Source organism: Corvus moneduloides, chromosome 1 (assembly GCF_009650955.1).
Source record: "Corvus moneduloides isolate bCorMon1 chromosome 1, bCorMon1.pri, whole genome shotgun sequence".
Classification (NCBI taxonomy): Eukaryota; Metazoa; Chordata; class Aves; order Passeriformes; family Corvidae; genus Corvus; species Corvus moneduloides.
Window position 1 is genome coordinate 35,479,968 of NC_045476.1, and position 63,136 is coordinate 35,543,103.

A 63,136-nucleotide genomic window follows, 5' to 3' on the forward strand; every position below is an offset into this window, starting at 1 on the left:
GTTCCTGAAGTATTGTGTTAATAAGCTAAACACTGCCTGGTCTGCTCCCCAGAAGTGTAGATATGAAACAATAGGAAAATAACAGGATTTTTCCCCTTGGCATGTCTGATGGATCTTTTGCTCCTTTGTTTCTTCCTATACTCACCTGATGTGGATGCTGTGCAATTTACTTTCACTCTTTTAGTTCAGGGAGGTCTAATCTAATGATTCACCTACAGGATCTTCATCTTCAAGACTAAACACATGGTCAGTTTGCAAAATGTCCTAATGTCTCTCACAGAGTTTTTTACCCAAAGCACTGTCTTTGTTTATATAACACAAAACAGATATGCTTCATTGTTGTGATATTACCGTAAGGGAGCTGTGTTTCTTGCCTGTTTCTCAAAACTGGTCTCCTTAAGAAAAAAAGGTTGAAACAATTCTGTCTATCCCACCCCTTCTCCAACAAAACTTCTGAACTACGTGGGTAATTTCAATTTAATTTGGAAACAATGACAGGATGTCAATGATATTCAATGTCTACTTGTTTTGTGACTATAGACTGACTAATATAGGAGGCAGAAATTCTCTTTATACTTCCATCATGGCTTGAGTCTCTTATTAGAAAATTATTGACATAGTAGACTTTATCACAAGACATAAATTCATGGGCGACCAGCCTTCATAGGTTCTACTACTTTCTACTACTAATCAAAATATTTCTTTATGTGCCTTTCCATACATGCAACTGAGAAACTGTACATAAATTTGTACATACTACTGCTCCACTGAATCATAGAGGAATAGCCTGGTCCCCAGAAAACTGAGCATGGGGTAGGTGTACCAGCAATCTTTCTCCTTGAGCCTTGGCAACTGGTCTGTTTTCCCAGCCCATGGAGTTTTGTGAGCTCTGACATGTTCTTCCTTGCTTTGATTACATAGGTTTCATTTGTTATAAGATTCTGTTAAAAAAAAAAACCCAACAAACAAAAATCCAAACCAACCAACCAAACAAAAACATTGGTAAATTCAAATTATACCAGAGGAGGAAAAATTAACTTTAGTTGTTTTGCATGTGCTACTATCTCATATGTAATAGTTTACACCTCTTCCAGTCCCTGGCATATGGATGGCTAAACAAGCTTGTTAGGAGCTTCACTGTAAGCCTTCAAAAAGGACCTCACCTAGACATGTCTTAAGCTATTTGGTATCAGTGGGGCACATGAATATCAAATCTGCTGAACAGATAGTAAATCTGGTTTTTGTCTTTCTTCTTAAGAAGGGAACCCAGCTTTTGTAAAATCTGGGTTCCATATGCAGAGCCAGCTATGAAGTCTTTCCTTTCACAGGAAAAGCCTGCACCAGTGTCCTCAAAGTTTCATCAGCTCTGTTATGTCTCTCATGTCCCTTCCTTCCCCCCCCAGGACATTCAAAGTACCTTTTGTCAGGCCTGCCTCTTCTTTACTGGAGACAGATGGTGATAAGTAGGTTTCATGTCCCCACTACCTGTTAATAAACAGAGGATAAAAGCAATGAGCACATTGAAGGACCAAGGTAAAGAGCCTAGCAAGGAACTTCTGCTTCTGGTGTCAGTTGTATGAGTCAACAAAGATGATGTGACCAGGTTATGAACAGCCTATTAGTATAATTCACTCTGAGCTGGGCTGCAAAACAGTTTGTTACAATCCTTCCCCCCTGATTTATGGCTTCAAGGGGAGGTTATTTTAAGATATCAAGAACTAAGTTCAGGAATATGGTTAACTGATGAAATGACCCCATCTTTGCTAGATGGTGCATGGCATGTTTCCTGTGGATAGCTGGGCTAAATTCACCAGCGACTTTGTGTGTTAGCAAAGATCCATCTAAACAGTGGCTTAAGAACATATAACAGTGACACACCATAGGAAGAACACTGTAGAATAATCACTGTTTATTAACTTGTCTGCAGCTGAACGTGACAATGTTTCAACTTTACGTCAATATTTATGTGCTCTGAAAAAGAGCTGGCATTTCACAGCAGAAACTGCTTTTCTTTAAAATAAAAAAAAAAATCTAAAAGGAAAATGAGAACCAAAGTGAGTTACAGATGTCAAGGACTGTAAGCTGCCAGTGATGACATGAGATAGCATTCAGATGATTTAGGCAATGTGTGAATAAACTGAAAATTCTTTTGTTGAAAAAAAGACAGGAAAAAGAAAAGATGGTTTTCACTTCCTCTCTTTCTCTAATGCACAACCTCCCTTCTCTACCTCTGTAGCCCATGCATCTCTCCCTTACGTGTTTCAGATGCACTCAAAAGTTGGTTCTTTTTGGTTCTCGCTTTTCTGTGAAAGCCCTCTCATTTCCGTGACAGTTGGTTCTCTGGATTTCAACATGGTGCATCTTTAAGAATGCACATTTGTGTTAACAGAAAAAAAACAGGTTAAGTGACATGGATACATTTGAAATCCCACTCTCTGCTAAGTGGCTGCATCTCCTGCCCCACATAGCTACCATCTACACCACTGTTGGTGGGACAAGTGCATGCTCTTCCTGTAATTCCACAATCACCACCATGGAAAGCACAACAGACACAAATTTTAAGGCAAAAGAGCAAGGTCCAGAAATAGACAAGAAATAACAAGGTTAAAATGTTATTCAAAACTGTATATACTCAGTTTTCAGTGGAGAAGACCAGCAAAGTGATGGTGACCATTGTGTTGTGCTTGTGACCGGTCTGCACCCATTCAGTTCTCAAGTTCTCAGGTCACACATTAGAGGAGGATCAGTCACTGTAGATTAGCAGATGTCATCCATTTTAGTGACAGCAGAACTAAGTAATACTCCTTTTTCTGCAGCAGTCGGTAGTTTCTCTAAAGACATTTCCAAATTCAATTTCTGTTGGGTTAATTCCTCTTCTCTTATATCATACTGCAGACTGGACAGCTGCCTCAGCTGGTGTCTGAATCTTCAACAAAGAAGAGGTCAGCAAAACTATTTTTCAACATTTAGCAGAAATCTACAGAAACTGTCAATTTTAGAAAGCTGATGGCAAGTTGTTTGACAGATGCCAAGTGGTAAGAGCCCAAATATACTATTGGGAATGTTTATTTGTGGGCATAATCTCCCCTGTCAAACTGAAGAAAAGGAAACCATGCAGGTTTCAGATATTAAGTGACAGATTTCATGCAGTCTTTCTTTCACTGGAAACGTGATTGCATGTTAAACATAGAAGTGCTCTTCCCAATCCCTAGGAACACATCAGTGCAAAAGGCATGCAACCCTTTGAAACTGAACCGAAAAAATAAAGGGTTCGAGTATTGGTTGCTTTGCTAACACAAATATTTTAAAAACTCTCTGAAATCTGACCTAATTGAAAAGGATTGTGTCATTAGCTGTTGGTGGGTAGAAAGGTCAGGTTTAAAAATAGACTTTATTTTCTTTGCAAAAGCTCAGAGAGAGTCTACAAATCAAGGTGCCTTCCCAAGTGCCTTGTTTTATAGGCAGCACTGACACCATGTCTCTGTGTGGTGCTTTTAGTCAGCAGACTCTGAGGCCTTTTCTGCAGCATGTTGCTATCACTGTGACTGGGTTTGGGCAAAGCAAAGCAGGAATGCAGAGTACTTGCAGTTCTGGGCTAGAGTCTAAGACCAGTTAATTCTGGCCTTGTGTTCTAGTTATCACATTGTACTGATCAAGATTAATTGTGGCATTGCCAAGGAAGGGTGGAGGCATCACTTAAGGTGCAAAGCTGTCGCTACAGCTGTAAGACTTTAGCTGTGCTTAAGCCACTATTTCTTCCTAGTGTTTCCGTCTTTGAGACTTAGCACTAAATTTTTTTCTCTCTCTCTCAAACCTTTCATCTTAGGTTTCTTTCCAATACCAAATATCCAATGTGTCTATATGTCTGTTTATTTTGCCAGAATTAACCTTGGGTTTCCCTTTTTGACATAAAACACCTGTTCTAAAATACTCACTAAACTATGTCCCAACTTTCCCCCTCTTATCTCTCCTACAGCCCGATTGTACACCATTATCTTTCTTTCATGGTGCCAGCTTTGGTTTTACTATCTGCTTAGTAGATCCATATAATTTATTCTAGTGGGCTAAAGGGAATTTTCTTTTCAATTCTCATTTATTTTAGGCCTTTTTAGGGGATCCATGCTAATAGTTTTACTATTTGGTACACTATATAAAGGTGAATATCACTTTCCACATGATCACTTACATCCAAGTGTCTCAAACCTGAGGGACAAGGTTTGTCTTGGCACTGTCACCCAAAGCATTCCTGGTGTTAGAAAGAAAAAAATATCAGAATATTAATTCTTGTACTGTACTTTGGCAGCTGTCTTTGAAGTTGAAAGGTGCATGACAGGTTTCTGTGCTCCATACTTGCTCAAGAGTTTCTGTAACAGAAAGAGGAACGTGAACTCAGGTATATGAAAAGGGGTGATGCCATGGACTTTTAAAGAGAACCCACTCATTTCAACTTGTGTGAGACCTAAGCTCTTAATCAAATCCTTAATTTGCCAAAAAGTGACAATGTAAAATAGAGTTTTTAACTTGAAAGATACTATTTTAACTTGTTTTAAATAATAATTTCCATTACTGGAAAAATGTTTCAGTTAATGAAAGGTAATTTTTTTATTTGACAAATATCTTTTTTTAACTTTGAAATCCATGTACAGATGGAATTAAAACCTATGACTTCAGGCTGATTTTAATCAAAAAAAGATCTCATACGGAGAAAAAGACAAAATGTTTAACCCTAAATTTGAGAGACTACCATGGAGGAAAAGTAAGTTTCTCCCAGGCCCCAGCAGTTGTTAGGGGTGAAGACAAGGAAGCTAATCAACCACTAGTGTAACATGGGGCTGCCTTGGCTACTAATCATCAGCTCTGTTGTGGTAGGGTTTGGCTATATTGGGTAACTATGGATAGAGAGAAAGGCCAAATCCTTCTCCAAAGTCCTTGCAGTATCCTAGCAAGCAGACTCGGGGCAGTGGTGAATGGAGGAGGAGTGAGCTGTCTTTTTCCACTGATGGTTGCTTTGCACAAGAGGCATCTCTTTTGCCCAGCAGTCATTAGTGGGGTTCCCTGAGGCTCAGTACTGGGGGCAGTTCTGTTTAATACCTCTGTTGATGATCTGGACAAGGGGATTGAGGGCACCCTCACTAAGTTTGCAGATGATGTTAAGTTGGGCAGGAGTGTTAATCTGCTGGGGGGCAGGAAGGTTCTGCAGAGGGATCTAAACAGACTGGATCAATGGGCTGAGGCCAGTGGTGTGAGGCTCAATGATGCAAAGGGCTGGGTCCTGCACTTGGTTCACAACAAAAACCCATGTAGCACTACAACCCTCAGGAGGGGTGGCTGGGAAGCTGCCCAGCAGAAAAGAAACTGGGGGTGCTGGTCAACAGCCAGCTGAACATGAGCCGGCAGAGTGCCCAGTTATCCTGGCTTGTATAAAAAATAGTAAGACCATCAGGACCAGAGAAGTGATTTTCCCTCTGAACTCATCACTGGTGAGGCCACACCTTGAGTACTGCATCCAGTTCTGGGCTCCTCACTATAAGAAAAACATTGAGGTGCTGGAGCATGTCCAGAGAAGGGCAACAAAGGTGGTGCAGAGTCTACAGAGAGTAAATCATACGAGACAAGTGGAGGGTCACAGTGACTTTATCACTCCCTAAAACTGCCTGACAGGAGGTTGTAGCAAAGTGGGGGTCAGTCTCTTCTCCCAGGCAGCCAGTGACAGGACAAGAGGACATAGCCTCAAGCTACACCAGAGGTTCAGTTTGGGCACTGGGAGGAGTTTTTGAAGGGGTTGTCAAGCACTGGAATCGACTCCTAGTGAGGCAGTGGAGTCACCATCCCTGAAAGTGTTTAAGAAATGACTGGAAATGGGACATAGTGCTATGGTTTAATTGACAAGGTGGTGGTCAGTCAAAGGTTGGACTCAATTTTGGAGGTCTTTTCCAACCCAAATGATTCTATATTTTTTTTTAAAATCTCCCCATTTACATCCCCAGTGCTGGGCGAAAAGACCACACTGGAATGCAAATGCAGTTCAGTCCTTGTGTAACCAAAGATCATCTAAATAAAAGCCCAGAAAAGCTGATTTTTCTGCTGTGGAAAAAGATAAGATGCATGATAGATAGTAAGTGTTGTCTCTTTTTTGTTGGAAAGGAGTTGTTCTCACACCTTTTTACTTCCCCTTGTTTCTATCCCTGAGATATGATATCCATTGTACATTACTTACACCCATTTACAAACTATATCTGTGATCGTATTTCTTGGTTATTTCTTCAGGACAAACAGCAAGGTATTATCCTATTAGCTGAGTTTCATTTGTGTTTCATAGTAACAGCAGTAACAACTCTGTCAAATTTTGTTAACCTTTCCTGTATCTAGAAAAACCCAGCCTGGCTTTGTATCCTGCAAGAAAGCTTGAGGTTAACACATGACTTACTCTTGTCTAGCTGTATTTTAAACTGCCAAATTTGAGCACTACAAGACTGTAGATGTTCTTCATTAGCAAAAGACTCACACACTCATTTATATTAAATATAAACTGCTATAATCTCATGTCTGTCATAGGGCAATGCTAGTTTCTATGTCACCCAGAAGCCTATTTGATTTGTATTTTCATTACTGCACTCATTATTGGTGAAGGTTTTAAGAGCAACTATGAATACTGTACTATGGTCAACAGTAAGTTAAGCTCTAAAACCACCCAAAAATTCCTGGTAAAGTTGAACTGAAATACTGGTTCAAGCTCTTCTCTGATCCGTGCTAAATGAACTGCTAACTTTAAAGAGGCTGTAATTTCACCTCTGATCACCTGCAAGTTGATGCCAACCTACTTGGCTTGTAGCTACTTTTTATGGTGCAAATTCCGGGTTGATTGGTTTCCTCACTTTGATATAACTAATGGAAGCAAGCTGGCTTCTCCTGCAAACCCGTGCAGGCAGAGCAGGAAGTGCTTACCTCGTAGGGTTGTCTTCACGCTGCTGAAATGAAAACCCTTTCAGTGTCAGCCTTCCAGCAGAGAGTGTGCTGGGAGTTACACAAACTTGTGAACTGTTTTCCCCCAGTGTTATTTATGACCACATTATTTCAAATAAGCTTAGTTTCCCTCTGCAAGCTTAGCTGTTGCCAGATAAATCAACAGTATGTTATGGGTACTGAAATATGTTTTTCAAGCCCTAATCCCGAATGCTTTTGAAATTGCAGGCTTAAGAAAAAAAAAAAAAATCCTTTTTATGCCAGAACACCCCCAGTCTGGTTCCCCATACTGTTAAAATAAGCAAAAACAATCTTTCACCGTGCCATGGTGTGGGAGTGCTTCTCCCTCCATCCTTACAGTGTGGAAATAAGCCAGAAATATCTGGCAGGCCCCGTTTGTGGTGCCTGATAGGTCCGGCAGCAGGACCCTCTCTGCACCCGCTGGGTTTCTGTGATTGTGGCTGTGAGGCTTCAGGCAGCAGAAGGCTGCTGGAGCAGCTCTTCAGTGACAGCAGTGCTGCTCCCAGACTGTATCACACGCTCTGTTACAAACTGCTCCGCGTGAGCTGCGAGAGTTGTAAACCACAGCGCTTCTTCTCACTTTCCAAGCTCACTAGGCCAGAAATGAAACCTTCTTTGTTCTATGTTCACCTTACTCCTCCATGTTTTCTATCTTCTTCATTTCATTTTTTCCCTTTTTTTTTTTTTAAACTACCATTTTTCTTAACACCTACCAGGAGAGGTGGACACAAATTACAGATACATCACTGAGTAAAAATGGAAAAGCAATGCTCCCGAAGTTTTTGGGAAATGGCTGACAGCCTTCTCGTAAGGCTTTCTACTGCCGGCCCTCAAAGCAAAACTCATTCTCTTTACTCATTGTCTTTGGGCGTGTTTTCTACTGCTGTATGTTCACAGAGGGAAAATATGCAGAGATCAGCAGTTTCAAAGGCAGTCTCTAATTTTAGGTTCCTAGCTTTGGATATTTTGGGACACAACTTTGGACACAACAAAAAAATTGTAAGGAACTATAAATCTAGATGAAGTAAGTAACGCCCAAGACATCTCAAAATGGAGACCCAAAACCAGACTCTTCTATTTAAAAAAAAAAGTTTTAACATTTGCCAGAAACTTTTTTCTTAGTTGTTGAGGTTTCTATTCTTCCCAGCACTTCCTACTATTCCTATTTTCATATCACCACTACAGGCAACTCTGAAACTCTCCTACCGATCCAAGGGCTGCAAAAGTCGAGGAAAAAATTTGCCCTTTCTCATAAATATGCACATGATCATCTTTAGTGCTGTGTAAAGTCTGATTATTTTTTTTAACCAAAGAATGCTCCTTGAGACTTTTTATTTAGCTGAGATTGTTCTAAATACTTCTACATTGCCAATTTATTATTTATTAGTATTTCTTAAACAGGTAATTTCCAACAAACAGCAAATAAATTAGCTATTCAAATCTCGCTTAATAAAGCTCAAAAGTTCTGATTTATTATTTTTTAATGAAAATTAAATATTAAATGAGGAAAGAGACCAAAAGGCCTGAAAGAAAATGAAAATAAAAGAGGTTCACTTAAAATATCTGTCACAGGTACAAGAAAAAAAGAAGAGATTTTATTGTTTCAGGAGTTTGAGCAATGAATACATTTTCCAAGCAGTCCAACTACACAATCAAGTCACACAATAGCCGGAGATTTACTTTAACTAATAAACAATGTGAGTGACAGCTTTCCTGAAAACTGCAAGCCCAGAATTTCAGGTGGACCACTGTACCTAATCAAAGGAGAGGGAGCCATCACTTTCTTGCAGTCTGCCAGGAATTGCTTCTTGTCTTCCATCATCAAGGTGAAAGTCAAGAAGCAGCTCCATCCTGTCTCTAGGACAGACAAATAGACAAACATACATGTGCTTGTCAGGATATCTTAACTACAGTGAGACTTCAAAAATCAGGAACTAGAACAGATTTTTCAGATGCTCCAGCAAACTGCTTCCGTATCACGGACATAAATTTTTACATCTTTAAAATGAGCACTGAAATAAAGAAGTCTTGTGTTCCCCTAAAATTTTGGTCCAAAGCAGTGGTTTCAGCTTACAGTAAATCTTGTGCTGTGGCAGACCGTGGGTTGCTTGTATTGTTTTGTGGAAGGCAACTAAGAAAAGCACCACTGGGCAAGTTTAAATGTATGGTACTGCAGATGTATGTATGTGTATAGAGAAGTGTATACACAAGCACATTTTGTTCATCTTGAATAATATTCCTATCTGCTAAGGAAGCAAGTTACATTTTATGATTTATAAAATTTTGAAGTGTTCTGAAATGCTTTGTGAGTAAAGAAATTAAAAATGCTTTTTGTGTAAAGAAACTAGACAAACAGATTCTTTTGCATGCCATTGAAATGTTCTCTCCAATGAAGTTGGACAGACAATGTGTTTCTGTGTTGTCTTTTTCGAGACCTGTGAAGGAGCTTTTCTGATCTCATCTTTCTCTCTAACATTCCAGCCTTTCTGCTTAATTCTGCCAGTTAATTCATATTTCCTCTAACTCTGCAAAACAAGTGGAAGGGCTCCTAAGGACTTTGGTTTGAAATTGAGCATAAAATGGTTGTATAAAAATAGAGCATTAAAGATGTGGCTTTTCATAACACTTCAGACCACCGATTTAAACCCCAAAATCCAAAGCTGGTGCTTGGTCACTTCAAGCCTGGTGTGCATTGTGTCGGTCCTGGAGCAGTTCTGGGTGTTTGGGGGGATGACTCGTTTTGCTTTAGTTTTCAATTCGGTGTCGTTGGGGAAGGTGGGCAAGACAAACTTGTGTGTTTATTATTTATATGTATATACCTTTAAAAAAACCAAAAAGGCTCAGGATTTTTGGTACGTGTGACATGATGGGGGGCAGAGATTCCCTCAGTGAATAGTCAGGAAGGCCCTGGCTGCCTCTGCCTACCCCATCCTGCTATGGGGAACCCAACCTTGTCCTCCACCGCCCTCCGGTCCAGGGCAGACTCCCCTGGGGCAGGACGTAATGCTGGCCGGCCGCCGTAGAGCATCGTCTTCCCTAGGGGTGCAGGAGCCTGTCCGCGCCGCGGGGAGGGAGGCTAACAGTCCCCACGCCCTCCGGGCAGGCACGGCATCGGCGGCTGCAAAGCCCCTCACCCTATGACAAAGATTTTGCAATACTGGAATTAAATGGTCACATCCGAACTCATGTACTGCTTGGTGGTACTTCAAATTATAGCCGCAGAGAGTTGGGAGTTCAAGCCCTTAGTGAAAATTTCATCAGCTTTTAGTGACGGTTTTAAACTGAAAGAAATAATCTGTGGAGTACCCAAACTCAGATATTTATTTTTAATGAAAATGTCATCCCTGTCATTAAATACAAACTTTAGGTTTATACGGAAAATAGTGTATTTTCTGCACATGAAGGAACATTAAAGTCTAATTGTGTGCAGCTGACGCGCCAATGTGTGCTTGAGAACTCGATGATCTTCCAAGCTATGCTCTACACAAACCATGCTAAATACACACAGTATGGCACGTTGGAAGAGGTGCCTGTGCGCCCATGGGGCACTTGTCCTGGCACCTTTGTAGCGGCGGTGCGTGCGCTCGTCAGCTTGTACCACGAACAGATTTGCCACACGGCTCTGGATCGGGAAGGATGTGCTCAGTGATCCTCCTGGTTGCGAGACCTCCTGCGTGTGCATCTGTCCGTGTGTCTGTGTCGAGTTATGCCCGGCTGTTCGCGCTCTACGCGGACAAAGACGTCTCCCGTTCAGGAGCGCGGCAGCCTGCAAAGTGTGAATAATTTTCAGCGAGGAGTTACACTAAATGGGAAAGCTTTTAGCACATTATCCACTGGCAATTGGACTATAATCTAATTGTCAGCCCTCGGGTCTTAATAGAGCCTTTCTCTTTCCACCATTGGATTTGCATCTGGGAGATGCCTAATGGGTTTAAAATGCCTCGCATTTTGCTCCAATAAGCCACCTTCTCGCCGTAGGTGACATTGAGATGTTTTTGTTGTGAAATTGGATCTCGGGTACGTGGGCTTCTGCCTTGCTGGCGCGGCTCTTTCCGTGAAGGGGAGAGCGTGGAGCGGCGGCAGTGGAGCGATGTCCCTGCCGCAGCAAGAGCACTGGGAGCGGGGGCTGCTCCGAAATCGGGGAGCGCAAAGAGAGGAGGAATCCGGCGGACAGACCAATAGAATTATGTGCAGCGGAGGAGAAAAAAGCTCCTGAAAGCCGGGCTGATAATCGCGTGAGGTTGCAGAGGAGCAGAGCCCAAGCCGGAGCCGGGTAGTGCTGTAGCCGTCGTTTTGTAAAGTAGCGGTGCGCTCGCAAGGCACGAACGGGCGATCCTGAGACTCCGCCCGAGCGAATAAACACCATTCTTTTTACTGGAGAAACTGTTTTCATCTACAAGGGTGAAAAATAAGAAAGAGTAAAAAATTTTAACTCTTCCCTCCCGAGGCAGGAGTAAGCTCGATCCCAAAGCAGTGCTGTAGGTTACCTTGGAGAGGGGGTGTGGGCTTCAGGGTCAGACACAGATTCCGGGCAGCACCAGGCCAGCAGCGGTCAGGGTGGGACGGCGGCAGGGAGGGTTTCGGCAGCAGCACCCCTCACCTATTGGTTCCTAATTAAAGGGAAAGGTGATCTTGCCCTCCGCACAGGCGACGGATCCGGAGGGGACACGGGGAAGTAACGGAGGAGGAGGGATGGGATGCAAATGTCAGATTATCCCAAGGGACAGCCGGGAGAAGAGCGGGTGCCAGCTCGGCTCGGTGCCGGGCCCATTTCCGGGGGGCAGCCCCACGGGTACCACAGCCCAGGTTTGTCTCTGCGGCGAGAAGTGTGCGGCGTGGGGGCTTTTGCGAGAATAAAAAAAAAAAAGAGAGAGAAAGGGTGACGGCCCCTCATCACTACGCGAAAGAGTTGCTTAAAACCTGAGCGCGGCTCCCCGCACGGTCTGCGCCCCTCTCCGCACCCCCCCCCCCCCCCCCCCCCCCCGGCGGCCCTGCGCGGCCGCGGAGAAACGCGCAGCGTCGGAGCTCTTGTCACACAAGCGAAGGCTCACCTGAAACCATCCCTCTGGACCCTAGGTTGCCCGGCGGGTTTGTGCGGGTTTTTTGTCCCTCGTGTGTCGTTGCCGTCGCGATTTTGTCTTGGTGAGGAAAGGGCCGGGAAGAAGTGGTTCTCATGGTTTTCACGGAATCGGGTTTACTCCTTGGCTTTTCAGGGATCAGAGAGGGGTTTTGGAGGGGGGCCGCAAGCTCCCTGTTTGAAACCTGGCGGCGAAACTGAGCCCTAATCCTGATTAAAGCTGGGAACCGAACGAACGCGACGAGGTGTGCAGCGATTACCACACGCTGTTTTTTGCTGGCGCACAAGAGAGTAAGGAGCTTTTTAGACCAAGGAAGGGGCGAAAAAAGTACTTTACAAGAATAATGAAGCCTAATGAAATGTCTCTGCCACAGCAGGCTGACACCCGCGACAAACACATGGATTTGCTAGATTAAAAACAAACTGCAGTGTAGATTGCGTGTTCTTCATAAACGGATAAACAATAACGAAGGATTTAATTGAAACGGGTTCAAACGAGGCAACCGCCCTGTTGGGGAGCAGCAGGGTCAGTAACTCTGCTCTCGGGAGGGGGTCGGTACAGTGGTGACAGCCGCTCTGTGCCTGGGTGCGGCGGGGACTGGCAGCTCCGGTTCGCATCCCCTGGGAAGAGCGCGCGGACGTTATTAAATACATCCACTTGGTTGGGAAAGCAGAGAGGCATCAAGAGCACTGTGGTGGTGGTATGTTCCCCTGCCACCCCCTGGTCTCTGGAAGCCGTCCCGTCGCCGGAGAGGGCCATGGGCAGGGACGGCAAAGCAGCCCAGGGGAGCCGGGCTCTCTCCCTTTCCGCACTCGGGTTCCCTGATCCCTGTGTCTCCCCAGTCCGGCCCCGGCGGGGGAGAGAGCCGTAGCGAGAATTAGGCGGCCGGAGATGAGACCCATTCCCTGCCCACGGGGAAGGAGGGGGGTGCTCTGGACGTCTAGACAAGGCTCATTTCCTTATCAGAGGCGGAGCGAGGGGAAAAAAAAAAACCCTGAAAAAATATAGATTCTCGTGGGATAGAGCGAAAAGTTGCATGACTTAACCAAGCAAAAGAAAAGCCATCTCGTGTGGACGGACCCGTTTAAAATAAAATAAAACGAAGCTCCTGGTTTCTTTCCACCCCGGTTTTTTTACCTCCAAGGTACGAGACCCGCAAGCCCCCAAGGCCAGTTCCTCTCCCAGAGGGGCAACCCACTGCCCGGAGGTGACCGGCAGCCCCGTCCCAGCTCCACGACCGCGCCGTGGCCTCGGTTCCCCCTCGCCCGCCTCTCCGCTCGTCTCCGCGCCCGGGTGCGCCGTGCCCCTTTCACTGCGCAGCGCTTCCCCCCGCTGCGGCCGAGTCCTCCTCCCCCGGGCCAAGGCAATGACCGGGCGCCGCGCGGGAGTGGAAATCCCGTGGCAAGGGAGAGCAGAAATCAGTCCGGAGCTCCTCAGCTGCCGCGGCTGAGCCGGTGTTTCCCAGACGGACGCACTGAAATGTCCACGGCCACCCGCCACCCCTCTCCCCTCAGCCTCGATGGACTGGGAGCAGCCCCTGCTAGGCACAGGTATGTTACCCTCACTGCTGGGGGACAGAAATAAGCAAGGGAAAAGGAGAGATTGTTTTTTGTTTGGGCGTTTTTTTTTTTTCCCCAGTAGGATCTGTGCTGTTACTTTGACGAGAGCTCGTGGGTTTTATTATCCTTATTTGCCCGGCGCATACAGTAGGTAGGAAACCAAAGGAGACTTAGGCAGCCCCGTCACCAGAGGAACGGTGAATAGAATAATTTCCCCGGCTGTTTGTACCCTCCTTTGTCTTTCTTTTCAGGCAGGCCGAACCCTGCTTTTCAGGTAGAGCCAAGGGAGCGCAGGGCCGGGAGCTCGGGACCCCCGTCCCGCCGCCCCTCGCACGCCGGGAGGGGTCCCAGCAGCAGGGCTGTCCCACAGGGAAGTCGGACCCGTACTTGACGGGATGTCCCTCGGGATAAAGTGGTAAACTGTTGGAGGGACTTTTTGTTTGTTTGCTTAAGATTGATGTCGGCAGAACCGCTCGTCTCTGGTTCCCTGTGTCAAGCAAGAGGCGATGCTTCGTGAGCTGGCCCTCCCGGCTCGCCGGCCGCGGCACTGGCCGGGCTCTCCCCTTTCGCCCCTCTCCTCCCGCTAATGCCTGAGGCTAGACTGGGCCCCCAGACTGCTGCGGGCGACGCCAGAATCCTCTGCCAGACGCTTCAGGCGCTTCTAAATATGCACGTCCCGTTTGTGACATGTATTCTATCTATTGGCAAAATTCAGGTAATAAAAAGGCAAACTGCAGTTGGTTCCCGCTGAACTCAAAGTGATAAAGCACTGTTTCGTCTTCCCCACTCCACTGGCTGTGAAGGGTGACCCGAATAATTGTTTCTCCATATTAATTAATTAAGTGCAGCAGGAACGGAGAGACACCGGCTATGTATGGCTCTTGGCACAAGCGTGCATACTAAAAGTTCTTGGATTCTGTTCTAGGTTTAAAAGGTGGAACTTCAGTGACCAAGTTGCATGTCCTCTTGTGAATCGTTCTAGCGAGTAAATATTTTCAGTAATATTTTTATTTAAAGGAATTAAACGCACCGCTTTTCTTTATTTATTTATTCATGAGAGTATGTTTCTATTATACGTGTGAAAGAATACTGGTGAGCAACTTACTTAAATCACTACCTTGGAATAATCTGCTCGTTGGTACCATCAGCCCGTCCCGACTTTCTCTGTCTTATGTGCTTGATCAATACCATCTATTTCGGCGCAGCCGATGAAATGGAGTTGAAGAAAACTGTGCGATCAGCGGCCCACGCGCTGGTTTGGCTAAAAGGGGAATGCTGCAAGGGTCTCCCCTGGAGTCGGTGGGGGCGAGTACATCTCACCGGGATGACAATATTTGGGATCCGGTGCAGGAAAACCAAGGGCACGATGAGCCTTAAGGAACATTCTGTCCCAGCGGAAAGCACACAACGACGAAAACGGCTGCTTTGAAAGCTGTGGTCTTTCAACATTTGAATGTAGAAGAGAAAATTAACACTCACACGCACGCACCAGAAAAATCCACAGTTACGTTTCATCCTTTCAAGCGCCTCTCCGCCGTTTCTTGTCTCGGCAAAGCGAATAGCCTGGGGACCTTCCCGGGAGCATCCCCGGCCGCGGGGCCTGCCCCCCGTTCCCGCCCCCAGGGCTCAGAGGAGCGGAGGGCGCACCCCGAACCGCAGCCGGGGCCCCGGCGGGGAGTGGGGCTGGGGTGCCCAAAAGGGGAGAGGCTCCGGGGAGCCGTCCCGAGGGCCGGCCGCCCCCTCCCCACCTCGCGGGCGGCCAGAGCCCTGCCCTGCCCTCCCCTCCCCTCCCCTCCCCTCCCTTCCCTTCCCTTCCCTTCCCCTCCCTTCCCCTCCCCTCCTCTCCCCTCCCTCCCTCCCGTCCGTCCCTCCTCCTCCTCCTCCTACTACTACTGCTGCCGCTGCCGCTGCCGCCCGCCTCCGCCCCCTCCCCCGCGGCCGGGCCGGGCCGGGCCGGGGCCCTTGACGTGTCCCGGCGCCGATTGGCCGCCGGCCGATAGGATCTCCGCGGCCCCGCGTTAAGGCGGGGGAGCTCGCGGCGCCGGGAGCAGAGTGCTCCCGGTATCCCGGTCTGCCACCCCCGGCCGGTCCTCCCGCCCGCCCCGTCCGGGCAGCGCCGCACCGAGCCGCGCCGCTTCCCCGCACAGTGGCCATGGAGTACACGCCGCCCCCTAAGCCGCAGCTCTCCTCCCGGGCCAACGCCTTCTCCATTGCCGCCCTCATGTCGAGCGGCAGTTCCAAGGACAAGGAGTCCCCCGAGAGCACCATCAAGCCTTTGGGTGAGTGGGGATGGGGGTGACCGCCGGTGTCCGTGGGGTGCGGAGCTCCCGTCCGTCCGTCTGGCCCTGGCCGCACTGGCTCACTCTTCTCGGTGCTCCGGCAGCCGGCCGGGGAAGCGGCGCGTCCCCCCTGCCCGAAGGTTTTCCCTGCGGAGGGAAAAGCAGCACCACCTAAGCTTGAAGGTTGAGCGCCTTCATCACCTATCGCCGTTTTTAGGCGAGGCTGTTTATAGCATAAAGAGTTTCCTAAATTCCTCCAGTTTCAGTTACGCCTCTTATTTATCCAGATTCGCCATTTGTAGAATAATCCCACACTCTAAGGTAGTTCCATTTCTCTTCGCTGATATGAAATGAATCTCTTAAATATTTATTGCAAATCCACCCTGGTTCTGAAGTTAATTAAGAGACTCTCCGTTATCGTGCCTAGGCTTACAAAGGTAGTAAAACTTGTGCGTAGACCTGAAAATCCTTTCACAGCTCCTCGATGTAGGCTCGTACATGCTGTTTTGCTCTACATAGACCGGGAGGAGTTTAAGTGCTCGCGATTTTCGGGTAAGCGATTTCGCTTCTATTCGGTTGCCTCGATTCAGAATCCTGAAAGCTTTTAAAAGACATTAACATCTTCACCTCCTCCCCCTCGGCCCCCCAAGTTTCTGCGGTTTGTCATCCTTGCGTGTATCCAGGAGTTGGCAGAAAACTACAAAATATGTGTTAATCTTTCAGGGCGCCAATGAACAGGATTACACTCAATCTTAAAAGAATTTAGCAAAGGCAGCTCCCTCAGCGTCTGCTCCACCTAATCAACTGTCTCAAAAGATTTCACATAGTCTAGGGATTCCTTGTGAACTTCAGTTTTTAGTCTGGGCGCTAACGTAGGCCGAGAATGTTGTAGTATTCCCGATCGGCATATTTACATGGGTCGGTGTTAAAGTTAGTGTTAGTGGAGTTGTTCTTTGTTTGGTTGGGTTTTTTTCTGAAAACGCTTATTTAATTTGCCTTTTCAAAATTTTTTTAACCCCTTCCCGCATGTCGTTCAACTAAAAATCGAAGGGAAACGACTGCCTGTAACTCGGTTTTTATTAACTGGAGCTTTAGGCAAAACCTTTCCCTGGAGGGGCAGGGCGCGTTCGTGCTTCTCCTGTTCTTTGGCGCCGAGCGGCGGATCCGTCGCCGTATCCCGGTGCCGCATCGCGGAGCCGGGGCAGAGCCTTCGCAGCCCTGCTCCCTCCTGGCCTCGCCTCTGGCGGAAACTCCCAACGGAGCTGCTGAAGCGCCCGAAGCCTCCCGGGGCGGGCGGGGGTGGGCGGCAGCGCCGGCGGAAGCCAGGCGCGGCGGGCGGCCAGCGTCGGCAGCAGCTACTGCACCCGCGTAGGCTGCGCGGCCGCACGCAGCTCCCCTGGAGACAGTTTCTCCAAAGGAGCGTGTTCAGTGTCAGCAAACCGCCAGGGAGAAAGGCAGACCCAGCTTTCCGGGAGGGCGAGCCCGTGCCCGCTGTTTAATTGGTATTTGGGGTTCTCTTCCGCGCGGAGCCTGCGCGGCCGCGCTCGGGCTCCTTCTGTGTTGCGCTCTCTGTCAGCGGTGCAGTCCAGGAGCAGCCTCCCGTGCTCCCCCAGCGTGACCCTGGCCCTCAGCAGCCCCTCGGCGCCCAACGCTCCTGTTTTAATGAGAATTAGTGACCTTTTCGTGGAACCCCTCGGTTAGCGGCGGGGGCAGCGCGCAGGGCTGGCTCTGCCCCGCCGTGCCCCGCGGAGTGGATCCGCACCGTGCTCTTCCCGGAGCTCATCTCCGAAAATCACCACCGCTGCCCTCAAATGATGAGCGGATGCCTAAGGAATCAGCCGGGTCTGCGGGTGTGCTGGGGCAGAGCGGCGGCAGTCGAACGAAAAATGCCTTTTTTATAGATATTTAGTTTTTAAAATAGCTCGTCTCGGTGGTCGCGTTGTCCTAGCTGAATCCTCTCTGACTCTTTCTCTTTTTCTCTCTCCCTCTCTCTTTTTCCTCAAACCCTGCAGAACAATTCGTTGAGAAATCCTCTTGCGCCCAGCCTTTGAGTGATTTATCCAGCCTGGACCCTCACGGGGACTTTAGCAGCAGCCCTTCTTCCCTGTGCACCGAGCCCCTCATCCCCACCACTCCCATCATCCCCAGCGAGGAGATGGCCAAAATCTCCTGCAGCCTGGAGACCAAGGAGCTCTGGGACAAGTTTCATGAACTGGGTACCGAGATGATCATCACCAAATCCGGGAGGTAAGGCTGGGCAGCCCCGGGTCTTCCCCCTGGGCATCTTTCGAAAAGTGGCTTTGGACAGGGGGGAAAAAAGACAAAATTACCGAAACCCCGCAGTTTTTTGTAACGGGAGAACAGCACGGCTGGGTTAAGGGGAGGAAGAGGAGGGTGAAGCCCCATAATTGCCGCAGCCCCTCGGCGGGCCCAGCCCGGCGCTGCGCGGAGCGGGGCGCGGAGCTCCGCCGGGGCAGAGGGAGAGGCGGCCCGGGGCGGCAGCGGGGCGCGGGGCGCTGCAGCGGGGCCGGCTGAAATCCATCCGGGGCGTCCTGGCGGCAGGGTAGAAGTGTTGTTTCCCTAATAGTCAGGTCTGCGACTAAAATCCCGCAGTGATTTCGAGGGGCTAGGTTGGTACAGACCACGGGGAACGCGGGGTCGTGGGAGAATGATTAAGTCAGAGCTTGGTTTGGTTGGTTCTTTTCTCTCGGTTGCAAAAATGCGCAAAAGAATTCCAGGCTTTCTTGTCACCTCAAACGATGCCGTTTCTTCAGTAAAGCTTTTGGGGTTTGGGTCAGTAAAATGCAGTCCGGAGGAGCCAAATGTCTTTTCGGGTTTTTCAATCCCCAAAGTTACTTTTTACTAATGTCGTTCCCAGACGATTTTTTATTTTTTTTCCCTAACTGGTTAGTTCTATCGGTATATGTTTTTGTTTTGTTTTGTTTTGTTTTTTAAAAAAAAAGTAGGTATAAAACATGCACTTTAAAGTTCAAAATTATAACCTGTTAAAAATTATTTAACTTTTTTTTCTGGTCCACAGGATAACCTTACACTTTAAAATTGTGTTTTGTCAAAAGTTTAGTACAGAAAAGAAAGTTTCTAGTTTTGAAAATTTCATTCAAAAATATTGTGAGCAGGCTTAAGAAAACACTCATCTAACATATGGGAGAATAATGACCAAAATAATTTCTGGAATACTTCCCTTACAGTAGTATGGATCCCGTAAAAAATAAATAATTAAAAGAAAATCCAAGTTTCTAAAGATTTATGTACCTTAGCTATAACTATCTTCTGAAATCATTGTGTACTTTTAACTAACAGGCAAATAGTATATTTCTCCTTTACTTTTTCACCTTTACCATATTTTTCTTTTTGCTTCCCAAATATCGTTTCGATTTCAAGCTGCTTTTTGTCTCCTTATTAGAGAGACACAAGATTTAACTTCCATCATGTGGAGGCAAAATCAATAGATGCTTTAAGTTTTTTCAGGGGATTTAAATATAATTGTTACTTTTAGCAGCCTTTCAGAAGCTCTCTTATTTCTGTTCTCTGCCCAAATATTTATTTTCTGATTTGCCTTTATTTCAGGAGAATGTTTCCTACGATCAGGGTTTCCTTCTCGGGAGTGGATCCTGAGGCCAAGTATATTGTGTTAATGGATATAGTTCCTGTGGACAATAAAAGATATAGATATGCCTACCACAGGTCTTCCTGGTTAGTGGCTGGAAAAGCTGACCCTCCTCTCCCTGCAAGGTTTGTAGATTTTATTGCTGGTCTTTTATTTCTCTTTACTTTTTTTTTCTTCAAGAAATACCTTGTATTAATCTTTCCATTTTGTTTGCAGACAGTGCTCTAAAATTTTGAGTCCATGCTCAACAAAATTGGTTACAAAACTCTGATTACAAATTTTGTGCTGCAGAATTTGGCCTCAGATCTCTGCCTGAGGTTTGATTTATACTGAATATTCCAAGACATGTAGAATTTGGTTAAGAGTTCTTTTATACATATTGTTTGTTTTAATTTTTTTTTAATGAAGTTTGTCATGACTCAGATAAGAAAGCTTTAAAAAAAAAAAAAGATTTGTCCCTTGGATTTGCCCCCCCAATATTTGACCTCATAATTTAAAGCAATCCAGGCACCACCAGCCAAGCCAAAGTAGAAATAAATTGCAGTTCATTGCTGTTTAGGCTTGAAATGATATTATTTCTGTAACATATCCAACATTTGCTAACCAGTGATTTTATTCTTGATTTTAATCATCTCTTAGACAGCAGGCAAAGTACACATCAGTTCCACGGCATAGTTACTTTCTTTTTCGTTAAGAAATCATGACATATTCTGATACATCAGGAAAAAAAAAACCCTCTGTAAAATAAATTCCCTTTCCTACACAGAAACAAATGCTTTAGAAGTTTAATTGCTAAAGTAATTCTATTAATATAATTACTGACTGATTCCTTTAAGCACTGGGCAGCTGAGGCTGCAGCGCTGGGCTGTGCAGTGGGAGGGCACTTCAGAGGAGACCCACACTTCATCGTATTCAGCCCAGCACTTCTGTACCTACTTCAGTCCCCAAGTCCAGTAAGACTGCAGCACATGTCGAAAGGCTTTGCTGAGTCAGAGCCGGAGATAGGGAAATAACGCGGATGCCTCTCTGGCTTCAAAGAAACTTTTTGTGGAGGGCTCTGTGCAGGAACACAGATCTGCTCCGTGGCTTAGCCTGGGGTTAAGAACTTGCTTATTACAGAGGCAGAAATTATAAGTGAAATGCAAGAAATGGAAACAAATTTTTTTGGTGTGTGAGTATAGGCACCAAACAGTGCACGATTTCCTTATATAAAGTGTTGAACTGAAATCTTGGTGACTGGTGATCTCTGGAAGGCTGTTCAGGGAAGTAAATAAACAAAAAGCGCAGGCAGAGAAGAAGCTGTGATTAAAGACAGCAACCTAGGAGTTATGTCTGCTTTGTTTTCGTGGCCAAAAACTCCTTCTTGTAGTGTGGTAAATGTCTGAGGGCTTCATTTGACGTATTGTAATGGGCACTGATCAAAACACAAAGAAAAAACACAGATCCTGCTCCAAAGGAGTCAGCATCAAAAGAAGAAATAACAGAAGAACAGAAACAATTTTAAGGCAGGGTTTCCCCCTTCTTATTTTTCTGTTCACATCCCTTTTGGGATACCTTTAAATAGATTACTAATTCACACTCTCTCTGGCATAGACTCATTCAACAAGGAAATACTAGAACATAAGACAAGAGATTGGAATAATTAGCAACTGCTCTGCCGAGTGTTGGATAAAACCTTCTTGAAGTTTAATAGTTGTTATTGTACTGTGGTAACGTTCAGGAGTCCTCAACAGATCAGTCCCCCTATGTGCAAAAGTGTATCTGTGCTGTTCCATTTTCAGGATGCTTTGCCCTCATGTGTAAACGTACACCTTTCCTGCTTTATTTTCAGGATGCATAGTTAAACAGACTGTTGATCAGAGCACAGGCAGAGATAGCTGCTTCTTTGTGTGGATGGTACTTACAGATACATTTATGCACGTTGTCCTCCTTATACTTCTCTTCGGTGAGAAAAAGGATGTCAAGAGGTTCAGCGTGCCAATGTTTGCGTTACCAGTGCTTCTTCTAGAGTATTAATGCATCTTTTGAGGTGGGAGGTCTCAGTCTTGCTTGAACAGATTAAAAGTAGTTCTCCTCCCATCTTGAAACGAGTTTGGTCCTGCTCCAGTAACAGAAGCCCTTAATGAAGTTATGATTTCTTGTCCTCCAAACACAGGGTTTTAGCTCTCCCTGCTTGAGGAGTGTCAGTGAGAGGTGTATGTGTGTTTAGTGTCTGGGCACTGGTAACAAGGTACTTGTTCCCCACACACCATTGCCTGCATCTGCACAGGCACAGTGACATCAGAGGAATTATTCAGGAGTTGCATTGTGCCTGGGTGTAAGACTTTGCAGGATTGAACCAGTTCGATGGCTTGCTCTTTCCATTTAAAAAAAAACTTTCAACACTAAGACAGTTTTGTAGGGTTTTTTTGGGCTTTTGGTTTTTTTCAAATTAATAAGTATTCTGCAATTCTGTTTGAAAGATTAGCCCTTCAGGGAACTTTCTATTAAAACCAGTTTTATCCTTGTCTTCCTGCTGTCAATGTTGAAGGCAAGTTTATGTTGCAATGAACAAGTTTATGTTGCAACGAACACTTAAATAAAAATACTTTTCAGAAAGTCTTTTGTAAATCTTCTTAAGTGCTATCTGGGTATAGAGTTCCTATGTGATATTTTGTGTTTGTCTTCCACATTAAGACTGCGTGAAACATCAGTAAGTTTCAGCATGTACCTTTATTTGATCTTCTTCCCTTTTTGCCTCATTTCTTTCACTCAAAAATTTCTCCCTTTTTTTTTTTTTAAACTGTATTTGTCTACAATAATTTGTTTAATGAAGTTATAGTGTTTACACACTTATGGAGAACTCTAGGCAGGAAATCTTTAAATGGTATTATATTTTGCAAATTATTTGAAATATTATGGTAAAAAAAAGTAGCATGCATGGGGCTTGTGGGACCAGACCATCTGTTTAAACTAAATAGAGAGTGCAGTGCTGCATTCCAAAATACACAAGAAAGAAGCAGTACTCAAACCTTGCATATATCACTAAACATTATGTACTGTGGAGCAAATTCACACCCAAATATGGCTCCTCAATCCTTTATGAATCCAAGCGAGCAGCTCCTCGCATCTGGCTGGCCTTAGGCAGCAGATCCCAGGCAAACTTCTGGGAGAGCCTTGTGTGCTGTGCTGGAATGTGCACATTTATCTTGCTGACCTGTTTGCTTGTGCACACTCATGGTCTTCCCAACAACTTCTGCTTCAGAAATCACTATGTCAAGTGTTCAACCCTCTTCCCTGAGGTGTGCAAGCTCAGGCTGTGGGAGAAGTGTGGGAAATAGGTGTAGCTCACCAGGTGGAACCCTGTGGTGCAGTGGGATCAATGGGGTGTAGCAAATGGGTAAAAAAAGTAAGGTCTATTGTTGCAATTCAGTAAGTGATATTCTGGTGCCCATCCTTCAGTGACTTTCCTGTTAGCACTCAGCTTACAGGCACTCGGTAGTTCTAAAGCAGTGCCAAGCATTAACTATCCATGGTGTAAAACAATTGTGCTCAGCTTTTCAGCACAGGGAGGTCTTTACTCATTCCCAGCACATATTTGAAATACTTTGGCTTTTTGGACCCAATTAGCCAAACCGTGCTGAGTCTGACACTCTGTGATCACAGTAAACATTATTAGCTATCCAGACATTCAAAATTAGGAGGCAGGCTCAAAAAAAAAAAATATCACAAGGCTGGCTGAAAAGTTGCAGGGCCTGTTAGGAACTCTTTTTGTCTTGCCTTCTCTAATTCAGGGCTCTAAATTTTGAAATTTTCAGGTTTTTTTAGAGGAAGGCAAAGTTAGTTTTCATGAGAGCTAAGATTCTTTTGACATAACACGATTCCAGGTCTTGGGTTTTCAGATACACGACCATTTTTTATGGGCTTTGCAGTACAATCAGCAGAGTCTATAGCAGTGAGGACGCCTGCATGCTAGGAATATTTTATTGTGACAGGAATCCTGGCTCAGCATCCCTCCCATGGACATAGCTAGAGCAGCCACGCTGTGCTTTGGATCAATGTAAGGCAAACATCCTGCACATCTGAGGTGAGCTGTGCTGGTAACACTTTAGCTTCACTGTGTCTTGGGGATTCTGCTGGCAAAAACAGAATGCAGGATCAAATCTCCTTCCTCTTTGAGCAACAGGACTGTTCTCCCCAGTGTCTTTAGTATGGGCATTCCTTGATTAGGGATCAGTGTGGTCTATTGGAGAGTTACGCCCCACCATTTAGTGGTTTTTCCATTCTAAAATCGTAGCTCAACAACAAGGACAAATGTTTATCTTCCTAACCTGGCAGTTCAGTGCTGCCCCACCCACCTAATGGAAGAAAGTCATTTGTGTGGCCAAAGACATCACCCAAAATGAGAGTCAGGCCCTCAGTGAGTGATAACCAATGCAGACAGAAGCAGAACAGGGCTGGTTTGCACTAGCTGAAGGTCTGGTCCGACTCTTAATTTGCCATCACAAAAGAACATTTGAGTTAATAATTTTCAGCAATACATTATTCCTATAAAATCATTGCTCTTAAATAGCATGGCACTTGTAATTAGTGTAGTCATAATGTATACATCATTGTATCTACATGTCTTCTTGCTTCCTTTTCTTCTGCTTAATTTCCCAAGTGTAGGATTGTTAATAGCAGAGCTGTAACTAATTTTTCATGTCAAACCACTGTGCTGGACTGCAGCCTTCAACCTCTTATAAACAGACGTCACCACAGCGAATGTGTGATCGAGTGCAGGTTAAAATCATTATCACGGCTTAATGTTACATATAAAGAAAAATGCATTTTTATCTGCATTCCCCCATTATCTCTGTAATGACACCATGTTTTTTCTCTTGGAGCTGTAGTCATTGTTATTTTAAGTGCTTGTTAGTACAGCTGTGGGGAAAGACATGATCAATTTTTCATTTGGGAAAAGACACAACAGCAAATGTTAGTTAATGTCTCCGTTTTAGATAGCAGGATAAAATAATAGGGATGGTTAAGGAGCAGTCTAGCACTCAGACACAGGATTCTCAGTTACGTTCCAGTGAATTAAATAAGTAATCTGCTTTACTGTCCTTCATTAATAGCTTTATTTCAGGAATTCATTAATTTGGGGGAGGCGGTGTCATGTTCTAGCAGCAGATTTGTATTATCCTAAGCTCTCAGGAAGTCCATGTCCGTGAAACCACTGCATATCCCAAAAGCAGAATGATATGTGCATTTTAATTTCATACAGAGATGGTACCCACACACAAGCCCAGAGGTGAGATTTTTTTTATGAGCAGGCATTTTTTCTGTGTTTTTTTTAGGTTGTATGTGCACCCTGACTCCCCATTCACAGGAGAGCAACTGCTGAAGCAGATGGTGTCCTTTGAAAAAGTCAAACTCACCAACAATGAGCTGGATCAGCATGGCCATGTGAGTAGCCCTATGGGTGGGAAAGGGAAAAGAAATCACCAGGGAATTGCTTGCTTGGGCCACAGGGCTAAATGGGAGAGAGACTGCCATGGGGAAAGGCTGCCGTGGTCCCCATGTTACCTCTCTTAGCCAGCCCTTCATACTACAGTGGGGGACGATGTGTGAAGCTTGAATGCATCTGACTTAACACGTTTAAGGCCCCTTTTGGGTTCCTCTGTTGTTGAGGAATTGGCAACTTTAAAAGTCGGGATTTTACAAAGTGTTTCATAGGGCAGAGCCCAGATCAAATCCTGCTACCACTAGAGGCAAAACATCCATCTGGGACAAGTTCAGGGTGGAGCTGAGGGTGAGAGCAAGGGATAGAAGGAAAGCAGATGAGCCTTTTGTTGCGCTTTTGCTTGCAGTTTGCTGTGACTTGGCAGTATGCTCTGCCACGTCCCACGGCCAGCAAACCCACGTGCTTTTACATGTGGGCTTGGAAGCTCCCTGCCGGTCACTTCAGGTCACCTGTTAGGGCTGGGTCCATCAATAAGAGCTCTTTTACTTCCAGACTCATTGCAGCATGGGCACAGAGTCAGAAGAAAATACTGACTTGACACCAAAGCAAGGTCTATAAAATTATAAAAAATAAGTGTGCCTCAATTGCCCTTGAAATAACTGTAGGCTAACTGCAAGCCAAGGTGCCACAGGGTGGACTTGGGCCTCTGAAGGAGACAGGTCTTGGCTCTAATTGGTGCCAGTTCTTTGTCACAAGCCTTGAGGCTGGAAGATGGTAAATAGGATTCAGAGCTGCTTGCCATGGGTTCCTGCTATGCTCCGTCAGTGGGGACAACTCCTTTACTTACCTGACTGCCTAGCAGTAGGTGATAAGAATAGGTATTGTCTGTCCTGTCCTTTCCCTAAAAATGCCTCTAAAGTGCAGGAACAACTGGGTAGTGCCTCCAAATTGTGAGGAAAGAGCTAAAATTGTTGCCTCTGGGCTTGTTGATTCTCCCAGGGAAGACAGAAGGAGCAAGGGGACGGATTTGAAAGAGTTGTTGGCTGAGAACAAGGCAGTTTAGTTCAGAAGAATGAGCATAAAGGCAGTGTTAGTAAATGAGGTGTTGGGAAGAGAGGAATGATTTTGAATTCCAAAGCATGTGTAGGGGGAACTAATTTGTTCAGCTGAATAATTGCAGAATACAATGTATCAGAAATCCCTTTCCTAGTGTGGTATTTTTTTGCCTGGACTGTGTGAGACAGTGACCATTTGTCTCAGCTGTGTTCTGTGCAAATGTTTCTCATCCAAAAGAGAATTTTCACTCATTTCAAGAACTGAGCATTCAATCACAGCCATGATAATTTAAAATACATCCTGGAAATAACAACAACAACAAAAAAATAGCTGAAACCCCCAAACAAATAAACAAAAAAAGCCCAGATAGACGCCTCTGTGTTGTTCTTTTGTAGAGATCCATCTGTGGATATATTGTTCTTGAAGCCAGTTCCCACCGTTGTTCTCTTCATGACTAGTAGAGAATGGTTTTGTTTTTTTCTTCTCTTTTATTTCATAATCTGTAGAAGGGCAAAGCTGAAGATTTGTGGGCTCTATCACCGAGTGATGATAGAGCAGTATATGTGAGCACTTAAAAAGAAGCATTTTTCATCATAACAGGGGCCATGTGTGCCTCTAATAAAGGGCTTGCAGCAGTATATTGCAAGCTAGTTAGGAGTGCTGCAGTTCCCAGAAGCCCAGAGGAGGAGGAAGAAGAAGTAGGTCTGAGGAGCTGTCGGGAACAGAGACATGTGGCAGAGCAAGAAGATGTAATCACCTCAAATACAGGCAGTGGGAGAAAATGATCTGTAGTGTTTGAGATGCAGCCTTCCCATTAATTTCCGGAGAAACAGAGGTTGATCCCATTCTTTACACAAAGGCTCTGGACAGCCAACCACAATGGAAAGTTTTGTGTGTTCAGTTAAGTATAAGCCCTGAAGGCTTGATCCTGTGTTGAGGTTTGAGTGACAGGTGTTACCCCTTCACAGAGCCCTCTCTTTTTAATATTTTGTGGGGGTTTATGTTCCAAATTAGGATGTCAGGTTTTATGTGCTGCCTTATTGAAGCTATGTGAATGCTTCAGTGGATGATCAGTAGAATTAAGGAAGAAATCAGTGCTCTAAAGCCTTTAAGGAGGGCTCACTGTTCTATGGCCCACGGTGTTTCTGAACTCCTGTGTACGAGGAGAAGAGGAGAATTGAAACACCTCCTGAAATCTCTCACTTCAGTTTGAAAGAGCTAGTCTTCACTTTTTAATTACGTTTGATAAGGCGTGTTAGTTCCTGAGGAAATTTGGATGACCCAAAAGACGCCTTTAAATACTAGTTGCAGGTAGGGAACATGGATCCAACCCAATTCCAGTTTGTTCTACTTTCTTGCTTTCTTCATCGTCCAGAAGACAGTTATGGGTGTTAAGGTAATTGTGGTTTATTTGTAGGGTGGTTCACTTCCTGGAAAGGAATCTGTAGAGAAGAGAGGCATTTGTTTGTTCTAGCATATGTTTGTTTTCTCTTATTCTGGGACTTTTGGAGTTGGCAAGCATTTCTGCTTGTGTACCTTCAGCAGCATGTGTAACCCCATAGTTATGCACATAGTCTCCCCAAGCACCAGGCAGAAGTCTTATCTCTGTGTGCATGACATACAGCTTGCTCCATGGAAACACTTTCAGATATCCTTACCAGAGGAAGGAAATGGCTCCTATCTCTAGATTTTTACAGCCAAGCAAGTAATTGCCATTTTTCTGATTGCAAAATATTTATGAATGTGACATTCTCCCCCCAGATTTTTGGTGACATTCTTCACACAGAATGCTTTCTTTAGGACTTTTTGTTGCCCTTCATTGGAGTGACATAATTTCTGGTTTATGGTGAGGTGAGCTGTGAGTGTATACATTATTGTAATTGGTTTTTTGGCATTTACAATAGCAAAACTCAAACACATGGATGTTTGCAAAAGCAAACACAAAGCTGTGAACATGTTTAATAAATAACTGTGAAAGCAGGGGGTTTGGAATAGCTGCAAGGAGTTATGCCCAAGGTTTTTTAGAGTCAACCAGGCAGAAGTTAGGAACCTTCGTGTTTTCAGAAAGAAAACTTTACGTGGTAATGCTCTTATTTGGTGAATATGGAAGTGGCATTCACAGCACAGTTCCTGAATTCAAAACCACCTTGGAATTTTGCAGCTGGCATCCAGATTGCCTCTGGTGACTGGTCTGTAGCCAGTGGGAGCCAGATGCCTACAAACCTGCCTGACCTTACAGCAATCAGGATCCTGTAAGGAGGGATCCTGGTCATCTTCCCTGCTGCAGGCTGTCAGCACAAAGGTGGATGGCGTGGCTGGGGGCCTGTGGCTGCCAGCAAGTGTGTGCAGGGGGGCTGCCATGAGTATAGGGGCACCTGATGTATCTCTTGGGACATGCCAGCAGGACTGTCACAGAGCTGGCATGACAGATTTTCTGATAGCTACACCACGCAGGAGGGGACTGCTTGGACTTTGAGGCCACTCTTGGAGGCTACTCTGTGAGGTACACCCTGTGGATCTAACTCCTTTAGGATATTTTTATATAGTCCTAACACGAGATGTTGCATGGATATTAAGGAGTGTCTTTGTGTGTTACCAGCAGCTTGTGTGGGGGTGCAGGTGGAGTACTACAGGTACAGACCCTCACATGAAGGAAATGGTGACATTTACTTTTACCTTGGCCATGGGTCTTCTGTGACCTCCTGGCTACATTCAGTACTTGTTTGGTACATGAATGACCAGACTTGCCTCTGGTGGGAATGAGAAACATAGAGTACCATGGAAGGGGATGTTATCTATGTACACTTCATTTTTTGGAAAACTTTCATAAGGGATTACGTGCTCTTGTTTGAGAAATGTAGTTTCTTTATCACAATTTGCATTCAAGAGGAGTGAAAGGAAAGGGCATGTGTGGGAGCTGCTCTGTCACAACTTCTTCCTCCTTCTGCTTGACTGCTGCTCAGATGTAATGCCTTGGTGTGGATATCATGGCCGTGAAAGGCAATGGAAAGCACCGAGGTCTGTGGGCCAACTTCTCAGTAAGCTCATCACCATCCACACACCCTGCTTTAAAATGTCTTTTCCATCTGCTTAGAGCACTCCAAATTACTAGGATGACAAGACAAAGTTTTACAAAGAGAAGGTAAAGTGCTAAGGGTATTAAAGGCAAGGTCCATGGCTGTTGTGTGTGTTGCTGTATAAAATGGTGAAGTGCTTTGAAAAAGGACCTGAGCTGGTTAAAGCGGACATGCAACACTTCCAAGATGATGGTTCACTGTCACTGTAATGTCTTTCTTGCTGCTGTGTGCCTCCCCCCAAAGTCCCAGTGTGAGTCTTGGCAATATTTGGCCCCAAAGGAGCAGCAAAGAAAAACGCTGATGGAAATTGTAGATATGATAGAGCTGTCTCTGAGCTCTCCACTCCAATGCAACGTGCAACCTTTCTCATTGACTTAGCATGAAATACTGCACTGCTCCTGCTATGTTTCAGCTGAAGTTAACGCTTCCTGAGGAATGCACATTAGCTGTTCCAGATGTACGGAGCTGACTGTAATGTCGTTATGGCCCCTGCAAAATAGAACCACCCACACCATTGCCAATTTTGTCTTGTGACTGTGATTATATCCAAAACAAGGGCTGGTGTGAGCTGAGCTCTGTATTTAATTCTTATATTGTAATACTGTGGTTAGAGGCAGCCAAACAGGCCTCCAGCCAGTGGTAACTGAAGCAAGGGGAACTCTTGGTTTGACTCCAGTGAACATTGAAATTGGTTGGTTGGTAGCTTGGGTTTAGAATTGTTTTGGGAGCTCGTAAACAATTATTAATGAGGATAGAATAGCAAAACCCAGTCATTTGGGGGTTCCGTACTGGTTTCCCTCCTTGCTCTCATTTTTGGTAGTCTGCGGTGAAGAGCATCTATGAAGTAGCTTGTTTTAAGAGTTTGCCACAGTAGAAGGCTACGTGGAGTTTTACTTTTGGTCAGATGGTTTGTGCTGCTGCTGCTGGTAGGTTTTTGGATGGGTCTAATTTTTTCCGTCATTTTTTTTGGAGGGATTTGTGACTGTTTTCATTGTGCACCTGCGCATTTTTGCAAATGGGGAGTGTTGGCCATTAGCTTTCAGTTCGCCCCTGCCAACTGGGGCACACTCTGGTAGTGACTAATTCTGTATGTAAAACACCTCACCTGTAGGAACAGGTATTTATGCTTCAAGATATGCATGCTCACCAGTGGCATAGGAGTGAGAGGAGTCTAGCTCCTGGGATGCCTGCTTTTCCACCTTCATTTCCTGGAACTGCCCAAAGGAGCTGGAGAGTTTACTCTGAAAACCAGCCCCTGGCTGGTTAGATTTCAGACACTTCCCCTGCAGTGTTAATTAGATCTCTTTTTTCCCCCCTATGGTTTTATAGCTTTGAGGGCTCTGTCAACCCTCCTCTCAGGACAGTGCTGTGTCATTCTTTCTCGCAGATCATTTTGAACTCCATGCACAAGTACCAGCCAAGGGTCCACATCATTAAGAAGAAGGATCACACGGCTTCTTTGCTCAATCTGAAATCAGAAGAGTTCAGGACATTCATCTTTCCAGAGACAGTTTTTACTGCCGTTACTGCCTACCAGAATCAATTGGTGAGTAGAGCAGCTAATTTCCATGGATGAAACTAGACCCTACCCTGCTGAAAACTCCCTTCTGCCCCATGTAAACCAGGAAAATGTCAGCCATAACCTACCTTTCCATGCCAATCTTACTCACATTCATGAGTAATTCCTGAATATACAGTAGTACTACAGACTTCAAAGAGCCGTAAGGGTTATTCATGAGAGTAAAAATGACAAGTAAGAGGCTTTCTTTTGTCTTCCCTTCTGTCTATACAAAGCTGCTTGCATATTAACATTTAGTCATTTTCTAATTATAGCTCATTAAAGAACTGTTCTTATTTGCAGAGATCTTTTATGCCACAAGCTATGAGCTGAGAGAGATTCTGGTTTGCACATGATAATTTCATGGGCTTAAAAAGTCGACTAATTAAGCTGTAAGGCTCAAACGTAAGGAAAACCACTCAGAGATACGCTTTTCAGAGGCTGCCCAGATTACATCCAGATGTTTGAATTTCAATTTGCATGCCAGGGAATAATATATACAAAATGGAGGAGATCATAACAATGGATTGCTAATGAGTAATTTTAGGAAGTCTATAAACAATCAGAGAACAGAGGCTCTGCTTGATGGTGGATTGGGCTTTAATATTTAAGTCAGTGGAAATATGTCGTTGCCTTCAGTGTGATTCAGAGCATGCTTTAAGGGCTTACTGACTATGTACTTCAAAAAAACCCACCTATTTCACTCCTTAGTTCCCTCAAGTTAAGAAAAATATAGGCCCCGTCCAAATATGTGGGCAGGTAGCATCACAGAGTCAATGAACCTGCTGGATTGTTTAAAGAAGTCAGCGTTTCTTAATATGAAGCAAAAGTAATTAAATTTGAAATGTTATGAATAAAACTAAACTACTGCATAGGGGGCCAAGGAAGCTCTGAAGATAATATTAGTAGTATTAAGTCAGTCCTTATGACGGACCCCATATCCTGCTTTAAGGCTTTAATGTATTGATTTAGACTCAGATTTGTATCTGAATGCCGTAGAAAACACACTCAGCACCTGGCAATCTCAAGAAAATAATGTTTGGACAGGCAGTTAGATTTTTCCATGTAACTTTCTTTAAAAACCAGCAAAACAGTAACAGGCCCAAAACCAGCTAAACCCGGAATTTATTTCTGTAGGATGAATTTGCGTCTACCGATGATATTTACACTAGAGATGTTTCTAAACCAACCTTCCCAAAGCACATACATTGAGTCCTGGAAATTTCTCAATGGAACATCTCCGGAACCCCTAGAGGTTGATGTTGTCATTTTATTTATGACTAATGAAAATGGAGCCTTTTTTCATTTTTGCCATTTCTTTCAGAACTGTTTTAAGGAGGGATTGATTACATTTCTGGAGGTTATTAGATAAAAGCTAAATACATTACACTTTCAACAAACTATCTCATAATTTAAGATTTAAAGGGCATGCATTTATTTAAACAGTCAAACCACTGCCACAGAGTTGAATTGTAGGTCAGATTTAATTTTAAAATGCTTTCTAGCAGATGTTCTCTGATTGTTTGTGAGACAGTCTCTGAGGAAAAATATGGCCATAAATGATTGTGAGTCTCATCTGGCTTTGGTGGATACAAAAAGTTTCTCCTGTGATGTCATACCAAAACTTTAATATCGGGAAGATGGAAGTTTGATTGGTGAAAATATGCTCAAGAGATGAATAGACTGTAGTGCAGTTGGCTTGGTGTGTCGGTGATCTCAGTCAATGGAACTAGTTAGAGCTTGTATTTTTAAAGGTGGTTTTCAAAACGCTGCCATAAAAATGTTCAGTGGACGTGAGGCACTGACTCGCCACGCTGCAACATCACCATGAGCTGAGGGCTTATGGGTATCTTGGAAGTAGAATGAGTCTGTAACTAACTTTCTGAATTGTTTCAAGGTCCTTGTAGCAAGGCTTCAGGGTTGTTTCCACCAGTTGTATCTGAGCCATGAGACAGCTTCAAACCCTCGACCAGCACTCAGGTCCATGGTGTTTGACCACTGGAAGAGTGTTACTTTAAAATTCAGAATTTGCCTTTGTCAGCATGTCCCTTCCTCTCTGTGTTTTCCTCACAGAAGACCTCTTTCTCAGAATTAAAAGTTGGGTCCAGTTGTCCTCTTTATTTTTCATTTCTTTTTTATTTCGGGGGAGAAGCGACCCCATTTTGAAATATATTTGTTTGGTGAGAGTGTTTCATTGTTTGAGGATTTGGAAAAGATCCCTTTTTTTTTTTTTTTCCTGAGTCTTGAGGCCCGGTTATTAAAAATGAGGTTGTGGCCTCTTCGATACAGGCTTTTTTTTTTTTGAGGGAAGTCAGGCTGACAAAGCCCCTTGATATGAAATGTTGAGAGCTGTTGGTTTTCGTGGGTTTAAGCTAGAGTTGGTGGCATTCACTGCCTTGTAGGATGGGTCCTGTGTTGCTTCTCATCAAGGTCTAACTTCCACTTAAAATTTTATTTTTAGCTCTTGGAAGAAGTATGGCTGGAAAATCCAAATATTACAATGATGTCTCAGGTTTTATTCACCAAATCGAAACTGGTTGGATAGATAGAAAATTTCACAAGGACAATGGTGCATTTCTTTTCTTGGTCCTCAAAAAAACATATTGAAAGTCACCACCATATGCCTGAAAAGTTTCACCGCAAAGTTAAGGGGAGCTCAGATGCTTTGGGGCAGGAGGGATTCCTAGTCAATGGGTTCTCTGTCAAAATGGAAAGGCTGACTGAATCACTGGGCAGGTTTATAGCTACCTTTGAAGAAGGGAGGAAAGTTTTTATTCATGATCTGTGTTTTTTCAAGACTGTGATAGTTTCAGTGGGGTTATTCCTTCAATGCAGGCCCTGTCAGTTTAAGTCTGAGTTCTCCCCACATTTTTCCTTCCTTCCTCAGCCTCTTTTCATACAAAACCAGTTAAACTGCCCCTGTGCGGTGGCTGGTAGGCCTGGCTGAGAACATTTCCATCCCAGTAAAAGAAAAGGCGGTGCTGAACTGAAGCCATGGCTTCAGGTCGTTTGGGCTTGTACTGGTTGATGCGTGGCTCCATCAAGCAGGCTCAGCTGTTAGCAGGGTGATTTGTACTGCTTGTGGAAGAGACAACCTGATTGATGCTGTTAAAGTATTTGGAAGCTGTAATACTGTACGTGGGTGGGTTCCTCCTGCTCCAGGCAACAGGAAGGCTGAGCCTGCTGTGCCCTTTGGTCTTTCCACTGCCATATGTGCAGTACACCCTGGTTTGCCTCCTCAGCTTTGCAGTGTCTCAAGAGCAGCATACATGTACACGCACGGGGCACGCGGATAAAATTAGCAGTGAGGTCACAGCGGATGGATTGGTTAACACTTTGTACACTGCAGTACCTTAACACTATATTTGTGTAATGTTGCTCTTTTCTGTGTTTCCAGATAACCAAGTTGAAAATTGACAGCAACCCTTTTGCTAAAGGATTCCGTGACTCTTCCAGACTCACTGATATTGAGAGGTAATGGGGACTTTCTGTTTACTTTCCATACAGATAAGATAAAGAGAAGAGAGAGTTTGTAGGAAAAGCATCCTTTCAACTCCTGAGAACCTGTGCATTTTAACGTTATCTTACTGCATATAGTAAGACTCCTCCACATCCTTTAAAAATTCTTATAAACTTTATGAAGAAAGAGCTGTTTTGAGTTTTGACATCTGTTCCAGTTGGGGCCGATATATTTGTCTTCCTCAGGGGGTTTCTTGAAGGGGGAAGAGGGTCAGTTTTACAACTTCAGAATGAAAAGCTTTTTTCTTATCATGCCATTTAATCCTGTTGAGGGCTGTGAATTGGGCCAATGGGAAACAAGGGTAGTGGTCCTGTGAAAAATGTCTTTACAGCTCCCCACTGCTCAACATAGTGGAAAAGAGAGATGATAGCTCCCAAAATTTGCTTCAGCAGTCCCAGACGCTGAATTGGCAATTACTGCCATCAGGATGACTCCCATAACTCCCACTCTAACAACAAAGATGCCATTTTTGTTTCACCAAAGTTGTATTACAAGCTGCATCAGGGGAAAGCTTTATCTGGAAACTGTTTTGTGTGTGTACAGCTCGTTAGAAGCAACTGTGCCATAGGGACAGAAGCATTAACCCACAGCTGAGTTAGGAAATAAACTTCAATCTCTTGGTAGCTTTCCAGCACGCCACATTTTTATCATATCATGTCAAATATCTTGGCAAATGAAGCAAATTAAGCTGCCTTTGTCCTTTAAGCTGGAAGAGAACTCGATGGAGATGGATATAGCACATCCAATTTTTCCAATGAGCATTTTCCTACACAATAATGAAAGAAAGTTTGGAGAGGCCAAGCCTCTCCAGGCTCCTATGTGGGGATATCCAGATGCATCTGTGAATCATTTTTCACAGGTGCATACAGAGGACAAACGGCTCAATGGAGTCATAGCCACAGAGCTAGAGAAAGCCTTCACAGCAGCTCAAAAGTACGTCTATCTAAGCAGGCCCATGGATGGGAAATAGTGGTATCCTTTACACCTTACTAGTGACTGGATCATTAGTGATCTGTTGAGTAAAGGGGTAAAAAACCAGTAATTTGGGGAAAGAAAGCTTGTAGGCTGCAGTGCACACTAGCAAAGTTGTTGAAAATTGTTTCTTAAGTGAAAGCCTTCATTGAAAATGAAAACAAACAGAAAAAAAGGACAAATTTAACAAAAATAGCATAGTCGACTGTATTAACAGAATAGTGAGGTAAACAACATCCAAAGCTCAGGTTTGTATGCAATAAGTAATCAAGGGAGGACCTGTTGGAAGAGGTTTCCTTGTTTTACAGACAGGAGACATCTAACAACACAGCTTTGCAAGGGCGGAAAGAGTCTGAACAGATAAGCTGGGAGAAAAACTTAGTTACCGCTGTGCGGATGAACCAACTATCGTGGTGCTGGATATGAAGGGAATTTTTCCGAAGGACATCTTATTATAACAGCACATGGCATGAAGTCAGAAATGCTGAGCATAAGCTGCAGTGCCCTTTTGTTTATTGATAAGTGTAAGAATAGAGCCTGAGACAGGCAGCCAAGCCCAGGCACAAATGTTGCCATGAAAGATAAGGCAGACAAATGTGAAGCCTACAATAAATACAAGAAACAGAATGTGAAAACTATTAAACTTACATTAAAACTCTGGATTTGAGAGCCCAAGTTTGGGTCAGGTCTGATTTTGACTTAAATTAGAAAGCTTAGTCCTGATTGCTATTACAATAGTGTTTAAAAATACAAAACCTGCTGCACAACACATCAAGTCACGAGATAGTAAAAGTGTAACATGCAAGTGGGCTGGTAAGAGACCCTTTGGGAACTGCCAAAGTTATACAAATGGTCCAGAAATATGAAGGGGTTTATTTGGTTCTGGCATTAAAATATTCAGGCAGATGAGGACACCATTCTCTAAGTGCCTACTGGTTCTATATATTTCATCTTAGCACCAGAAAAATTGCTTAAAGAAATCTGAAAAAAAGCAAAGGAAATAGCAAAGTGAGATATGACAACAGGAGGAATTTCTTTCTTGATGTCCATTGCGACATGAATTGCAAATAGATGAATGTTGAATAGTACAGCATGACTCTTGCTCAGTCTAGTTGTAAACTATAAGATCACTGCTGGAGAAAAATACTTATTTGCTAGGGAAGACTACGAAGGCCAAATGGACTCTTGCACAGCTCTTGAAAATTGAGTAGTTATCTAGGAGCTGTGAAAATACTTTCCCTGCGCTGCTCCCTAAGCAGGCGTGCACGCAGCACGTGCATGTGTAATCTACAGTGTGGCGTGGTGATCCTAATGGCCTCCCGTAAAGCATCCCGTGATGTTGGGGCCAAGGCAGCACTCATTTATCCTGAGTTCCAGCTTTTCCAAATGACCTAAGTAGTGTGAAAGCGTACAGAGCTTTGTATTTCATTTCCAGGTATTTAAGCCTGCTTTTTCCTAAACAGCCTTTGGGGAGGGAAACAAATCAGATCAATTGATCTTTAGAGACCTAAAGAAATTAAATTAGTCTGGAGTCAGTTACTGCACTAAACCATCCAGTAATTGGATTGCTTCTTGTAACTGATTGAAAACAGCCTCTATCTGTAACAATATAGGGAGCTTTTCTTTATAGTAGATCTGAGAGAAAAACACATCTTTTTATGACATGATGACAGAAATTGCACTTTTTTAACCTAATTGAATATGATTTTATAAATATGTGACTTTAACGATTTCAGGCTTCCCATTCTAGATTTACGATCCTTATGTAAGAAATTCAAGCTGAAAATGCCTTTAGGATTAAAGCTGTGGGCATTGTATGTGTTGTAGCTGAAACAATATATATAAAGATAGTGAAATTTGCACAACAGTAGAGGAGGAAGGCAACAGCAAAACTTTTGAAATGCCCTGCGTTTTCTTTTGTTCCTGTCTAAATACCATAGAATGGTTTCCTTGTCCTCATAGCTATATGCAAGCCTTTTAACTATTGAAAAAATCCTGGGTGAGTTTGGTATATACCAAATTTTTAGTAGGATGCAAGGTTCCTTTCACAATTACCCCTTTCCCTACATTACTTGTGGTAATCTGTTTATAGCAATGGGGCAGACTTTATCTGGAGCTACTGTGATTTAGATAAGTTTCTGACGCACCTTTTGATCTTTTTACATGGTATTTACATCTCCTCTACTATAAAAAGGCTCCCATAGTGGTTGTGAACGAAAAAATTGAACAATTAACAGCAATTACCAGAACATGGAGCTTAGCATACTGTGGTGTTGACTATGGGATGCCAAATGCAGTAATGAGGCATTTCTGCTGAAGAAAAAACTGCCAAAGGCATAAAGGATGCAGAGGAAGAACCCAACACATGAATTTTTTTAATCTTGAGTCTGAATTTATCTTTTGAGTTGTTGTGAAGAATTAGCCTGCTAAAAATAAACAGATAAATAAATCCATCATAATTACACATACCATTCAAAAAAGTCAGTGAAAAAGGTGATAATTTCAAGAGCAGGAGCCAAGTATGTGATAGGCACGTTCAGGGTGTGGATTTTTAACTATTAAGGAGAGAGTTAAGTGAGTATACCCATCTGCACAAGTCCAATAATGCTTCTGGGATACTTCACGAGGAAATACGGAAAAGTATGGTTGCACGCCCAAGTCATTTTTAGGCAGAGAAAGGAAGGATGGGGGGATGGGGAAGTAAGAGAGCAGCATCCCAACTGGATTTGCATGGTAATAAAGTTCCAGATTTTCCCCTGAGGAGCTTCATCTCTGAGATGTGGAAATACATCATGCTGGTTTATAAGGCTATAAACAAAGTTCATGCTAATGCCTGGATATGGGTACTTCCCTGCTGAAGTATCAGTCAAAGTCACATGCTCGGTGATGGGCTGTGCGCAGCCGTCCTCTCTCCCATCCCTTCCCTGCTCACCCCACAGAGCTGCCTTCTTCCCCATTCCTGCTGCCTACTGTTGGTCTAGAAGAACTTCCTGGACTCTTGAAAGTCCCCTACCAACAGCCAGAAATATATACATGCTCTATGACCTAGCCACACATCCATGGTTAAGTAGGGCTCTGTCATAGTTCTCCAACGAGTCAAACTCCCAGCTGATCTTTCATTCTCAGCTAGTTGTCAGTCTGTGAATGTCAGCAACCAGCCATGAGATATCATCTGTTGCAGTGCTAGGTTTAGTTTAGCAAGCCTCAACCCTGCCAGAGAGCTCAGTGGGGCTGCTTAGGGCAGGGCAGCCATTCTGCCCTCCTGAAGGCCTTTCCAGATGGCCCCGCACTCTTGCTCTGGCTAGCTGGGCTCTGCAGCACGGTAACAGTAAAGGAGGCAGAGAAGGGACCCTCATGGCAGCCCAAGAGGACTTTCATTGTTACCTCTTCTCCAGGTGGTTCCCTGAGGCAGAGAGACCTGGTGATCCCAGCGCAGAGGGGTTTTCTTAGGGGCCAGGGCGATACATGGGCAGAGTTGGGGTACAGGACCCAATAGGGAGAGCCTGAGGGGGTGGCCAGGGCTGGGGGGGGGAAATACAGCGTCACAATGATCTCTGATGTTCAGGTTCAGAGAAGAGAAGGAGTCCTGAATTTAGGGAGAAATACCAGGGACTCTGGTGCCTAAATGCCTGTTATCTAGTGCCATTTCAGATGTTGCTGAGGTTAGTCCAGCCTTCAGCTTCTGCTTCAGATGGGTGGGTGGATTGTCTGTATTTTCTGTGCCGTCCCTTCCAGAACGCTGCAGGTGGCTTGGATGCCTTAGCAAATCTTGAAAGCACTACCTGCCTATGTTTAAACACCTGAATTATTCCTGTCAAATCTGGTTCCTCTGACTCTGCTTGTTGTTAGCCAGGCAACTGTGCCTTTTCACCCAGCAGAAAGCCCCCTGTGCCAGCTAAAACCTCTTTAGCTCCCAAGTTTTTAAGCACTCATACTTTGGCTCATTTTCACTTAGGTTTTCTGTTATCTAGCTTCTTACTTGTGCAAAATGGTATAAAAATATTATTCTAGTTGTTTCCACCCACCTCATGCAGATGTAGTGTGTGCATAAGAGGAGGGAATGATGTCAAATTAGGTCTATGGTTTCCACCCCAGAGGAAGTTTTCCAGGGACTTTCCCCAGTCACAGTTTCAAGCACAGTAGTGCTCTGTCCTCACCTCTTATGCTGTGCCTACAGTCAGAAATGGTTGCTCCACTGAGTGAAGTGGAGCTCCACGGGGCTGGCTATGTAATATTGTTTTCTCATTTTCATTTGCAGTTGAGAGAAGTAGGGTGAGTATATTCATGCCCCTTCTTCATAAATGTCATTACTTTTCCCATGCCATGGCTTCAGCCAGGCTTTGTCACATCCATGCATATTACAGCTCTTCTACAACTGCTGGATTTTTACTGGGAGGGTGGCAGTAAATATCATTGTGGAGGTACACTTTTTTTTCTACAGTCATCCAACCCCAGATTTTTCATAATTTAAGACTAATTTCCCTTCTTTTTTGTATATATTCTTGCAGTAATGCATCCATCCAACAGTTGCCCGGTAGTTTTGACTTTGTGTGAAAGTGTTTTGAGGCTATGGATTAGCTTTTGGGCCAGGTCACGTGAGCCACTGTAGTCTGGAGGTCTTGTTTTGTCCCTGGTTGGTTCAGATTTAATCTAAGCAGTGGAACAGAACTACTTTGTTCTGCCCAATGATTTGGTCCATACCATGGACCATCCATAACCTGAATTATGTTCCTATGGTCAGCCTCTAATATTCATCTACCAGTGTAAGAGCAGGTATACGTAGAAAAGGAATATGTCTGTATGTTTGTGCCTATGCAAAATAGCAAATAAAAGCCACAGGAATGGAAAGATTGAGTGATATCTGGACAGTGGTTCTGACAGCATAAGTTGTTCACTCACAGCTGCTGTTACAGAAATGTATTTGTTCTTCCTGCTATGTCGTTCTGGTTTTTTGGGAGGTGAGTGGTTTTTGTTGGTTTTTTGAGGGGAGTTTTGTTCATTGGTTGGTTTTTTTGTTTGGGTTTAGATTTTTTTTTTTACAGACTTGTTTTTAGCACTTGTGTCTTGGACAAATTAGTCATCTTTTCCCTTAAAAAAAAGTTCTACTACAGTGCGACTTCCGACAAGTTTATTTTTGTGCCTTCTCAGCCCATTTATTCCATCTGTCTTCACCTCACCTCACTTCTGACGTCTTCTGTTATCTGGGCTTTCTTCCAAACATACTAACTGGCAGCTACAAAAAAAGGAAACCTTTGAAATGCAGAACTAAAGAAGTCATTCAGGCTGCAAACTGATAATTCATACACTTTATATCCTGTTCTGTATTTTTCTTTGTGTTGGACTGAATGGCCAAGCAAAACACGATTGTCAGTTTTACTATTTTATTATTTTCCTTCTTTTTTTTTTTTTTTTTTTTAAATCAACATTGCCTTTCCTCGCAAAGAAAAAGAAAAAAAAATAGAAAAAAGCAAACCCCATGACATCAGGAACAGGGAGCAGATTCTGGGGATATCCTTACCTTTCTGCATACCTAGCACTTGGATAGCAAGGGGTAAAAAAAAGAGGTTAATACTAAGAGACTGTTCAGCTCTGCTCTGAAATTTTTACCTCTTGGAGCCATTCCTGAAACAGTAACTTACGCAGAAGACACAAGTTCAGAGTGCCTGGCTCAGCCATCTGCTCTTTTTCACTGCAGTTTGACTTTAGAATGTTGTCTTCAAACAAGCTTGAACCTGGCTCCCACTGGAAGGGATGGCTGCCCCTCACATCAGACTTCATCCTCTTTGTAGCCATGGTATAGATCTAAGATAGATACTGGATGCCCTGGTTCCAGCCAGCTAGTTCTGAATCAGCTTTTCTGACACTTTCACCAACACTAAATATATTCTCTTAAGCATTCTTGTCCCAAAGTGAGAAGGTAGGCTTTCCATGTCCTTTTTCTTTCTGCCAAATTTAGAACCAGGGTTGTGGTGATCACCAGGCTGCTATGCATGCACAGCTGACGTAGGGTAATAGCAAAAGGAGGAGAAAAAATTACACCAGAGATGCCTGCTCCCACCTACAAAGAAGCTCTGTTCTTTCATCTTGATTAAAGATCCTGCTCAGGGTAATCTGGGACTTTATCATCTCCTGAGAGAATTTCTATAATCTGGGTTGACAGCAAAAGAAAGTGAGCATCCTCTCACAGAGCCTCAGCTACTTACCAAGCCAGGTCTATTTTCTGCCCTCTCCTAGTTCAAATCCATGGCAAACTTGGGTTTGGTCTGTAAAGTGTTAGTGAATCATTTGTCATTTACATCAGGATTTTCCTATCTTCTTTTGGTCCTCTGAGGCTACTCTGTACATACAGGGCACTGTTAACTAAACAAAGCCAAAGACTCAGCTTGGAGCTGCATGACACAAAGCATCCCTAGCTGGAAGTTTTGGAATCAGTTGCCAGCAGAGGCAAGAGTGAAATGTTTAATCAAGAGGTTAGAACCTGCAGAATAGCAAGATGTTCCCTGTGTACCCTAAACCCTTTCTGATTGATGAGTTCTCTCAGCCTTTTGCATTATTTGATTTCAGGTTCAAATTTTGCTGTTTTATTTCTTGGACAAAGGAGAGAAGTGCTTCATTCATAATAAGGTTTATTGACAGGGGTGGGCTCAAAGTGTGCTTCTGCTGGAATGCAGATTATTGTGATCAGCCTGGGCTCCTTTTCCTATTATCTCTCTTCACATTTGTCCTTCCTCAGCCTGTCCTCTGTGGGTGTGCTTGCCAATACGAGCTTAGTTTTTTCCTTTCCATTTGGCATGTGGATCCTTTTTCTCAAGCAGCTTCAGTCCCTAACTTGCTCTTCTCCAGCCTGTCATCTCCTACTATTATCCAGCTGTACATATTGCACAGCTTAATCATAGTTATATATTGTATGTATGTGTGTGCTTTCCCCCCTCCTCTGGGTATTTGCAAGATATCTGTGAGGTGAAGAACAGTGTGGAAGACTTGAAACTTGTTGCTAGACCACACAAAAATATTTGACAGAAAGAAGACATCTTTCCTTTATTCCATTGGCAGTTTTTGATCTCTCAGAACAAAGTTTGATGCTAATTTCCTGCTAATAGAAGAAACTGTGGAGTTCTAAGACACATTAAAAGGTAAAAATTGTTAGGTCCCCATATTAGATAATGAGTCTCTGATCACAAACAAAGAAACAGAAGTTGAGTATTGAGTAAGTGGAAGTCACTTGGTTCTTCAGACAGTTTACTGTGGAACAGTGCTGAAAAATACGCAAAACAGCTTTAAAAACCACACCATACTCTTCACTTGCTATTTTTTGAAATTGATAATGGAATCATAAAGTGGAAAATATTGATTTGTCATTCAGTAATTTATAAAATTATTTCCATAAATCCTTTGAACCACATTGAGATATCTGATGTTGCATACAGAACTATAAAGCCAGAGGTAATAATGTCTTTCCCTTTTAGTAGTGTTATCATAATATTTTGAGACTTGAAAAAAATGTATTGTATTAATCATCTCTCCAGGGAATCATATTTGGGATAACCTAAAGAGTTCATACTTCCATAAAGAGAATTTCCAGAAAGATTTTGAGATTCAAGTCCTCTTGTACCCAGTGGAAAAAAGGGTATAAGAAGGAATCTGTGTTCCAGATTGCCAGCTTTGTTCCTGCATTCTGAACTAGATTTCACAGGCACTTAAGTCTTGTTGTTAAAGTTCTGCTTCCTCCTGCATATCTGCATTGGAGTAAGTCTTAAGGCACTTCTGTCTTTAAATGGTGGAGGAGTTTAGTCTCCTCTTTCCAACCTATGTGGGAAACTCCAAATGTTTTCATAGGTTAAATGAGTTGCAACTCTGTCTTCCCTATCAAGACTCAAAGTGATGTTCTCTGAGGATGGAATATTGCAGCATGGTGCAGAGGCCACCACCCCTTTCCTTTTTGAAACACAAAGGGAAGGAAAGAAATCTAAATGCGGACTTCTGCTCTTGCTTTTCTAAGTGGAAGAAAGTGCTTGGAGGATAACTCAGAGACAAGCTTTATGAGTGGAGAAAATACACTGCATTTTTTCCTCTGTTTCCTTTTGCACACTTAGATGCACACAGCCTTTTGCTTTTTGTAGGTCTGTTTGGAGGTTTATATGCAGCATGTGTTGTATGTGGAAAGAGGAGGGGCCGCCCCACCTGAAGACTGTGGCGGCAGGTGCCTAAATTCTGATGTGAATCTCAGCTCTGCACTCATGATGAGAATCACAGCCTCAACCTCTAAAATGAAAATTCACTAGGTGTTTTGTGATTATAGCATAAACAACCAATGTGGTTAGTCAAGACAAACCCATACAGTTTTGAATCTTGAATCTCAGCTGCACAAAAGGAACTGTTTCTGTGAGATTAGTTGCTTTCTCTGATCCAAGTTTCCACATTAGACCATTCCCTCTGCCATAAAAACCTTTGCCTCTTGTGCTGATGAATGAGATTAATCTTCCAAAACCTTTTGCATACTATCTGCAACACTACGTCGTAAAATAAATAAATAAACCTACCACATAGTTCCCTGGTTTCAAACTTTGCAGATTCAGGGTTCACTAAGAAGTCATCTCTCTTTTTCCTTTAAAAGAAGACAACCATATAGAATAATAGAGTTCTCTGTCTAGCATACAAACCCATCTGGAAAGAATTTAGTCTGCAATAATTGTGGGCATTTGATTTAGCTTTAAATCCCTGTAGGTAATTCAAATGTAAATTTATTGGGGTGAGTTTATCCCCAAGCCACCATTGGATCCAACGTTTGAGAGGTGAAATTGGCCCACTGTGCTAAAACTAGAGCCTGCATTGTTTCTGTTGCATCAGGATATTATTACATGCTGTAATCTCTGTTGTTATATGCAGACCCTTACTTGAAATAAAGTCAATAGAGACAATACAGACAATCACCTGTATCAAATTTATTTTTCAGACCTTTATAGACTAATAATTCTGTGATTATGAATATGTTTATATACCAATATCTAAATCACTCAGACAACACTGGTCTAATTTGTTATTCTGCTATGCTCTACTTATATGAAATAGTCCTTTTGGTCAAGTAAAATTCTTCGCATTTCACATTCTGCTTCAGAAGAAAGCCTAATGTTTCAAGAGGCATTCAGCACATAATGTAAACAATGCCATCTGTCTTTTTCTTTGGAAAATCTTCTTCGAGATAGCCTTGATATGCCTACTGTTTTCAATCACTTAAAAGGCAGTAATCCAATTATATTATCCTCTATGTAGGAACTGCCATTGCTTTCAGTCCACTTCCAATCCTGACACAAGTAAATCACTTTGATAAGATCCTCTTTTTATTTTTTTTTTTTTCTGAGGACACTAGCATAAGTAATGATGCCAGTGATAGACCAAGGACAAAATGACCATAATGGACTTTCTGTAGGAAAGGAAAACATGTGCCATTGTGATTTATCATGTTACTTGAAAAATATTTTTCCTTGGAATTTCTGCAGCAGACATATTCTCTAAGCAAAGGGCATTCGCAAGTATGAATAGACAAATGGTAAATTCAGACAAAAGCTTCATCAAGCAGCATATTTAAACAACTATTGCTACTTAGATTTTTTAAACAGGAACAGAAGGTCAAAGCCATTTTGGAAATGTGCCTAGGTAATTTTCATCTTTGGTATAATGCCACCTACTTACATGGAAATGCTCTGGGAATGTGTAAGGTTGGATCTTCCTTACAAACTACTAAGGCTTATCATGCAGATATGCCTTCCTTCTATTTAAAAATGGTTTGGGTGACTTCAGTGCTTTGTGCTACCAGCAAGGCAGGGGCCTGTCAGGCACGTCTAACCTCCCAGAATAGATGTGGCATGAGATTGGTAGTATCTGTAGACTTCCTGCTACAAACTGCCCTCGACTCCCAGTGCTGAGAGAGCATGGTCAGAGCTGAGCTGTCTCTGGACACACCTGTCTTTGCCCCTGCTTCCAGAAAAAGGGGAGAGGAAATGAGGTGGTCATGTGTGATGCAAAAGCTTGTTTGAAAGGAGCTGGACCACAGGTGTCTCTTTGAACCCAGACTCATCACTCAGCAAAAATAACTGCAGAGTTTGCATTTTCAAATTTATGAAGAGTGCTGGTCTTACATTCACTGCCTGAGACCACATCCAGGAAACGCAGTAGGAAGTTGACTCTACTTTGCTGGAGAAGCTGGTGAGAGATGATCAGCAATATTAAAAAAACGCAGGCCAAATCTGGCATTTCCAATGTCATGCTATGAGGTAAGTCTTTTGTTAAGAAATTTTCAAGAATCTGTGTGAGAAAGCTGTGATCTGGACAGGAAAAGGCATTGTATTTACCTAAATGAATTAGAATTGTGTTTAGGATGGTATTGATACACTAGGTTGTTTCCTTTTACAGAGAAAGTGTGGAGAGCCTTATCCAAAAGCATTCCTATGCCCGATCCCCCATTCGGACCTACGGAGGAGAAGATGATCTTGGCGATGACAGCCAGGCAACACAAAGCAGAGGTAGGAAAACATGCTCATGATGTAAAGTGTTGTGACCCAGTTATGCTTGAGAAAAGCAGGACCACAGGCAGTACTGTGGTACTCTAAAATATTTCTCTGGTGTGTCTCTCTGCCATGAAGTCCTATAATGAAGAAGAGTACTTGTTACCTTTTGGCTCTTTGGGATATCTGATACACCCATGGCACTGGTGTGGGTGGTTCAATTCAGGAGGCAGTTCTAGAGACAACCATAGTCATAGTCAATAGTCTTTGCCATCAGAAGAGAATTAGTTCTGCTTCCTCTTCAAAATGTCTGCAAACCAGACAACTTCATTACTGTGGTGCTGAGAACAAATTAACACTCCCCATCTCTTGGCAGGATTTTCTAGCTGGGATCCACACCATTTGTAAAGTACCATGTAGATGTGCCACTTGCTGCCTCTCCAGCCTTCTGTGAACAGAGGACTTAGTTCATCTTATTTCATCTTCAACTTACCTCATCTTCAACCAGCCTGTGGTTAACCCATTTTGCCTCCTCAGGAAGAAAACTTGGCAGCGCCCTGAAAAATTGATGTTTAACTGTTATCTGTTAGTCTCTGAAAGATGCTGTTCCTGCTGAAGAAATTAGCCCCAAATGCTTTATCAAGCAGTTTGTCTGCGTTAGTAGAAGCAAAAGTAGCAGCAAGACAGACTTGTTCTTTGTGGGGATGCTTACTGGAGAAATTGCATCTGTCATAATTTGCCACTGGAAATAGATCTCAAACCCTTCCTGTAGGATTGCTGACTAGCACAAACTTGTGTTGCATTATACTTTGCATGTTGAGTTTGTGACCTGCCTGATATGCCACAGCCACTTGAGGTAAAGCAGGTCTATCTGTCTTCCGACTGGCAGTGCCCTTGTCTTGTCCTCTAACTTCATACAGTGCTGCTAAGAGATAAGAGCATTATTTCTGGTCATAGCTCTTTGGACTTGTGCAGGGAAAACACACTTATTTTTAACCATGAGTTGCTCTTCAGCAAAATGTGATTAGGTGGCCTTGTTTTTACAGGTCTATTCTAAGAGCAGGCCCTTACGTTATGGAGTTTCTAAAGCAACTTTTCATCTGGTGTGATGCCATCCTTTCACATACTTCTGGGGGATTACCTTGCTTCATGTCAACTTAGATCCTAGGCCAGCTATTGTTGAAGACAGTATTAAATTTTCCATTGCTGGAAGTGCTCAGAGAAAAGCACCTTCTCTTCAAGAATTAAATTTCTTCCTAGCATGATGTCCTCCCTTGGGAGTGACAAAATGAACCAGGTGAACCTCCGTATGAGAGCAGGCCATTAAATCTCTTCAGGAGAGAATCCTTAGAAAGGTGTCATAGAAGGAAACAATACTTTATGACAACGAATTTTATGTGTAATAAAAAGGTACAGTTCTGCATTTGCTCACAATATGGCAAATGAGTAAGTGAGGAAGATTGTGAATCATGGCAAAGAACTTCTGTCTAATCTGGGAGCCATATGCTACATGGGGCGTGAGCGCTCTGGGCAACCAGAGACATGCATAGAGGGTAAATCATAATGCTCTTGCACATGAGTAACTGGTACTACCTTTGCTCTCTCTCTAGGTCTAGTGCCCTTAAATAAAGAAAAGTCCTCCAAGACACAAGGAGAGAAATAATGTTCTTATTGAAATTCCATAGATATTTTTATTTCCTCTAATTTATTTTAAAACCACCTTGCATGCAAAACTGATGGATGTTCCCCCATACAAATAAGAGTTGAGAGCCACATATGGGTGCTGGGTGGTGTGTATTATAAAATCCTTGAGACCTTGATTGCCTCAGAATTACTAATCTCCTTGGTGCTGGCAAAAGTGGTATGTGACTTTTTGGAGTACTAAGCTGCAATTAGAGACCATTGCAGTTGGAGCAGGAAAGGATGCTTGAGAAAGTTCCTCATGAAAATCATGGAATAGTTAGTGTTGGAAGGGACTTTTGAAGGTCATATAGTGCAAACCCCCTTCAATGAGCAGGGGCATCTTCAACTAGATCAGGTTGCTTAGAGCCCCACCCAGCCCGGCCTTGCATGTTTCCTGGGATCGGACATCCAGCCCCTCTCTGGCAACCTGTGTCAGTGTTTCACCACCCTCATAGTAAAAAATTTCTTCCTTATATCTAGTCTAAATCTATCCACATTTAGTTTAATGCCATTACTCCTTGACCTGTCACAACAGGTCATGCTAAAAATTTGTTCTTAGCTTTCTCACACACCCCCTTTAAGCACTGACAGGCTGCAATTAGGTCTCCCCAAAGCCTTCTCTTCTCCAGACTGAACAGCCCCAATTCTCTAAGCCGTTCCTTATAGAAGTGTTCCAGTCCCACAATCATTTCACAGTCATTCATGAGAAAGGATCACATACCTTATTCGGCATAAAACAAAGGAATAAATAGCAGTGATCGGCTTTCTAACTACTTCAGCACCCTCCCAGAGCATTCTCTGCTCAGCCAATTTCAGCCATCTAAAGATGGAAGCAGTAACCTACAGTACTGTATTTATCCCAAGATGTCTATTTCCAAAGGAATTAACAAATAGGAAATACATGGTTCTCTGTGTGCTTGCTTCCACACACAGGATTCATAGTAGCCACCTGGAACAGAGCCAAATGCAAACCCGGGCAAATCCAGATTTGCATCCTTCTTTCCCTGTAGTGCAGTAATGCTCAGATACCCTCTGATTTGTCTAGGGTTTTGCTGTGGTCTGTGAGTATTGTGCCATCCTTACAGTTTGGCTCTGGATCCTAATTTCCCAGCAGTTAGGATTTGGTTCAGTGGTAGGACCAGGATTTGGTTCAAGTTTCCTTTGCTAAATTGGCACAATTCCTTTTTCCTGTTACTGGGCTGTTTTACCTGTTTCATTAAGCAGAGGAAAAATTAATCATGATTTGAGAGTATATCCTATAAGAGATTTATGATTTTTAAAAAATAACAATTGTCATTTTTTATTTCTGTTATTTTTTGCTTATAGTTTTGGTTTAAGTATGTGGCTATGATTGGTTACTATACTTAATTCCAGTAAGTTTACCTTGACGGATAGAAGTCTTCATATGTCTTCATTCTACAGTTTGGGTGAACGTCCCTTCTTGAATCAGATTTAGGAAACTAATACCTGTTACAAAATTTGTTGTCTCAGAATGTTTTGCAATACTGAATTGAACTTATATTTCATCAAATACTCTTGTCAACAAATTTATTTTCTAAAGTAAGAAAGTTGGTCAAGTAAGAAAATACATAAGACACAAGAGTTAAGTTATTGTTTGAAGAGGAATACAAAGAGTTTATTTACAGCATTTTATTGTATTCCCCATTTCTAGAAATCAGACATATAATGATGACCAGATGCATAGAGGAACTACAGAGATGAAGGGCAAAAGAATCATCAGATTTGAAAATGACCATGTGTAATTATCCCAACAAATTATCATTTCCCCAAAATTTTACTGTCAACATGAAATAAGTAATTAGTTCTCAAGAAACCATTTTTCTTTTTTTTTTTTTAATGTTTCTTCTATCTTTAGAAAAAAAGTATTTTAAAGAGTTGAAAGATTTGTGGAAATAATTTTTGGAACTTTTCAGATTAAACAAGCCCAAAACAAAATGGCAAACAGAACACTTCCATTTGATCAAAAGTAGATAATTACCTTCAGAGCATGTTCTGCATCTCTTACTATGAATTAGCACTAGTGTTGTTTATTAGAATATTGTACACAATTGGAAAAACAACAAATACTTTGACATTTATGTTTTTATAATTTTTTGTTCTATATTATAGAAAGAATCAGGTTGACTGGAAAGATGTAGTGTTGACAAGTTTTACTGGGATAAAAAAAAAAGGAAAACTTGTAGTGCAAATTACATTCTTCTGCATTTTTTGCCATACTGAAATTTTAGGAAAAAAACCAAAACAAAACAGTTCTACTAAGGATCTGATGTAAAAATCTACAAGCATGTCTTCTAAGCAGGGATGTAATTCAGTGAGCTTCCATGTCAGAGTAGATATTTCAGTATTTAGTGGCACCATTACAAGATGCTTCAGTGTTTAATACCTAAAATATTCGATGTGCAAAGCTGATTTTACTGTTGAACCACTGCAAACAGCTTCTGAAAATGGAAATTTGTCTAAGATGTAGCGATAAAGGACAGCAACCAGCAAATAACATTTTAAAGACGGAAGTATTTGGGAAGTATTTCCAGTGACAACCGGTCATGGAAACCAGGCTTGCTGTGAAAGACTCATTTTCTCCTTTTTTGCTACTTTCCCAGCTTTGTGTGTCGCAGTGCCAATGTTAGGTCTTCTTTCTCTTTGCTTGCAGGGTCAGCCTTTACAACATCTGATAACCTGTCTCTCAGTTCCTGGGTTTCCTCTTCAACCAGTTTCCCGGGATTTCAGCATCCACAGTCTTTGAGTGCCCTGGGTACCAGCACTGCATCCATAGCTACACCCATTCCTCATCCGATCCAAGGATCTCTGCCTCCGTACAGCCGCCTGGGGATGCCTCTTACACCCTCTGCTATAGCCAGCTCCATGCAAGGCAGTGGCCCCACTTTCCCATCTTTCCACATGCCAAGGTACCACCATTATTTTCAGCAGGGTCCTTATGCAGCTATCCAAGGACTGCGTCACTCCTCCGCAGTGATGACACCGTTTGTATGAGTGATGTAAGAGAAGTGGAACACAAGATTTTAAATGTGCAAGTTTGCTATGAAAAATACAAGGGACCTTCCTGAAAGGCCTGTGGCAGGAGTGCTGAACTCGTAACAAACCAGTTAAGAAAATGCATTGTGGATATAGATTCCTCTTTTGAGGGATCACAAGAAGAGAGCATGCAGCTTGGAGCTGCTAACAGATCTATGTGTAACACAGCCAAAATGGATCCCAAAGTCCCCAGGATCTTTGGTCACGTGCAGCTTGTTCCAAAGGTGCATTATATCTAGCGGAAAGAGATTATCTTTAAGCAGCAGTGTACAAACTACTTGTCTATAGGTCTTTTTTCATATGCTAGATGAATTCTGAAAAAGGCAATACTATTACTCATCTTCATCTCTTCTTGTGACTGATGAGCATCTAAACAGAAAAATGTATTGCTATAACTTTGAGCATGTTTTAGGCTATCTCAGCATACATTTGCTGAAAATGGGACAAAGTGGAGAAGACCACTGTCCTTTTTAAGACTGGCTTATATTCACCAAAACCAGTATTCCTTAGTTGCTACTATAATCACAAAGAGAACATTATTAACAAGTCTTTCTTTCTTTGTTTGTTTCTTTCACAAAACACTTATCGGTTCCAAAAAAAGAACTGTGTTACAGGACTGTAGTAGTAATAATGTATTCTGGCCTTCAGTCTAAAAGTAAGTTTGTCCTATATCCGAGGAGGAGCAATTTAACTGTTGGTTAAGGTATAATGAAGAAAAATTCTGATTTGGAAAAATCTGTTACTTAAACTTAGAAACCCAAGATTTCAAATTTTAAAACAGTGCTTGTTTGCTGCTGTGCTTGCCACTGAAGACCTGTTTCTAGCTGCACGTGTGTGCCAAGTTAACCCAATTTCAGGCTAGATCAGTCTATAGACTCTCTGGATCAAACTATAATTAATGGACTGGTATGAGTGGCATTGGAGTATCTTTCTGCTTGTTTGGATTTTCTTGGGTTTGGTCATGGCTTTTATTATACAAGCTCCTTGGCCAGGAAAATGAGGGTTGTACTACCAGTTTCTCCATGTCCCACAAGAATGGTGGAGTTTCCTTAGGAAAATACCAATACAGAACTTCACACAATTTTTTTTTTTTAAATTCATGTCTGACTTCTCTTCAGTTAGTATTTGGGGCTCTCATTCAAAGTACTGTCCTCTTTTTCTCGTATGTTGTGTCTGATACAATGGAGGAGCTATAGAGGCATAAGAAAATAATGACATCTGCAGAGAGCTAGCATGAATCCTCTGCACTGCTGGAAACAGTACCAGTGTGATGTTGGTTTTCCGTGTGGCAAGAGCTGGGATTCCACTGTAAATAACAAGTCGACACAGAGTTTCTGTGTCGAGTTGCATCCAAGCTGTGGATGGTAACACACGTACTGGCCAAAAAGAACTAGCACATATAATCTCATATATTACAGATCTCTGTAGAGCTGGAACACAAAACAGAGTTATTTCCCTCTATTCTCCTCTACTTTTGACCATTCTGTGTTGGTGTCATATGGTAAAAAGCAGAGTGCAGTACACTGAGTCACCTACTCCCATCTCTGCAAAGTGCAAGGCAAGGCACATGCATCCCACAGAAAAGGACCATCACTATGTATTTTCTAGTAGCTGAATTCGAAATCTTCTCAAGTTGGCCATTTCAATCACCTTTTCAATGAAGTTATCTGCAATATCACCCTAATTCCCCATTAACCACTGTTGGACCTGCTGATGAAAAATGACCTGGGCCAATTTGCAACTCCTGTGTTCTGTATGTAAAGAAAAAGGAACATTTATTTACAATTTCTGGGTTCAGACCTGCTACAAGGAGTTCCATAAATTAATATAACAGGCCAAGCATTGTGGTATTTAAATGGCTCAGAATCAGACACTGAATTTGTCTTGGTATACCCAAATATTAGATTTTGCTGTAGGCTCTCAGATTCACAGGAAAAGTGCATGTTGCAAGGTTGTGTCTACTTATAACTGGTTTTGGTATAAACCCCCTATTTTTCAGGAAATTAGGTGATACTGACCCTAAAGGAATGTAATTCTTCAAGTACATATGACTCTATAGGAACAAAAATTACAGAAGAGGTTTGGAAGAAAGTTTTCTCTTCCGTTGCTTGACTTCTATTAGAGTTGTACGAAAACCCTGGGATGACATGCACTAAAGCCTGTGGGGAGATTCAGTTTCTCTTATCTGGTTCCTTCTGCAGCTTTATTAACTTATCTGGAGTTGCAGAGGATATGGTTAGGTTCAGAATTCAAGCCAGTAGCTTTACTGCCGATACTTCCATCAGGAAAGGGTCAAGTGAGTTGGCAACTTTTACATGACTCCAGAAACAAGTTTGAAACAGGAGGGCTGATTTAGGCATGGTCATCATGTGACATAAAGGCTACTCATACATGACCTTCCTTCATGAAGCTAATTCAGAGAAATAAACTCTACAATCTTTTCAGCCCTGTCCCAGTCCCTGCTCTGAGAATACCAATATTTGGCATGCAGAAATGCCCCGATACTGTTTCAGAGAAAATTCTCCAGGCCGCTTCTGGAGAATGAAAGTGGATTTTGACAACTTCATTTACAAAAATATTAAATGAAAGAAAAGTGCTTTCCACTACAAATGAAGTGGGATTCATATCTGAGAAAACATGGCAGTAGGCTGTCTCAATATAAAAACATGATAGAGCCAACTCCTCATCCAAATTCTCTCTGATGAATTTTGTATTATATATGATGCAGAACTATCTGCAGAAAAATCCACAGCTTGATTTTTCCAGTCAGACCAAATCTCTCTCAGTGTGCTCATCCCTCCTTGTGTTGCTCTCTGATGGTTTCATTCCTTTGCAGCAGAAATCAATTGGGTTCCCCACTAATGCAGAATCACAGGCAGGTCCCAAGCAAGGGAATGAAGGCAGCTTGTCACAGCCTTCCCCAGGAATGAGATGAATAGGTAGGCCCGTTCCTCATTTCCTCTTCTTTGCCCTCCCAGACCTACCTACAAAACCAGTTGCATAGATTTGAGGTTTAAGGGATTAAGTTCACAGAGGTCACAGGACGTCCAGTGAAGAGGTCTTGCCACCTTGCAGTGTTTCTGCTCCCTGTCCCTCTCACCTTCCTGTGGGCCTGGGGAAGCATGGGAGCGATTCCAGGAATAAAATTCTGGCCCAACTGAAGTCAAATGGAAATTTATTGACTGTAACAGGGGCAGGATTTCATTCCACATTGTCATCTAAAAATGAAGTCTCACAGTAAGAACAGTGACTTCAATGACAGCAACAATATAGGAACACTACAGAAAAGATTAAAGCCCAAGTACAAATCAGCTTTTGCACTGAACTCACAACTGGCAGAAAATGAATGCAAATTTGTAATTAACTGGTTAAAGAGTGAAATCACTTTTGCTAAAAAAAAAAAGAAAAGAAAAAAAAAATTAAATTATCTCTATCACTTTGACATTAACCCAGTAATTTATTTAAGGACTTGCTGTACTGCTGTCAAAATTGTATCACTTTCAGGACAGAACATCTGTTGTTGGTCGATGGGCTAGGAATGCCAAATATAATCTAGAATTTATACTCCAAATACAATTCACATTTTATATCCCATGAGAAGTGCTCTTCACCTTTATGAGCTTTTTTTCTTGGCTCATAAAAATGGAGCTGGTTTATGTTTGATTTTGTTTGGGTTTTTTTTTTTGGAGGGGGGCTGTTTGTCTCTTTTTAAGAAGAATGGAGAGAACATGCCTGAATATGCTTTTCAAAGAGAATGATAAAATTTTCCTCGGAAGTGTTACAAGTATTTTTGTGGTTTTTTTGAATTACTGTTTTATCTATAGATTGTCATCACCCTCCAGTCTTTAATCCAACAAAAGCATCTCATATATTAACAAAACCGGTTTGGATGTATTTGTCTGAATTTTTTTTTCTTCTACTTTTGGAGCCCTGAGAATCTAAACATAAAACCCCCGATTTTTAATTTAGCTCCTTAGTTTGCAGCATTGCTTTATATGGCCTGAGGCACTGTCAAAGATACCAAATCAATGCCACTGGGTTTCAGTCATACTCTTCTGGGTATAAACTGAAAAACAAGCATAGTCTAAGTAGATAGAGTTCCTAATGGAAATCCTTCTTCATGAGTTCAAGGATGGTAAGTTGTATGGTAGCTAACAGGCTTGGCACTACAACCTTCAGAATGCAATTGCAGAATTTCTCACAGCCTATTTTATCCACGAAGGCGGGGACACTGCATGAACATGTACACATGTAGGAAGAACTTGCCATTTCCAACGTCCAGCAAACACTAACTGGCACTTGAAAATGAACCTTTTTCAACTGAAAAGCATTTGGGCTGGCAACTTGATTATACAGTACATCCTCTTTATGCGTGTGTACTATGCAGAAACAGAAATATCAATGGAAATTACTGCAAAAACTTGGGATGATTTCCAAAAGTGTAAGTTAATACAAATTGTGGGAATTTACTCCTAGATAAGGGTAAAAGCAACAGTGAGATCAGTGTAACGTTTTGGCTTCTTGTCCTGAGGAAGTTGTGGCCACAGTGCGTATACTCATCATCTCCAGGGGGATGACATTCACTCACTGCAAGATTAATTTTGGTTTTAGTGAGACTTTATTCTCACTATTCTTTGCAGAGCACTTTCTGCTGCAGGAGATGCGGTTTCTTTACTAAACACCTACTTGCTGGCCAGAGGATTTATGTATTACTCTGTAATCAAATGTCCTTGCATATAATCTCTAGATTATCAAATGACAACTTCTTTTTCTTTATTTTATCTTTTTAAGAGAAAACTAAGCAGTGAATTAAATAAGCTCTGAAGTAACTTTTTATGATAGTTTAAGGACAAAAAATACAGTTTGCTGTATTTTACCTTTAGCACATTTAAACAATCTTTTTTTTTTTTTATTGTACCTTCAGAAACATGAGGAAAGGTTTGGTTTAAAAGTAAGGAAGGTAAAAAACTGGATGTAACCTCTTTAACAGAATGTACCACAGTTCTTCTGTTTGCTGTGTTGACTTTGTTGTTTATAATGCATTGCGTGAGCACATTCACCATGTACTGAAGTGTGTGTTTGTGTGTATGGGGTGGGGGTAGAGGGAAATCTTTTTATGGAAAAAAAAGTTGTGAACATAAACTATGAAGCAACATCTAATGAAAAGTTTCTTTTTAAGTGCAATATATTTATTTCTGCTAGAAATATAATATCAACATTATGTAATATTTGAAGCATTAAATGTTATTTGTAAACAGCTTAAAATTATATATATATCACAAAAACTGTACAGAAGTGCAAATGTGTGGATATGCAGTTTCTTTCATTAAAATATTGGGTGTTTTGATATATCATTCTTATTTAGCCAAATCTTTCTGCTTCTGTTTTTTTTTTCCTCTAATCAAGTTGCTGAGGGCAGTGGAACCAGTCACAGATGTTTCCGAGAGTATACAAAATTCTTTAGGGCTGCTCATCTACAAAAGGTGGTCCAAGTCTTGGATTCATATGGAGTGATAATTGTACTGTAGTTAAATACAATTGTAGTTTGCATGGAGTTACACAATTTTTTTTTTCAAAATGCTTTGCAATCATATTCACAAAAATTACTGGGTTTGCCAGCAAAACCCAAATAAATGGCTGAAATATGGGGTTCTCAGGGTCCCCAAGACAGTAAATACAGACCTAGGAAACACAGTGTAAGAAGAGAATGTAATTAGGGCTGTTAAGTCAGGAGAAGTGAAGAATGTAAAGAAGTGAGGAATAAATTCCTCTCCATAACCGCTGCAGGCTTTTTATTTAATAGGATTTTATTTCAATTGTAATAGCATACATTAAAGCAAGCGAGAGTTACCTAAGACTCTATCTAAGGTATTCAAAGAGGAAGGATAGTGAAGCACAGTACAGGATTACCCAGAGAATATAAGGAGGAATACCTATCATTCAAGGTCTTTTAGAACAGGTTGAACACGCACTAGTCAAGAATGTTGTGATTAAAGCTAATCTTGCCTTAGGATAATCAAATGATCTCTTGAGGCACTTCCAAGCTTCCTATGAGAGCCACCCCTTAAAGCAGCTTCTGACAAAATTCTCATGTTGCTCCAAAAGTTTTTGTTATGCACCTGTAGTTTATCTTGTTTTCAAATTGAGATCAGCTGCTGGGTCTTTTGCAACTAGGTCACAAGATCCCTGGTTTGCAAAGAAGCTCAGTGGGATAGAAGAGCTGTGAGGTGCCAAGCAATGGTGGCAGCAGCAGCAGCAGCAGCATTAGCATTGTCTTGGTTTGTGAATGTAAGGAGATAACAGCCTCAGGTAATTCAAATCTACCTTTAACTATGCTGAGTTGCAACTATGCATTAATGTATCTCATTAACATTTGGAATATATGAAAATTAGGATAGATCGCTGAGTTGGTAACTCTGTATGATGCCTTTTGTCTCTGTATTATATTTTTATGGCATCTTAGTAGCAAAACACCTGCATTCTCTCATGGATATTCAATGCTGTGAAAGTCTTTTGCTTAACCTGAGGCTAAGGGGGCTTTCTTGATTACAAGTAACACCAGGCGTGTGCATTGGCACTTTCCTGAATCAGAACTATTGGTTGTACACTCGTTCAAGTCATACTTATGCCAATGGTCCCATTGAAATCAGCACGTTTGCTTGCTTGAAGTTACATCAGCGCTTAAGCATTGCAGTGGCTCTGCAACAGCAAAACTCCTTGCGCTTTGCAGAATCAAGACCTTTGGGAACAAGTTGTCTGTGCAACAAACACCTCTGCAGTTGGAGCCTTTATTTGCTATTGTCCAAAGAGAAACCAGGGGATTAAACAAAATGAAGATTCTGAACTGTCTCGCAGTAGGGTTACTTTGAAGAGACCGATGAGTAGTCATGATGGCTGTAGGCTGCCTTGTGTTTCACATTTAGAAAACTGATTTATATCCAAATTACCTATCTTGGAGATAAGCATGCAGAAAACAAATTATTTGGAGAATGCTATTTTCTAAACTTCCTGTGCAGGAGCACAATGAATGTACTGATTTAATGGTATGCTTGAAATACAGAGCAATAAACAATATTTTGAATCAAGGTCATTTCAAATACACATAAAATATTTAGATCATACACCAACAGTTCAATATATATATAAACTAAGAATAATCACTAATGATAACTATAAAAATTAAACTGCCAGTGGTCTAATGTTCAAGATCTTTATTAAAGTTAATCATTGATATCAGGGTTGGTCAGTGAGGCTCTAGGGACTTTTGCAGGCAATACAGAAGCTGGTCCTTGTTCTCCAGGGTAATAACCAGAGGGACCAAGAAAAACCTATGGGGATGCCTACCAGAAAAGTAGGACAGAGAGGTTTTTTTGAAGAGTAGGATAATAATTTCTCCCAATGCAGAGAGTGTTAGATATATCACCACTGCAGCATTTTTAGCTCTGTTAATATAAAATATAATTTGACAGGCAGACGCATCAAAATTCAGTATTTTAAGGTTTTTTAGGATGGAAAGTAGGTCTATTGCAGGAACCACATTGCCTAACTAATTTGATGAATTAAAATCAAGCAACCATTCTCTACAATTTTTGCCTCTTGATTGACTTTGAATTGTTTTTATTCCCATTGTGAAGCCTTCCAGGAATATATGCAGTAATTTTGAGTGGCTTCAGGGTTTTTTGTCCTAGAGAATCTCCAGGGTTTGAGTCATGTTTTCACAAACTCCATGAGTACCCCCTTCAAAAATCTGTGTTCTCTTGTGTTTGGAGAAGGGTGGTTGCAGAAATGATGGTGAGCTGAATGGTTGTCCTTCGGATATGCAAGGGGCACTCAGCTAGCTCTTTGTTTAAATTACCAATAACTGTAGAATAGCTCAAAGAGTAAGACAAATTAAAAAAGGGAAAATGCTTGCAACTGACTCTGTAATTGATGATATTTGAACAAACAACCCCCCCCAAAAGGTGGAGGTGATACAGTTCCTTGAACAGCTGTGGCTTTTCTCTATTTAGATGCTTAACTTCGGTCAGCTGTTCTGAGAGAGTCATAGAAACAAAGTACATACCAAAAAATCTGTCTCTGTCACCTGTGTCACAAGTCTGTTATCTGCACTTTCAAAGGCAATGCATTCATATGGCTTTGTCACCTCAAACTAGAATGATTTTTGGGATTTTACCTGGGTCTCTGTCTTAAGGCATCTTAAATGATGTGAAAACAATTATATGGAACTGGAGAAGTTTACTATGTCTTTACTTCTAGTCTGCACTGTCTTCCAGTCAGCTTCTAGGGACAATGCATATATCGTTCTAAGTATAAATACTAAATCATTTAGGTATTTGGTGTCATCAGAAACTACCCTCTCTTTGAGTTCTCACAGAGGTGGAATAAGTTGTGATACTTAAACAGGTAGTCTGCGTTTAATAGGGTCGCTGAAATTGGACTGCTTTCAATTGAGGGGTTTTCTATTCAAAATCCCACGTGATTTTCTGAGACAACAACTCTGTGGTCTTCAGTGGTCTTCACTCTGGTATAAAAGTCAAGTGTGGGAGAGAACAGTTTCTGTTTATCTTAAAGGCATGGTTGATAAATCATCACAAATCAATTATTATTTCTTCCTGTGCCCTCTCATGGATTGATCCCAAGGCAGCCAAAGGAGGAATTACTTTTTATCTTGATGCAAATTGTTGGCTGTAAAATTTGCATTGATAATATCTGAACACCTACCAAGGGCTTTGGAGTGGCAGGCTTCAATTACCTTCCCTCTGAACATCATAGCTTTCAGACTTGAGACACCAGTCATACTACTCATCTCCCATGATATTACAAATAAGTTAGTAGTACTCAGGGGATTTATCAGCTTCAGTTTATTTGTTCTCTCCATTTTCAGTTAACATAGTCATCTCAAACAGTGCATTTCCAGAGGATTATTAGATTGTTTCAGATGGTTAAAGACTTTGGCCTTCTTCGCTCCTTCATTTTACAAAGCACTAGGAATCTTGTACATTTTTGACTGAACATATAAAAGCCAAACACTTGTGCCCCCATAATTTCCTTTACAAGGCTTTAAACACTTCTGAGTTGTTCTTAAATGAATTAGTATGTGTTGTAGAGCCTATCTAGCACTTAAGACAACTTGGCATGATTTCAGTAGTTATGGACAGACAACTACTCGTGCTTTCAGTCCCAGGAAATGTTTTCCTTCCTACATAACTGATGAGGGAAAAGACTACCAAGGGCTATTATAGGCTGAGATTTCAAAGCCATTACAAAGATAGATGCACAGCTCGCAGTAATTTTAGTAAGAGTCGTGCTTCTGAGTCCTGTACAGAATGTCTTTGCTATGGTGTTTGTTATTTTGAAAGCTTTATGGTTTTTCTCAGAGACCAGCCGAAACACTTTAACATTTGTTCCTGAATTATTTTAAAGCCTCCTTTGCTCCATGCCATAATATCATGCCTTTGTTCTCCTGTTCTTTCAACCTTGGCCAAACTGTTAGAGAACACATGGATACTTCCTTTTTATTTGCTAACTCAATAATAAGAGAACTCATGTGAGCTGAAGAGGTTAATTTACTATTTTCTGTCTTTGTGGGGTTTTGGACATGTTTGTTTGTGGATCCTCTTCTTCAGAGCTTCATTCTTTTTTGCTTTGCAAAATAGTCCATATATTTATCTCAAAGGCAGAGTTGCCATCATTACAATATAGGCAAAACTGAATTTTGCTGTCCAAAATTCAAGGAATGGGTTCGAGCTGTCTTGATATAAAAGAAGTCAGAATGTAAAATGACATGGAGAAGCATCAGATCAGCAAGCCCTTACCGCTGCCAGGAAGTGGTGCCTCCCCCCTCTCCAGAGCAGATGCTGCCATTCTGCATGTAAAACTTCTCCAACAGCAAAAGCAAAATGTTTTCCTCTTCAGAGCTTTGATATAGGCAGCAAAGCAGGCAGGAGGTTTGGGACAGGTTTGTCCCCACCTTGCCCACAAACATATAAACACACAGAGTGTATTTGATGCTGAGGAAGTGCCTTGTCAGCTTGTGCCTAGAGCTGCTCAAGGCTGTGGATTCCCTGAGTGATCTAAGAGCCTAGAACCTAAGATCTGCAATGTACAATGTACAAGTACACAAAAACTTATGGCTTAGAATATTTTTAACACTTGTATTATTCTGGAAATGTGAATCCGCAGTGCAGCTGTGATGAGATGGACACTTTCAGCAGAATGAACACACTGGAAAATCCAGAAAGACGTAAATAGCAACTGTCCGGATGCAGCAGTAGAAATAAATTGGAAGCTGATCATAAGATCCAAGTGGGTATTTAGAGTTAGTGTAAATAGAAATACCAAATTAAGCAAATAACATGTAATTTTGAGATGAATTGCTCTATGTGCCAAGCATGAAACTTTGCACTGACTATGCACTGCAAGATAACACGAGAATAGGGCAGGCATTTTAAAACCTAAAATCACATGAGAAATTGCAAACCACAAAAAAGAATACTAAAAGTCACACGTGCAATGTGACTGTAAACAAAACTGCAGTACAGTTAAAGACAACTCTAACTTAGAAAGAAGGTTTCCATAACATGTAACCTGAAGGAAAAGCAGATCATACATCCAAATTTCAGCTACACCAGATTCTAACTGAAAAAACTTTTAAAAAGCACCAGCGTAAGCATGCCTAAATACAGGAAATACGAATGCTTATTCTAAATTTTGTGTTAGAATACACTGCTAATTCTCTGTTTACTGCTTTGGTTCTGGAGTATGTCCACATAAAATAAGTTGCACGACTGTGGCTTAAACCAGTTATCCAAACACACAAAGACAACAAATGGGACGACAATAATGGATTTCTGCTTTATCTGGGATTCATGGCAAGTGCTGAACGTGCATCCAGATGGAGAAATTATTCAGAGAAGACGAAAAAGACTCCAGAAAAGGAAACAGAGAACTGTGTATCATCTTCATTTAACTAATGAAAGCCATAAGAATTAATAAGTGCACCAATCTGTTGGAAAAAAATTGAGAAAAGAAAGAGAGTCTGCAAAATTTCTCCCACCATTGAATATGACATAAATAATTTTAAAATTAACAATGACTTCATTTTTGTTTCTCTCCACACTTCACTGATGTTGAATTAACCAATGCCTTAAAATAGATTTCTCCATGTGAGTCACTTTGAAAATTAGCTTTTGAATGAAATGTTTTAAGTTAGTGAGGAAATCACAAGTTTAAAAAAAAAAAGCAAGCCTTTGCAAAAATGTTACATGATGGTCTGCACTTTTGCTAGTAAAGAGAGCAATGAGTCCTAAACATGAAAAAGTTGTGGCATAAACCTGATTCTATAGGTATTATGCATCTTTGTGATGGAAAGGACCATACCAGGGAGCTTGTTCATTTAACACAAGTGTGGTTTCAGCTGTTTTAACTGGATTTCCTTATTTATATATACAGGACCTTATAAACTAGTTCTTCTTGCTCCACCCAGACCCACATGTCGGATATCCACACGTAGCGCTATAAGGTATAAGACTACTTTTAAATTTTAATATGGGATGGCTGCATTCCCCATAATCTAATTTTAAGACTAAAACATTTCACTTCAGCATTAGGGAAACTAACCTTTTCCTCTCCAAGGGATCCTCTGATTTTTTTTCTTTTGTAATTTTACTGTGAGTTTTGTGTTGTTTCACCTTGTGTTTTCATTAAAAGCATGGACGTGATAAACAGAATTTCATGAGAAGCCCACCTTCCATTAAAAAGAAGAAAGGTGAGAGGAAACTAAGGTGAAATAAATCTGTTTCAAAATTCAGGATAGTAATAAATAAACCACCTCATAATTCTTGTTTGAACACTCTATTTTTTCTTTCTTTTTCTTTTTAATATTTGGGGCTGGAAACAGAATAACTTTTGCTGTTATTGCTATGTCAGCAAATAAGTTTATTTCTAATATAATTTATTCCAGTTACATAACAAAAATAAACAGTAATGGCAAAGTGACTTTTCCCTGTCACTCTTTACAAAGTCCTTAGGACGCTAAAAAAATGGGCTTGTGGATGGTTTTTGGTTGGCTGATGAACTGGAAAAATAGGGGAAAATGAATTCAGAATTAAATGATAATGCAAAAATTAAATTTGGAGGAGTATAAAGGGCTGATTTAAATGAAGAACAAGAACACACATGCATTTTGGGTAAATACACAATGTCATGTTCACTGAAAGTATTTGACTGTGTCCTCAGGTTAATCACCACTCCTTGTTAACTTACTAATTTACATCAGTTTCAACTAAAATACTAAAACACTTTATTACCTATCAAGTAACTTTTTATTTTCAACTTCTGATATAGTTTCCTCTTTCTATTTCCAGCTGAAAATCATTTGGTCTGAATTAGAAACTCATTTCCGCTTCCAGGAACCAGATCTTTCTTTTGACAAATCCACTTATCACTGAATTTCTTGGCCATGTGGGGTCCTAAGACCCTCCTTCACGTGACTATCTAATCTTTACTGTATTATACACTGCCACTCCATCATAGCTTTTATTGTTAGATGCAAAAAAAACCCACAAACAAAAAAAACCCCATCCCAAGAGAAAACTCCACCTCTTACGTAAAATTGCAATCCTGACTACTGTAAAGGCTGAGACAATACAAGTTTTCACACCTTTTTCTGTAGCTTGTGTGCTGTGATAGCTTTAGGCCTTTTTGCACGTGCAAGATCAGTGCTTTGAGGGCCACATCCCCTTGCTCAGTACCCTGGGTGC

The 63,136-nt window shown here is 42.1% G+C and overlaps 1 protein-coding gene and 1 long non-coding RNA gene across 3 annotated transcripts; one reads left to right on the plus strand and one right to left on the minus strand.

The window, feature by feature from the left end:
• Window positions 1-10,296: 10,296 nt before the first annotated feature.
• Window positions 10,297-13,169, minus strand: LOC116442364. Its single transcript, XR_004239531.1, has 3 exons — window positions 12,036-13,169; window positions 11,472-11,826; window positions 10,297-11,377 (listed from the first exon to the last, which is right to left on the minus strand). It is a non-coding gene; the product is annotated as an uncharacterized LOC116442364 (long non-coding RNA).
• Window positions 13,170-15,574: 2,405 nt separating this feature from the next.
• On the plus strand, window positions 15,575-55,729 carry TBX20 (T-box transcription factor 20). 2 transcript variants are annotated; one of them, XM_032105213.1, is made up of 8 exons: window positions 15,575-15,900; window positions 17,913-18,147; window positions 19,489-19,653; window positions 24,847-24,955; window positions 30,474-30,632; window positions 34,042-34,118; window positions 45,547-45,656; window positions 46,015-49,986. In XM_032105213.1, exons 1-8 carry the CDS (start codon window positions 15,774-15,776, stop codon window positions 46,044-46,046), a joined length of 1,014 nt encoding a protein of 337 aa, XP_031961104.1. In that variant the 5' UTR covers window positions 15,575-15,773; the 3' UTR covers window positions 46,047-49,986. The 2 variants fall into 2 exon arrangements, with proteins under 2 accessions (XP_031961104.1, XP_031961094.1); XM_032105203.1 differs by lacking the exon at window positions 46,015-49,986 and adding an exon at window positions 49,993-55,729 and having other exon boundaries at window positions 15,579-15,900.
• Window positions 55,730-63,136: the final 7,407 nt, after the last annotated feature.

Excerpts from the sequence above, each read along its gene's own strand:
- TBX20 (XM_032105203.1), top strand. The coding sequence starts at position 15,774 with ATGGAGTACACGCCGCCCCCTAAGCCGCAGCTCTCCTCCCGGGCCAAC. Across the intron at positions 18,148-19,488 it reads ATCATCACCAAATCCGGGAG|GAGAATGTTTCCTACGATCA; the intron begins GTAAGGCTGGGC and ends CCTTTATTTCAG. Across the intron at positions 30,633-34,041 it reads CTGCCTACCAGAATCAATTG|ATAACCAAGTTGAAAATTGA; the intron begins GTGAGTAGAGCA and ends CTGTGTTTCCAG.